The sequence below is a fragment of the Kogia breviceps genome, chromosome 19, assembly GCF_026419965.1.
Source record: "Kogia breviceps isolate mKogBre1 chromosome 19, mKogBre1 haplotype 1, whole genome shotgun sequence".
NCBI lineage: Eukaryota > Metazoa > Chordata > Mammalia > Artiodactyla > Physeteridae > Kogia > Kogia breviceps.
Window position 1 is genome coordinate 40,056,572 of NC_081328.1, and position 62,685 is coordinate 40,119,256.

The following is a 62,685-nucleotide window of genomic DNA, read 5'->3' on the forward strand; positions in this document are numbered from 1 at the left end:
CCTGGATTTCGGAGAGGGCAGTTCTGATGTCTGGATTCCCTGAGCTGGCGGGACCGATGCTGGAGCCCCACCTGCTGTTGGGATCTGCAGCTCATCCACAGGAAACGGAGACCGTGGGCACCATCCTTGGAATACTTCTGCCACCTGCTGGAGACGGAAGGAAAAGCCAACGATCAGAGGATGGCAAAGCTCAGGATTTCATTTCATTTTATTGTTATCATTTTATTTGAAACTGAAGTAATTTTTTTTTTTTGCGGTACGCGGGCCTCTCACTGCTGTGGCCTCTCCCGTTGCAGAGCGCAGGCTCCGGACGCGCAGGCCCAGCGGCCATGGCTCATGGGCCCAGCCGCTCCACGGCACGTGGGATCCTCCCGGACCGGGGCACGAACCTGTATCCCCTGCATCGGCAGGCGGATTCTCAACCACTGCGCCACCAGGGAAGCCCCTCATTGCCCTTTTATAAGCATACCCTTCCCCTTCACTCCTAACCTATGGTACCACTAATCTGTTCTCTATTTCTACAATTCTGTCACTTCAAATAAATATGTTATATAAATGGAATCAGTCATGATGTAACCTTTTAGGACTGGCTTTTTTCACTCAGCGTCATTCCCTGGAGATTCATCTGAGTTGTTGCATGTATCAGCAATTTTTCCTTTTTATTGCTGAGGAGTATTCCACAAAGTATTTTATTTTAACTGTAGGGTTATTTCAGAAGTGAATTCTGGGTCTAAGAGGATAAACAGTCCCCAGGCCCACGAGCAACATACAAGTGGGCATGTGCCTTAGTTTGCTAGGGCTGCTGAAACAAAGTACCACAGACTGGGTAGCTTAAACAACAGAAATTTATTGTCTCATAGTTTCTGGAGGCTGAAGTCTGAGATCAAAGTGTTGGCAGGGTTGGTTCCTCCTGAGGGCTGCGAGGAAGAGTCTGTTCCGTGCCACTCCCCTAGCTTCTGGGGTCTTGCTGGCAATCCTTGACATTCCTTGGTTTGCGGAAGCTTCGCCCCGATCTCTACCTTCATCTTCACATGGTGTCCTCCCTGTGTGCACGTCTGTGTCCTAATCCCGCCTTCTTATGAGGACATCAGTCACATTGGATTAGCGCCCACGCTCATGACCTCATCTCAACTAATTACATCTGCAACGACCCTACTTCCAAATAAGGTCACATTCTGAAGTCCTTGGATTCAACATATGAATTCTGGAGGAACACAGTTGAATCCATAACAAGCACGTTTCTCCACAAGGCTGCCAACCCTGGGTTTGGGCTGTTAAATTTTTTTTAATTGAATTTATTTATATATTTGGCCATACCACGTGGCATGCAGGATCTTAGTTCCCCGACCAGGTATCAAACCCAGACCCTCTGCAGTGGAAGTGTGGAGTCTTAACCACTGGACCGCTAGGGAAGTCCCTTAAACTGAATTTATTTATTTATTTTAAAAAATTTTATTTATTTGGTTGCACCGGGTCTTAGTTGCGGCAGGCAGGCTCCTTAGTTGTGGCTCCAGGTCTCCTTAGTTGCAGCTCGCCAGCTCCTTAGTTATGGCATGTGAACTCTTAGTTGCAGCCTGCATGTGGGATCCAGTTCCCCGACCAGGGATCGAACCTGGGCCCCCTACACTGGGAGCGTGGAGTCCTATCCACTGTGGCACCAGGGAAGTCCACCTATTGAATTTTTTTAAAAAATAAGTTTATTTATTTATTTACTTATGGCTACGTTGGGTGTTCGTTGCTGCGCGCGGTCTTTCTCTAGTTGCGGCGAGCAGGGGCTACTCTTCGTTGTGGTGTGCGGGCTTCTCATTGTGGTGGCTTCTCTTACTGCAGAGCACGGGCTCTAGGCACGTGGGCTTCAGTAGTTGTGGCACGTGGTCTCAGTAGTTGTGGCTCACGGGCTCTAGAGTGCAGGATCAGTAATTGTGGCGCACGAGCTTAGTTGCTCAGGGGCATGTGGGATCTTCCTGCACCAGGGCCCAAACCGGTGTCCCCTGCATTGGCAGGCAGATTCTTAACCACTGCGCCACCAGGGAAGTCCCCCCCATATTGAATTTAATACTTTAGTAGTTGCACCTACATTTCTAGCAAGGCTGTTTTTCTATGTGATGATTTACTGGGTCTTGTTTCTACCAAGCTGCCTGTTTATAAGTCCACTTGTCAAACACTTAATGAAGCAAGGCCTCCTATCAGTCACGATGAACTCATACACGCTCCCCACCAAGGAGCTCCGGTACCAGGGAAGGAATAAATTCTTCACCCAAATAACTCTAATGCCGGGTGGAAAGTGATTGGTGCCACTAGGAAATCTTCAGGCACATTCTTTAAACAGGACAAAGTGTTACGGGCCTTTAGAGAAGAGAACAATCTCTTCCCCCTGGGGTGGTTCTGGGAAGATGGGGCATTTGGACCAGACTCTGAAGCACAGGCCAAATTTGGAAAGTAAGTTCGGCCGCTCTGACTCCTCGGGATTGTAGAATGTTTGATCTGAAAGGGGCCTCAAAGGTAAGTTAGTTTCACTCTCTACTTGGTTCCCAAGCTCCCGGTCTCTAATTCATGGAAACCGAGGACTCTTATTAGCTGCATTTTTAAACAGATTTTGCTGCCACAGATGAGTGCTAAAAATGGAGGATCTGGATTTGGAGGGCAATCTCTGTTTATAGGCAGTTGCCTACCCTGAGGGAAGTCCAAATCACCCCGTCTTTATTCACAGTTGAGAACTTGTTCTCTGTAGAGGGCAGGATCTCAGCACAGGTGGAAATCTACTTGTTGGTTCAGCAGCTTCTGAGGAACAGCCCCAAAGAGCTTGTGTCACTCAACCTCCTGCTTAGAACGGGCTAGTGGCTCCCCCAGCCCCAACGTGATCAAACCTCTGCTTCATTCTGCCTGGCAGACCAGGCCCTTTAAGTTAGGGGGGCCCTGACTCATCCCCGCAATCTTGCCAACTGCCTGCCGTCCCAACTACCACCCTCTGCCTGCAGGAGGGCCCCTATCTGCAAATCCTTGTTTAAAATGGTAAAGAAGGCTTTATTCAAGGGGGTACCATCATGACAGGGAGAGGGACCACTGCAATGGTATTGTGTCATTGCGGGGAGAGAGATTGGGCTCGACTTTGAATACAAGAAGGAAAGTGGGAATCTATGGTCAAGCAGCAGGGTGGGGGTCAGCGGATGGAAAATTACTGAGGAAACATCAGGGGTGAGGAGGATTCTGGTGAAATGGACCTAACAGGATTCTTGCTAAAGGCAGGCCAGGATGGTCAGACATCACCTGGGGGATGGTGGCGGATGAGGAACCCGATTAGGTGTTGAGGGTGATCAAATATGGAGGGAGGGGGATTCTGGCTAAACGGACTCGGCAGGTTTCTTGCTAAAATTAGATAATACAGAGATGAACATGGAAGTCCAAAAGTTGGGGCCCAGCTGAAGAAGAGCTCAGAGGGGCCTAAGTTGACAAAGAAGACTCTCTGTCACCCTCTGTGTTCAGAGGCAGATGCATACTACATTACCTAAATGTGGTATGCATATGCTTTGAATGAACTGGAGATGACCCACTCGTGCTGTTGCCTCCAAATTAACTCATTTTGGTGTAGCCTTCAGAAATGGAATTTCCGTGCAGTTGAACTTCTTATAACTGGGTCATCAATTCAGAAGGCCATAGCTCAGAGACTGCCGTTTTAGAAATTAGGCTTGGGCATGTCCACACCCATGAAATTACACAAGGGAGCACAGGACATCCCTCCTTAGTTAGCTCTGAGTATCAGGGTGTGCTTGACACTGTACCACCCCAGCAGATGACAGAAATTAACTGCACGCAAAGCAGAGCAAATACTGTGATTATCATTCATGAGTTTCATTGTATATTTGATGCTCATTAAAGCAGACCGCACCTTTAAAATAAGAGTATACAGAAATCACAGTATGTCCATACACAATGGATGCTAGGTAGCTGGCAAAATGAATGGGACTATAAGAAACAAGAGGGTACAAAATATTGTTAAGCAAAAAAAAGCGAAGTGCTGAACATTTTCCACTTATGGGGAAAAGGCTATCTCTACATACACACAAGTATCCATATGTGTGCACTTATACATGAACAGCACTTTTCTAGAGGGACGTACTTAGTAGTGGCTTCCTCTGGGGTAGAGGCATTGAAGGTTTGGGGTAGGAGACTCACTTTTTGTTCTAAGCCTTTTGTATTGTTCGAATTTATTACTGTGTATATATACAGTATTGCCTTTTTAATTAAAATGTTTTTTTAAGTGTAACTTACACTTAAAAAAACATGTTACCAGTTTTATATATCAGTGCCCTGCCTTAAGATTTTGTGTGAAAATGTAAAGATTATGTTGGCAAAGAAGCTTGACAAATGCTGAGCTAGTCTAATTTCCTCCTGCTGCAGATGGGGAGCTGGAGACCAGAGAGGCTCTTTTTCTGCCCAGGCTCTTTCTGTCTGGAGAAAAGGCACCCAATTTTCTCTAAGTTTTTTATTCAGAGGGAAAAAAGGCAATGCTTGTCATAAAGGAGCTTACTGCTAAGGGAGGAATTTATAAGACATCTGGAGGTAGGGGATGTTGGGGACTGCCTGCTTGCAGGGTGACTCAAATCCTAAAATGCCACCCAGTCATCTTCATGTGAGGCCACCTTGAGACTGTCACCCCTGTCCCCTGCTTTCTTAGGAACATAAATCTTACCTCCCTCATTTGCAGTGGACTACTCTAATCAAGAATATTCCGGTCAGGGGCTTCCCTGGTGGCGCAGTGGTTGAGAATCCGCCTGCCGATGCAGGGGATGCGGGTTCGTGCCCCGGTCTGGGAAGATCCCACGTGCCGCGGAGCGGCTGGGCCCGTGAGCCATGGCCGCTGAGCCTGTGCGTCCGGAGCCTGCGCTCCGCAAAGGGAGAGGCCACAACAGTGAGAGGCCCGCGTACCAAAAAAAAAAAAAAAATATTCCGGTCAGGACTTCCCTGGTAGCTCAGTGGTTAAGAATCTGCCTGTCAAAGCAGGGGACATGGGTTCGAGCCCTGGTCTGGGAAGATCCCACATGCCGTGGTGCAACTAAGCCCCTGCTCCACAACTACTGAGCTTGCGCTCTAGAACCCGTGAGCCACAACTGCTGAGTCCATATGCCACAACTACTGAAGCCCGCTTGCTTAGAGCCTGTGCTCCACAACAAGAGAAGCCACTGCAGTGAGAAGTCTTCGCACCGCAACGAAGGGTAGCCCCCGCTCACCGCAGCTAGAGAAAGCCGGCGTGCAGAGACAAGACCCAACGTAGCCAAAAATCAATAAATAAGTTAATTAATTAAAAAAAAAAGAATATTCCAGTCAATTATACCACAATAAAGCTGAAATTTTTTTAAATTAAATTATTTTTAAAGATTATTCCTAACACAGGAAATTTCTGGTACTGGAGAGATGTTCAATAAATATTTACTGAATGAATGTAATCATCATGGAACCTGTAACTAATCAGGAGGGCTAATTTTTAGATGATTACTTTAAAACGTTAGAAAAAGCAAACAAAAGCTAAGCATAAAAGTATAAAAGAAAATCAACTATGATAAGAAGGACAAAAAAGAGCATTTCTTTGTAATGTAAGACATTTATTTTGGTTACAGTTTTAGTGTTTTAACACTGATTTGTGATAGAACAGACATTAAACTTACTTTCTTTTAAACCATTTTAATACCTTCCCCTTTTCTGTCCAGAAAATTCACACTTTCACAATCAAATTACCCTAAAAGCTGACAGGAGGTAAGTAAAGCTTCCAAACATGCTCTCCCGACCGGAGATGGCCTCTCTTTCCAATCAGGATAAAATCTTGACTTGGAAGGACCATCACTGTTGGCTCTTCAGTGATTTTTGTGCAGGTTTTATGGCAGAAAATTTCCTGCGAGAAAAGCTAATATCTTCACATTTTAAGATCAGTGCTTATTTCGATTAAAACATTAGCATCTTATCATTAACTTGTGACACAAAAGGCACCAACATTCCTTTTCTAAGCATCCATCACCGCAGGTGGAACACAGCGCCACCTGCTGGTCACCATATTGTTACACACCCTATAATTTCCAGATGGCGGTCAGTATCAATGCGGATTCTTAAAGAACCCTAGGGTGTCAGAGCCAAAAGGGGCCTTAGAGGTCTTCAAGTTGAGTCCCCTTGCTTGACAGATGCTGATTTCTGCTCTCCAGCTCACTCAGAGTGGCAGGGAAACAGACCAGCCTGCAGAAGGTGTACTGCTTTAGAATCTAGAAGAAAACCGTTTGGAGCTCTCATCTGGCCTAGATGGGGGTTTGCTAGTCAAAGAAAGAGATCAGGTCAGAGGAGGGGGTAGAGGCACCCTGAGTTCCTATCCCATCACTTCCCAGGGATAGAAAGCTATCGAGAAACAGCTTTCCACTCACAGCTGGGCATGTGTTGGCTCAAACAATAGAATTTGATTTTGAGGAGCTACATCTTGGGAAGTAAATACGGCATTTCTGGGACTAAAGACTATCAAGAAAACCCAAGTTATCAGCAAAAAAGTAGCCCCAGAGTGAAGGCATTAATTCTCCCCATGGCCTTTTCTCCAACATACCCCTAACAAAGAGTCCTTCAAGAGATCCTGGTCAGCCGGCCTAAGTAGCTGTGGCTGTCCTGTGCAGCGACCACTGCCTGGGCGTGGGAGGGGGAGCCAGCCCCAGCCCCTGCTACATGGTTCCTAGAAGAAGAGCCACACATTCTAACCCGGTTGGGGACCCACGCTTTTTACTTCCTTGTCCTGGAGCAGAGTCCCGCCGCCCCCAACACCACAGCCTGAAGAGCTGTCCTCTGGCCACGAAGCTAACTGGCTCTTGTGCACACGAGCTGGGTCACGGACATGCCCAGGGGCTCAATTCTTGGGGAGGAGTGTAGTATGAGAGAAAGAATTCAGCTTCAGAGAGCAGCCAACCTGAAATCTCGCCTCAGCTCTGCCTTAGAGCTGGGCAGCCCTGAGCACTACGCCCCTTCTCACTCTGAACCCCAGTTCCTTTCCTGAAAGGTAACAATACATGAATAAGCCCTACCAAGTTAATAGGTTATTGTGAGGGTCAAGACAGATTAAGTGCGCGAGTTATCTGAGCACTGTGAGGGACATAGTGGAGAGGGTGGTCGTTTCACTTAGGTGGGTCTATTGGGGCAGCCTCGTAGCTGAAAAAGAAGACAGATTCTAGTTTGTTCGGGGCTGCTGAGGTCACAAAGCAAAGGGGACATCCAGGCTGTGGAGGTGCTGCTTCTGCCAAGACAGAGACCATTACACCTGGGTGTGAAGCCGAGGCACACCTGCTTCTCCTCAACCTAGCTGGAAGCTTCTGGTCGACTCTGGAAAAGGCACATTCCGCACCTCCATACAGTAATAATGCTGCCTGAATGGAAACTTAAAACTGAATTTTAAATATTCAACAAAAGTCCCTGATATTTCCTTTCAGGTAAGACTCCTTTGCAGATCCTTGCAAGCGATCCTACCACCAAGTCAGGCTTCTGGGAGCTTGATACACCCACCAGAACAACACCCTGCATATATTTGGTGCTCAAAAAAAAAAAAAAAAAAGGTTAATTCCACAAACTTTTATCAGACATCTATGGGTTAAGCGCTGGGGGCAGAGCTGAGGACCACCTCTCTGCCATTAGGGAACCTGAAGGTGACAGCACTGCATCGCTTGCCCTGATGACAATCTTGTCAAGTGCTAACAAGACCGTGTTCAAAACAAAACTCCTATATTCTGACAAACGTGCGCACACGCACACGTGTGTGAGTGCTTGTGCGTTCCGACATCATCCTAAAAAAGTCCTTACAGAGGCTGTTTCTTTTTGTTTGCTCTACCACCAGTGAAGGCTCCATTTGGACGTTCCGCCATGTTTCCTTTCTGCCTGGTTGAGTCATTTTTGCTGCCAAGGCTCCTGGACCTTTTCTGGCAGCAGAGAGCTGTGAACTACCTGTGAGTGGGCAGGATGTGAGCCCGGGCCCGTTCATCCCCTTGCCTGGCCAGCCACTGGCTGTGTTGCTCTCTCTCTCTCTCTCTCTCTCTCAGACACACACACACACACACACACACACACAGATACGCACACGCGCGCACGTGCACGCACGTGCTATAATTGACCAGCTTCCTCCTCCTGCTCTTGGAATAGTAACCGAGACAAAAAGCAGTGAGCACAAGTGGCTTGGGCCCGCCAACACTATAATTCAGGACAAAACCCTTGTAATTCTCCAAATGGTGGGGTTTTTAAATAGGCTGGACTTCAACACCCTGTTTTCTAAAAAAGAAAAATAAAACCCTGCCCAGGGCATCGTTCTTCTAACCGACTAAGTGACCTCTGAGAGCCGGGTACCCCAAAGAGGTGGATTCTGAACTCAAGCCTTCCAGGAGTCACATTTTTTTTAAACGATTCATTTTGGAGAGAGTCCTCCAGGGGCACATGTGCCCACTCAAAGGCTTCTCTGTTTCGGTATCTTTAATCCTAAGGAAATCATTAAAATGCAGTCTCTTCACGGGGATTTCCACCCACGGACAACCGACCCTGAGCCAACTTCAGACCTCACGACGGGCCTCTGCCTACGAGCAGGGTGTGGACAGCTGTGAGGAGACAGGGGAGACAGACACGGTGGGGGGAGAGGGGCCCGCGTTTGCATAGTTCCTTTGCAGGGCTGGGGTCCCCACTCAGGGGAGGGCCCAGGGGTGAAGGGTGGGGAGGCGGGGAGGGGCCCCTGTGAGCGTCTCAGGCCTTACACTTCCACACACCTCTCGCCCTGGGTCATCCAGGAGAAGCACGCCCGTCACAGGCCTGCCCCCCCCCCCCTCTGCGCCCCCTCCTCAGGGGGAGGGCATCACAAACTGCAGGCACAGGACACACCGCGGAGCACGAATGGCCTCCTCAGCAAGCTTCTTTACATGCTCCCCAGGGGGAAAGTGGCCCAGGGCTGTGTTGGGACAGACTTGTGGGCAAGTGCCTGGTGATGCTGGGAACAGGGTACACTGTGTTTCCTAAACATGGCAGCTTGGGACACCACAACCAGGGTGCCTCCCTCCATCCGCCCTCTAGAGAAGAGGCAGTGAGGGCACCCTAGAGTTTCAATTTCCCCTCCTTGACTAGTCTGTCATTGAGCTGGCAGAGCTGGGCCAGGAAACCATCGTTGGGGCCGATCTCACGGTTCTGCCTGACAATGCTCAGGGCAGACTTGACATCCATCTTCTGACGCATCATGAGATATGCGATGACGAGAGTCGGGGAGCGGCTGTAACCCTCACGGCAGTGGACGAGCACTCGGCCTGTGAAAGATGGGGACACAATGAGCTGGGGCTCTCCTGTCACACCTCGACTCCAGTCAAAACCCTTCCAGCTGGGCTTCCCTGGTGGCGCAGTGGTTGAGAATCCGCCTGCCGAAGCAGGGGACACGGGTTCGTGCCCTGGTCCGGGAAGATCCCACGTGCCGCGGAGCGGCTGGGCCCGTGAGCCATGGCCGCTGAGCCTGCGCGTCTGGGGCCTGTGCTTCGCAGCAGGAGAGGCCACAACAGTGAGAGGCCCGCATATCACAAAAAATTAAAAAAAAAAAAAAAAAAAAAAACCCTTCCAGGAAATACAAATGAAAATTATAACGCAAGGCCATTGTGCGCCCACCAGGATGGCTAAGATGAAAAAGATAAACACCAAACACACAGCATTGGTGAGGATGTGGAGCAGCTAGGACTTTGGTCTGTGGCTGGGGGACAGGGTGTAAACTGGCGCACAGCTTCGGAAAGCCATGTGGATCTACTCAAGCTGAACACATGCGTTCCCCAGGGCCTGGCAGTTCCATCCCAGACCCGTGGCCGGCAGGAATGCACGCACACGTCTGCTAAAAGACTGCAGGCAGCACTGTTCACAATAGCCCCAAGCTGGAAACTCCCAAAGGCCCGTCAACGGCAGAGTAGATAAATACTAAGTATGAGCAATCTCCAACTTCCCAGATACAACATGGAGGAAACACACAAACAGGATGTGTAGGATCCCGCAGGGTAGAAGAGCCAGGGGACTCCCCTGGTGGTCCAGTGGTTAGGACTCCGCGCTGCCACCGCAGGGGAACTAAGATCCCGCGCGCCGCAAAGTGTGGCCAAGGACAAAAACAAAACTTTAACAGCGACAAAAATGAGCCAGCAAAACTGAACTATGCTGTTAGAAGTCTGGATACTGGTGTGCGAGGCGGGGGATGGGACACTGGGACGGAATACGTAGGGGGGTCTCTGGGGTGCTGGTCACGCTCTGTTTCTTGATCTGGGGGCTGGTACATGGGTGTGTACAGTGCACTGATACACTGTGATGTGGGTACTTCTCTAGGTGCATCTTCTCTTTCAAGCAAAAGCAAAATATGACAACCACCCAAATGTCCGTCAACAGGTAAATGGATAAACAAACTGTGGTATGTCCATCCAACAGAAGACCACTCAGCATTAAAAGGGCATTCCTGCTACGTGCAACAGCGCGGAAGAAACTCAAAATAATTATGCTGAGTGAAAGAGGCCAGACCAAAAATGCGGACATACCGTGCAACTTCATTTATATGAAAGTCTACAAAATGTACACTAATGTCTAGTGATAGAAAGCAGATCAGTGGTTGCTTAGGAACAGAGGGAAGAGAGGGGCGGAAGGGAGAGGTCACAAAGGGACACGAGGGAAATCTGCGGGGTGATGGATAAGCTCATGATCTTGGTTGTGGTCATGGCTTCACAGATGTATACATATGTCAAAACTTACCAAACTCAACTATGTGTAGTTTACTGAATGTCAATTATGCCGCAACAAAGCCATTTAAAAAATAAAAGGTACGTGCGTGTCAAATTAAAAACACAAGAAATCAAAAGAAACACGCAAACAAAAACACCCTCTCGTGGTCCCCCAAATGTCCCACGAGGCTCTGCTAAATCTGCCCCTCCCCCCACCACTGATGTAATCCCCTCCTCCCTCTCCTCCCTCCCTCCAGCCGGCTGGCGACACAAGCCTACCCCCCATACTCCTCCATCCCCTTCTCCCTGCTTTGGTCCCCCCACCCCCTGACGGGCCACATATCTTTTTCACTTGTTTGCTGTCATCTTCCCCCAAAACGTAAGCTCCACGAGGGCAGGGATGTCCATCTGTTTTGCTCCCTGCTGCATCCCCAGCATTGGGTGAAGGAAGGAAGGGATGGTCAGCAGAGGTCAGAGGCATTGGCAACAAGGTTCTTGTAGCCTGAGCTACAAGCCTCGGCTTCTCTTATCCCCACCCCCTCCTCACACAGAGCGCTCAGATCAGGTCCTTGTCACCTCCCACCTCTGCCCCCTCACCTCCAAACTGAGCTCTCGCTCTATCTTCACCACCACCAACACACACTCCAGCTGGAGGGAGCTTTCTAAAATATAAACGTGACCTGCCACCATTAGCCGGCTAGTCTAGTCTCCAAGGTGTGACTTACCGGGCCAACCGTCCAGGGCCCCGACACCTTTCCAGGCTTTTTCTCACCTCTGTGCTTTTGCACATGTTGTTCCGTCTACCTGGAACATCTTCTCCCTCTTGGCTACTTGGCAAACTCCTGCTCATACCTTAAGACCCCAGCTCAAGTATTTCCTTTGTCAGCATCGGGACTTAGAACCCAAATCTTTGAAGTCATGTGAATCTGGGTTTAAATTTTAACTTGCTGGTTGTGATGGTTAAACGTGTCAACTTGGCTTGTCTATGATGCCCAGTTGCTTGGTGAAACACTAGTCTCGAAGAGATTTTGTAGATGTAATGAATACCTTCCATCAGTTGACTTTAAATAAAAGAGATCACCCTTGAGAAGATGGGTGGGCCTCATCCAATCAGTTAAAGATCTTAAGAGCAAAAAATTGAGGCTTCCTGGAGAAGGAATTCTACCTCCACAAGTCCTGTCCGAGTTTCCAGCTGCCAGTCTGCCTGACAGATTTCAGATTTGCCAGCCCCTATGATTACCTGAGCCAATTCTCTGAAATAAATAATAGCTATATTCTGTTGGTTCTGTTTTTCTGGAAAACCCTGGCCAATACACTGGTTATTACTCTATGACCCACCTAAGCCCACTGTGCCTCAGTTTCCTTGTCTGTGCTAATAGTACTCATGGCACAAGGTGGTTGGAAGATTAAAAGAAGCGACACATAAAACCCTTAGGCTTGGGCTTCCCTGGTGGCGCGGTGGTTGGGAGTCCGCCTGCTGATGCGGGGGGCGCGGGTTCGTGCCCCGGTCCGGGGGGATCCCGCGTGCCGCGGGGCGGCTGGGCCCGTGGGCCATGGCCGCTGGGCCTGCGCGTCCGGAGCCAAAAAAAAAAAAAAAAAAAAAACCCTTAGGCTAGGGACTTACCTGGGGGCGCAGTGGTTAAGAATCTGCCTGCCAATGCAGGGGACATGGGTTCGATCCCTGGTCCGGGAAGATCCCACATGCCGCGGAGCAACTAAGCCCGTGCACCACAACTACTGAGCCTGCACTCTAGAGCCCACGAGCCACAACTACTGAGCCCGCGTGCCACAACTACTGAAGCTCGCGCACCTAGAGCCCGTACTCCACAACGAGAAGCCACCGCAATGAGAAGCTTGCGCACCGCAACGAAGAGTAGCCCCCGCTCGCCACAACTAGAGAATGCCCATGCGCAGCAATGAAGACCCAACGCAGCCAAATAAATTAATTAAAAAAAAAAAAGACTTAGGCTAGTGCCTGGCAGATGGGAACATTCAATAAATAAATATTAGCCAACAATACAAGTCCTCTGCTGGCACCTGGTACGTCCTCTTCTACAGCAGCCTGGCTCTGTGTTAGTGTTGGCCACACAAAGACCGACCCTCCTCTGCCTGAGTGTGAGTTCCTTAAGGGTGAGGACTGTGGGGTACTGATTGTAGATGCTCTACAATCTCCAGCATACAGTAGGTGCTCAATAAATATTTGCTGACCAGTTGAGTGAATGAATACCCACCAACACCTCCACACGGGCATTATTCTGAAGGAAATCTGCTGGCCCAGAATCAGAGTGTCTTCTGTTCCCATTACCCTATCCCCAAAACATAACCCTATTTTCCCAATGCTGATGAGCAGGAATGGGGAGTCCTCCACTTTCCAGCCCATTCACTCTCTGGCCAGTGGACCCAAAGTATTCAGAGTGGGGCTTTCCCTGCCCCCGACCTGGCAATGGGACCCTCTGCAGAGCAGCTGCCTCACCACCTGGAACCAGGAGCGGACTCAGCATGACCAGGGCTCATAGAGCCAGTGCAGAAGGGGAGGGTTCAAAGCCCATCCTTCCAGGCCCCACCCAGATGCCACCTCCTCCACGAAGCCTCCCTTGATCTTCCCAGATGGAAGTGACTGCTTCCTTCTCTGAGTGCCCCTGGCCACTCCCCTCCTCTCCCCTCTCCAAAGTGATGGGACCCCAGCTCTCCCAAGCCCGGCACAGTGTTGGAGGCCAGCGCATTTCTGTTGACTCACTTGGCCAGTGAATCCTGGAAGTATTTACACTGGGCATAAGAACCCTAGGAATTCCTTTTGGTCACTGGTTCAGTAATCCAGTGTACCTGCCATGTGCCTGATCTATGTCAGGTGCTAGGGAGACCAAACAAGGGTCACAGCGGACCCAGCCTGGAAGAGAGGACACTATGCCCAGGACTCAAGCACGAGGTGGAGTCTGCCAGAGGACAGGGCAGGGAGAGGCAGAGAGAGCCTTCCAGACTAATGACCCAACCCACGCAGGCTAAGGCAGGAGGTCACACAAAGTCAGGGTATGTTCCTAGTTGTATGGAAAGAGGAAACCATCAGAGAACTCTAAGTTCCCTGAATGGATGACCAGTCAATACACAGGAAGAACGAAATCCATCCCCTTAACTGGGCCCCTCATTCTCGTCTATACAGGAGCTCAGAACAGCCGCAGAGGAGGTGGGTGAGGTGTACAAGGCCGTGGAGGACCACGAAGGGCCTAATGATAAAGTCTGCAGATTCCCCAGGCAATAAAACTTCCCTTCTGGGCCCCAGACGTGTGCTAACCAGCGGCTAGTGAACTCTGTTCCCTGAAAATCATTCCAGTGGGGAGGCTGCTGGGACAAGAAGCATCAGGGTAGCAGAGACAGGCTAGAATCAGGAGAACAGAGCTGATGATGCCTCAGTGGGGGGTCACTCCCCCTGGGAAGGTTTGGGGTGGGGAGGAAGGAAGAGGCTGGAGGAAGCGGCAGGAAGGTAAAGGCAGTTGCTGAGAGAAACAAGCTAAAAGCAGAAAGGGCAAGCGGCCCGGCCTGCTCAGCTGCTGTCTACCCTCGGGCCTTCTAGGATTTCTCTCTGGCACGGCTCGCCCGACTGCCAGCACCTCAGCAGCTCTGCTTCAGTCTTACCTTATATTTGGGAGTTGCAGGAAGCATTTAAAAGCTGGGCCAAAGTTTGCTGACTTTGGGCCTAAGCCAATCATCACTGCCCCCCGCCCCCTTGCCAGGTATTCATATGACCCAACTGTGGCCAGTGAGATGTGAGGGGGGCTCCACTGGGGGGTTTCTAGGGAATGTTTCACTTGCTCTTAAGAAAAGAGAGAAACATGAGGAAGAGACGGCTGCCTCATCTTTTGCTGCACTTTGTCCTGTTGGGAGGTGGTAACCAGATCTGCCGCAGCCGTCTTGGGACCATCAGGGGAGTCCCCAACACTAAGGGTGGCAGAAGAGTCCTGAAGCTACCACAGAGCTGCTGAATCAACAAGCCCTGGAGCCTCAGGATTTCTTATCACGGAAGATAATAGACCTTCATTATTGCAGCTATCTGAACGTGGGGAGGGGCTGGCAACGGACTCTCAGCCAAAGTCAGATCAAACACAAGGACCCCGGGGCTGCTACTGTGTGATGGGTTTGTACATCTTGTGTAATGTGAAGCCACTTGACGGACAGCCAGGTGAGCAGAGAGAGACCCGAGGCTCTCAGTCATTCAACACAAGAGACAGGAAACAACAGGTTTTCCAAGAAGAGGCCTGTCGTGGGCCCGTTTTCTAGAGAAAGTCCAGTCAAAGGTGCCTCCCATAGTTTCCTGGGTGGCCCCAGGTCCCTTACCGTTCTTCTGAGCCAAGGCCTGGTCGATGAAGTCCGCCGCCTTTTCAAAGTAGGCGCTGAGGTTGAACTCCTGTGTGTCGTTGGCCTTGATGCCCAGGTAGGTGATGCCAGAGTCCTTGTAGAAGTTGGCACCGGTGTTGACGTGCATGAAGGACCTGCCCTCAGCCGCATTCAGGACGTGGGTGATGCCCAGCTTCTGCAGCCTGGGGATGTCTTGAGCCACAGACCTGGACGGGAGACAGCGGCAGGGGGATGATCTACTGACCACCCGGCAGCCCTCGGGGGAGAAAGATGGAGAAGATCCTAAGCCTCTTGGCCCGGCAAGCACCCTCCATGCTCTGGCCCCTGACTACTTCTCCAGCCCCAGCTTATGACCCTCCGCCCTCACTCCAGCCAGATCTAATTACCTGCCCCAAATAGCCTGGGCACTTTCATGCCCACGCTGCTCCCCCCGCCTGGAATGCCCTTCTCCACCATCTTCGTGGAAACGTACCCTCTCATTTCTCACCACCCTTGGCAGTATTTCCTGATCTCCCCTCCATTCAGCATTGTGCTCCTTATACTGTGGTGGTGGTATCACCACGGGGCTAAAACTGGGCTCTGGAGCCAGACTGCCCGGGTCTGATTCCAGCCCTGCCACTTACCAGCCAGACAACCTTGAACAAGCCACTAAACCTTTCTGTGCCTCAGTTTCCTTATCTGTAAAATGGGGGTGATAACAGTACCCACCCCTGGGGCTGCTCTGAATGTCAAATGAGCTGTTCTCTAGACAGAACCTGACACCGTGGTCACTGCCACTATCCTAATGCTTGATTGTGCTTATTTGTTTAGATGTCCAGGCTGTGAGCTCCTTGAGGGAGGAACCATGCCTACTTCATGTCTGTATGCCCAGCACGTGCTATGGAACCTGGCACACAGTAGGTGCTGAATATGTGGTGAATCAGTGAAGAATGAAATCAGCACATCCCAGGCAGCCTTCTTCCTTGGATTCTAAAGTGCAGCAACCCTCTCCCATCCCCCAGAGGGATCCTTTCTGCCATAGTCCACTAGCCACGTCTCTGAAGCCCTCTTGGGTGAGTAAGCACTTGGAGAGCAAGTGGCCTCAACAGAACTCTGGGGGTTACAAAACATTCGATCTGAATGGTCAAAGGGCTCCTTTATTTCATCTCACAACAACATCCCAATTCAAACAGCAGTTTATACTTTACAGAATGCCTTCTCCTGCATGATCTTGTTTGCCTGTCACAGCAGCCCGGGGAGGAAGGACAGAGCTTAAGCTCTGGCCCGACATGACAGCGGAAGGATGTACATATGCTCACATGGGCTGCTGCGCAGCAGGGCTGGGAGGAGGCCTCCTTTCTCCTGACACCAGCCCTGCTGTCTTCCTCCTCACCCTGCCTCTCATGCCCGTATCAACTGCAAATCTCAAGAGGCAGAAAACGTGGCTCAACCAGGCTCCTCTCTGCCCTGTGAGCCCTGATCAGGAGCCCTGATTTTCTTAAGGCGCTCCCAACTGTGGGCGGGGTTGGGGGGGAATCGGTACTCAGTCCATCCTCCCTGCTGAGCGCCCCCCACACCCCTGGCTATGTCAAGGGCAGATTCACTTGAGGGCAGATTTACTTGTTCACAACCTTAGTTTCCACTTGGGAAGTGGTGACAGCCCAATGTGCCAAGCCGCCCAAGAGAGCAGGTTTCCGAGAAGGCCAAGGCCACTTGCTGCTTGGGTGGCTGGAGAGGGGCTTATCCTCAGAACTTGGCAATTATCGAGGCCTTTGGCTGAGATTCTGGGACCCTGTTTTAGCTATCATGACACTGCACACAATTGTAAAGCAGTGGCTCATTAAAAAGGCACTAAAATAACTAACTTTGAAGAGTCACTACCATTCATCTTCCTTCTCTAAGTCAACATTCAACAACTTGACCATTATCACTGTCACCAGTACTGTGAATACTTGTTCAACATCTGTCACATAGTGATACTCCAAGTGGTGAATGAGTGTTGGATGGATGAGACCAGCCCCCATGAGGCCCAGCCTGCCTTCCAGACCCCCTAGCTCCGTGATGACCCCCATTTCTGTGGCAGTCCTTGGCAGACTAAGCATCAGGTCCTAGTGCAGGACCTGGGATACAGACAAGAACAAGACATTGACCCTATCCTCACAATCCCTAAAGTGCTCTGGGCCATCATTTCTTCCTGTGCAAAAGGAGAGAACCGGATTAGACATGCAGTCCCTGGGTCCATGGAGCTTAGGGCCTTGGTAACTGGGTCTCAAAAAATCCAACCTGGGCTTCCCTGGTGGCGCAGTGGTTGAGAATCCGCCTGCCGATGCAGGGGACACGGGTTCGTGCCCCGGTCCGCGAAGATCCCACATGCCGCGGAGCGGCTGGGCCCGTGAGCCATGGCCGCTGAGCCTGTGCGTCCGGAGCCTGTGCTCCGCAACGGGAGGGGCCACAACAGCGAGAGGCCCGCGTACCACAAAAAAAAAAAAAAAAAAAAAAAAAAAAAAATCCAACCTGCACCCTCCCAAGGCTGTACAGGCATGGGAATCTATTTTTTTGCTTTTGGCTGGTATTTCAGCACCTCTCTGAATGGTTAACACTGGTTTTCTCCTGCTGCTGAGAAATTCTTACTGGTAGTTTGACTAAAAGAAAATTAGAAAATCAATTTGGTAAGAATTCCTCAGTGATAAATAATAAATGCATTTCCTGATGGTGAGAAGGTCGGCAGCCTTTTCTAAGTGATGGCTCAGGTCCTTAGGGGGGTTATCATTGGATCGTTCTAGAATTCTAGATAAATCAAACCCTAACTGGAAGGCAGGGGGAAGAGCGAGGAAGCCCGGGCCCATGTTTCTGGACCCCTAGTTTGCAATATTTCAATTCCCACATCTGGGCCTGCCCTGCCCGGAAAGTTCCACGCCCGAATTGTGACGTCATCCCGTTGCCATGGCAGCGAAGACAGACATTCCGCGGTGACCTCACTGCAGAACCAGGCAGCTGTCACATGACAAGCGGGCCGGAGACCGGCCGGGTGACAGAGGGCCACCTGTTAAGTGAACATGGTAGCCCCGACACCGCCCAAGGCCGAGCCCCTAGAGGGTTGTGGCTTCGGGCCTGACGCCGGGCTGCCCGAGCTGCGCCCGGGTCTCCGCCACCCAGCAAGGGGAAGAACAGAGCTGGGGCGGGGCGGGGTTCAGCCCCTCCGCCCTAAGCACGAGGGTGGGCGGTAACTCCAGCCCCCGCCCAGCCCCCGCCTTGGCTTCCGGGGGAACGACCCCGCCCTGTCTCCCCCCACCCGCGCCCGCCGACGCCCCCACCCCCAGCCCTCGGGTGGGCGGGGCACCCCGGGGAGGGGCCGTTGGGGTGTCTCGGGGCCCGGGAGCGGCGACTCACGCGTTGCCCACGTAGATCCTGGGGGTGACCTCGTTGCAGGGCTGGCTCGGGAGGCTGTAGCAGCCGCTGCCGTCCGACAGCAGGTCGTTGAGATCCTGCACCGAGAGCTCAAACGGGCCCGACATGGCGGCGGCAGGGCCCTGCACGCCGGGGTAGCAGCAAGCTAAGGGAAAGCGGCCGGGTCAGCTGGGCGGGGGCTCCGGAGCCGGGACCCGCCCCGTCCCGCCCCGGAGGCGGGCCCGCCGGGCGCGGGAAGCGGCGGAGCACCAGCGGCCAGGCGCGCTCCGCTCCCGGGAAGTATGCGCGCCGCCAGGCGGACGCGGGGGAAGACCTCTGGGCCTGAGTTAGGGGGCTGAGATGCCGCTACTCCGGAGGTTTGGGGGGGCCCTCTTCCCACCCCCCGTTAAGGCATGGAAGTGCAGTAACTTCACTGGACTAAATGCAGGGCGCAATAAAAGTTTCTCTTGATCGGGGTACACCCTAGTGTCGCTGAATTTTCTCAGGATTACAGGGACACCCAGGTTCCGTTTGTGAGCTCTCCCTGCTGCGGACCAGCAGCGTTGGCATCACCCGGGAGCTGGTCAGAAATGCAGAATCTCCGCCCCAGCTCAGACCTGCTGTGTGAGAATGTGCATTTTATACACCCCACTGGGGATCCCTACGAAGGTTAAAGTTTGAGAAGCCCAACTCTGGGGCACATTTCTTCCAGCCTTCAGTGAGAGTTGGCATCGTGCTTAAAGCTTGGGCTGTATGCAAGCAAGCATGGCATTCTGGCCCTGGGCAATGACAACCTCTCTGAGCCCGTTTACTGAAAAAAATGAGGGTAATAACAGCACCTAACTCCCAGGGTTGTTTGAAAGATTAACATGCCAGGAAAGCACCCAGCTCTACATAGTGAGCACTGGATAGGCGTTCTCCCTCTCTTCATCAGCAAACGTGTAGCGCACTCACTAGGTGCTACACCCTGTGCTAGTGTGGACATGAATCCCGCTCCTTTGCAGACCTTCCTGGAGCAGCTGCCAGCTCACTATGAGCCACACGATGTCAGCAACTCATCATTTACTGAGGTCCAACTGCCATCAAAAGACCGTCTCTGTCCTCCACTGCCATGAAAATGGCAGATCCCCCCACCTCTCCAAAAAGCACCTGTGGTCCTGGGAATTCAGGAAACCCACGTCCTGAGCCCAGTTCTGCCACGAACTTGTTCTACAGCAGTTTGGCTGTTGCTCTGGACTTCAGTTTCCTCATCAAATTATCACTAAGGTCTTTTACTTCTGCAAACAGCTGTAGTCTCACACCTTCAGGGAAACCATTGCAGTGGAGACTAAACTTATAGCCCAAGGTGTGTAACCAAGGCTGCATTTCTCCCCACTCCCACCCCGTGCCTTCCCACCCCTCCCAGACACCACACCTTTTCCTGCTGCTGTTGGTGGCACCTGCATTCCAGACAGCTGGGAAAGCTTCTGAGCCTCCGCCCTCACCTTGACTGGGTTAGCTCTCAAAAGAGAAGGCCAGGGACGGCCAGGCATGCTCTGGGGCTCCTCCTTCTTCCGGGGGAACCTGTCCCTGATGTCATAACTGGGTACTATGACAGCCCCTCATGGGGACAGCTAAGTACCTCACAGAGGAACCTGGGTGCCTCATTTCTGAAGGGAGACTAGGAAGAGAAGATGAACAATTTCGTGGATTATCTAGCCTACCCTGTAATCGTCTCTAATCATAGACAGTGCACATCATTCAGGAAGAAACTGGACTTTGGCCACTACGTATTTCATATGAATAGAATACAAATAGGTACGTGGGGCAATTTGAACTGGACACTGCAATTAGGGTTCTGGAAGGGCCCACCTTAGAGAGATTGACAGTAAACCAGACTAGTACATGGCTTTGCAAATTTATCTTCCACCAGGGAGTTCATTTGATGGATATGCTCACTTAAACTCTTTAAGGCCAAAGTAAGGTAGACAGAGGATAGGACTTCAGCATCCAGTAGCCAGGCTAGTTGTACGGGGATAGGGTGGGAGAGAGGTTTCTTTCATTAGATTTGAAGGATATTTATGTCTGTAAGTTTTATTTTTCACAGCCCTCACCATTCTCTCATGTCTGCTCAAAACTCTCCAAAAGATGTCAGTTTGGGAAAGTCAACTAAACCAAAATTCCTGAACTGGATTAGTTCAGAACTCAAACTTGTAATGTTTTAATCAGGGCCATTGTCTAGAATGTGAGCGGATTTTCTAAGGCTACTAAGAGGACACCTGTGATGTAACATTGCTCTCTTTCCCCCCTCTCTAGTGAAGCCTACTGTTGATACCAAGCCTCCAGTGGTGTACCCACATCACATTTTAAAACTGAACAAACTGCAGGTACTTGTTCCTGCCATGATTGATTTTATCTATGTCCTAAAGAGGGCCAGTTTCCCAGAGCCTTCTAAATTCCCACCTCACCAAAGATTCATTCATCCTCTCCTCCCCATACACACCACCCCTGGATTCCTCAGCTTCTCTCCCAGTCTCCACTGTGGCCCCCCAATGTGCCCCTTTCGCACAATCCCAGAGGAGGGGGACGCTCAGCCATTGTGTGATGGAGCAGCATGTAGCAATGACGTCACCATGATGGGGTGGGGTTTCTCACCAGGATGAACAAAAGAGAATCGACAAAATCGAATACGAAAACAAGCAACTGTGTCAGAAAATTGCCGACGCCCACCGCGGCCCCGCCAAGGTGGATTGCTGGAACGAATATGTTTCTAAGAGGTAGTGTTCTTTCTCTTCATTTCATTTTCCAAAAGTCAAAATTGGCTTCACCCTTGTTGGGTTTTAGTGCCAGAGGAATACTTAAGGGAAGTTATCTTGAGGGATAACCAAAGAGACCAAAGCTAACCCAAAACCACCCCAAACAGGGACCTTTCTCTAGCGTTAAAGAGCTTTTTTTCCCTCTAAGAGACTCTTCAGAGTCCTATTCAGAGTTTGTCACAAGAAAGCACTTTTGTAAAATGGTGACCATATAGCTGGGATTCCAGCACTCTTAAAATTGTTTCCGCAAATATTTCCTGAACTACCACGTGCTAAGCACCAGGACTATAGAGGTGAAATGAGAAGTATATTTCCTAACTCCAAAGAACCCAATGTCAGTTAAGGGGGACATTTATGTAAAGAGTTATGCAGTGTGATCAGGGCTACAAAAGGAGTGTATGCAGGGAAAGAAGAGTGTTGTGTGTGTGTGTCTCTGTGTGTGTGTGTGTGTGTGTGTGTGTGTGTAGGGTGGGGGGGGGGAGTGTCAAGAAGTCTTTCCTAATCCTTGTATTCTGAGATTGAGTTGAAAGCTGCGGGGAGTGAGGTGAACCAAAACTTGTCATCAGCCATTTGTGATTTATCTATAGGCAAGACCTTCATCCTCTGAACCAGAGATTCTCAATCCTGGTTTCACATAATAATGCCTGGGAAGCTTTTGCAAAATGCCAATGCCCAAGCTCCATCCCAGACCAATAAAGTAGAATTGTCTAGTAGGCAGCGGGGCTGAGAACCACTGATCTTAATCTGAAAAGGCTTTGCACGTTTCCCAGAGTGTGGTCTGGTTCAACAGGTGTACAGTGCCTCAGGGCTCTGCGGGACAGCTGGTTCCCTGCACTTTGGCAGCCTGGATTTATGACATCACGACTTCATCTCCCCCACTCCCATCCAGGAGGAGAACTTCATTCTTCACACATGTTGGGACTTTGTATTTTTCAGCTTAAACAGAGAAACAAGGAACCGGGAGCTAGTGAGAATCACCATGGAAAACCAGGGCATTCTGAAGAGGCTTGGTGATTGCAAACCCCACTATGACCGCAGGTCGCTGGAGTTAGACTGGCAGGCACGTGGGTACTCTGTGATATTCCTATGCACGCACAGTTTGCGTTCAGAGTAGAGCCAATCTCAGGAGAGACCCCTAAGCGGCTGAGGGTGAAATCATGAGAAATGCAACAATCGTTGAAAGAAAAACTACCCAGAGCCTACAACGCTAACAACAGGAGCAAACCATCCACCAGCTTGGTAGCAAAGCCATTATGCTCCTTGGTAGCAAAGCCATTATGTGTCAGCTTCAGAGAATATCTGGTAGCAACTTCCCTCATCCCTTAATTCATTCAGGCTGAATGGACAAGCAAAGGGGATGAGGGTATACAATTCAGTATGTGGTTGATTTGCTTCATTTAGGAATGGCTCTTCAAGAAGGAAAAAAAAAAAAGCCATCTGCAGTGCTTTTATAAACTCCCACTCCCTGGCTTTGGTCTGGAAGCCTTTTCTAAGCCATTCGTAGGATTTAGAACTTCAACTTTCACATCAGCACCCTGGCATTGACATAAATCTTTCTGATTCTTTTCCTTCAAGAATTCAAGGCGCTATATCAGAAATACAACCAAATATCTCCTCTCCTGAGATGAATAGGTATGTCTTCACACGGCTGCTCTTTATTAGAGAACACGGTGATCACAGTTGATGCCAAAGTCCTAAAAACCGTGTAGATGGAGAACGAGGGGTCCAACTAAGGGGTGGAGTTTGCTCTTCTGTAATATTGATTGGCCATTCAGTCAGGGACTAGAGCTCTGTCTTTGTTTCCTCTCTGCATACAAGTAGGAAATGACTGCCTTTTGTCACCAGCTCTGAGGGGTTATGTGAGTCTAAGGGGAAGTGATTTGTTTCAATAAGACATAAACAGGAGGTCTTGTGGCTTTAATATTATGCTAAACTTATATTACAGATCTCTGTCACTGTTCAAAAGTAACATTGTGTTGGCATTTTGTATTACTTCATATTATTAGTAAGTTTCCCTGCTCCGCCACTGCCCCTGGGGAGAAGGATAAATGGACACTCAAGCTTTCCAGAGAACAGTTCTGTATAATTGATGGCTCTCCATTTCTCTCCCTGTCCTCTCCCTGAATACAAGGTTACTCACCATGGAATAGACAAGAGGAGGCCCTAGGATTTCTTAGCTGCTTAGGATTTCAAGACACTCCTAAGTGGCTAGGAGGCTCCTCCTAGGAGGCTACAATAAAGCTTGGAACATAAAATGAGTAAGTTACATTTAAAGTACCCAAAGGCTTTAAGTCCCATCCCCAAATGGAGACAGAATGGGGCAGGCAGAAGGAAAGATGCAACAAGCATTTTTATGGGGGGCTATGAAAAGTTTTAATGAGAGAGAGAAAGAGACAACTTTTTAAAACATACACCATCACCACCACCCCGGGGGGAGAGAATAGGTGGGGTGTGATGGTCCAGCCACAAGTTCAGCTCTGTCAAAATGGAAAACAAAAGCATATAAACACATGACAAGACAGTGCTGCATGTCTTCTGTAATTGGTCTAATTATTTTGAAAGAGAGTAGATCTTATATGTTCTTATCACAAATAAATAAATGTTTTATTTTTAAATAATTAGATTTACAGGAAATTGCAAATAAATATACGGTGGGGCCTCCTGCACCCTTCACCCAGCTTCCCCCAATGTTAACATCTTGTGTAAATACAGTACAGTATCAATCCAGGAAGTTGACTTTGCTACAATCTATAGAGCATATATAAATTCACAATTATACATGCACTCATTTGTATGTAGGTGTATAGCTAGTTTTATGTAACTAGCATGTCTAGTTTTGTGTAAGTACAACCACATTCGAGACAGTTAACTGGAAATACTCTACTGTACTACCCCCTTTTGGCCATAGCCTCCCTCTTCCTCCAGCCCTAAACCCTGGCAATCACTAATCTGTTTTCCATCTCTGTAATTATGCTGTTTCATGAGTGTTACATAAATGGGGTCATGCAGTATGTATCCATTCTTTTCAGATTGGCTTTTTTCATTCCATATAATTTCCTTGAGGTTCATCCAGGTTGTGTATACCAATAGTTCATTCCTTTTTATTGCTGAGTAGTATTCCACGGTAGGAATGTACCACAGTTTATGAATGTACCATTCACCTATTGCAGGACATTTGGGTAGTTTCTAGTTTTTTGACTGTTTTGAATAAAGCTGCTGTGAACTTTTGTGCACAAGTTTCTGCATGAAAATAAGTTTGATTTCTCTGGAATAAATGCCCAAGAGTGTATTTGTGGGGTTGTATGTATGATAAGTCCACTTTAAAAGAAACTGTAAAGCTATTTCCAGAGTGGCTGTACCATTTACATTGCCACCAGCAATGGATGAGTGAGCCACTTTTTCCACATCCTCAACAGCATTTGATGTTACCACCATTTTTAATTTTAGGCATTATAACATGTGTGCAGTAACATTTCGTGTGGTTTTAACTTGCATTTCTCTAATTAATGAAGCTGAACATCTTTCATATGCTTACTTGCTATCTGTATATCCTCTTTGGTAAAATATTGGTGCATTTGCCCATTTTATAATTAGATTGTTTTTTTAATTGAATTTTGAGGGTTTTTTACATTTTCTAGATCCAGGCCCTTTGTTGGATATGTGATCTGCAAAATATTTTTTCTGTAATTTATCTTTTCATCTTTCACAGAGCAAAGCATTTTAATTTTTTTTTTTTTTTTTTTTTTTTTTTTCGGTACGCGGGCCTCTCACCGCTGCGGCCTCTCCCGTTGCGGAGCACAGGCTCCGGACGCGCAGGCTCAGAGGCCATGGCTCACGGGCCCAGCCGCTCCGCGTCATGTGGGATCCTCCCGGACCGGGGCACGAACCCGCGTCCCCTGCATCGGCAGGCGGACTCTCAACCACTGCGCCACCAGGGAAGCCCCAAAGCATTTTAATTTTGATGACATTCAATTTATCAATGGTGAAACTGTTCTGTATCCTGATTCTCTCATATCAATATCCTGGCTGTGATATTGTGTATAGTTTTGTAAGGTGCTACTACCTGGGGAAACTGGGTAAAGGGTACACAGGATCTCTCTGTATTATTTCTTTCACACATGTCAATCTACAATTATCTCAAAATAAAACGTTTAAAGAAAAAAATCAATATGTCCAAATGTAAATTCATTTTTAAACTGGTTCCATTTCATCTCAGTTTGAGGAACCATTCTTCTAGACATCCAGCTGCGAAGTCTGGCAGTCATCCTTTACTCCCTCTCTTTCATCCCTTCCTCCTTCCTGCATACTTTTAATCTACCAGTCCTGCTTCTCAGTCTTTGTATGTGCTATTGCCCATTTCAGGCGCTTGTGATTTACAACCGGTATTATTAATGCAAAAATATGCCCATATCACTTTCCAGCTTAATACCTTCAATGATTTGCCATTCCTTCCAGAATGAGCTACACTTCTTAATATGGCCCCCCTCAATCCTGTTCCTCCTGTCTTGGAAGCCTCTATCAACAGGAATTCTTAGTTCAAGCAACAGAAATTGACTTTGAGTAGTGAAATAATTTAGTGAAAGAATATGAAATAGTTAACAGTATTTGCTAGAAAACTGCAGAACCCAGCTCCAAGCGGCACATCAAGGGACAACGCCCCAAGTCTTGCTGTAGAACTGATCTGTGGCACTGTGGCTAGCACAGCGGCCCTTGCTCTATCTAGAACTGTATCTTGCTGACCTGCTAGTGCTGCCTCTGAAAAGTCTTCATTGTCCCTGCCATTTTGTGTCACTGTCTCCAATTCCAAGTCAGTGAAGGTGTATCTGATTGGTGTAACTTAGATCATATATGCCCATTCCTTATCTGCAAGGGAGGTTGGGAGAATGAGTATCTGCCTTTTTCCAATGCTGGACATGGGTTCTTGCTTCTCATTCTTACCAGAATAGGAAATTTCCCCCCAGTTAGAATGAGGCTCAGATACTAGAATTTCACAAAAGTGACAAAAGTCTGCAAACTCATATCTCATCCTTCCTTGCCTTTTTTAAACTAACAGAAGACATGTTTTCTTCTCATCCCATTCATCTGTTGTCCCCTCTAGCTGGAAAATCCATAGTTCTATGTCTTTACCTGGAAAACACCTATACATTATTTATACAAGAGAGTCCGTTCTCTAGGAAGTTTCCATGAACTGCTCAGGTTATATTAGGTATTCTTTTAAATGTTTGGAGATTTTCCTGTTGTCCTTCTGTTATTGATTTCTAGCTTGAGTCCATTATGGTCAGAGAACATACTCTATATTTCCAATTCTTTTAAAATTTATTAATATGGCCTATCTAGGTGAATATTTCATGGACATTTGAAAAGAATGTATATTGTGCTGGTGTTGGGGGAAGCGTTTTATAACGTCAATTAGATCCTGTTGGTTGATGGTGTTCAGTTCTTTTATACGCTGGATAACTTTCTGTTCTAGTTCTATCAATTGCTGAGAGTAGGGTGTTGAATTCCCCAATTATAACTGTAGATTTGTCTATTTCAACTTTTAGCTCTATCAGTTTTTGCTTCATGTATCTTATTTATTTATTTTTAAAGCAACAGGTTCTCAAGCTGTTTTTTTAAATGAATTTATTTTTTATTTATTTATTTTTGACTGTGTTGGGTCTTCATTGCTGAGCGTGGGCTTTCTCTAGTTGTGGCAAGCAGGCGCTACTCTTCATTGTGGTGCGTGGGCTTCTCATCGTGGTGGCTTCTCTTGTTGCAGAGCACGGGCTCTAGGCATGCGGCCTTCAGTAGTTGTGGCTCACATGCTCTAGAGCACAGGCTTAGTAGTTGTGACACATGGGCTTAGTTGCTCCGCGGCATATGGGATCTTCCCGGACCAGGGATAGAACCCGTGTCCCCTGAAATGGCAGGCAGATCCTTAATCACTGCATCATCAGGGAAGTCCCTGCTTCATGTATTTTAAAGCTCTGGTGTTTGGTGCATACACATTTAGGATTGCTATACTACTTGGTGGAGTGATCCTTTTTACCATTTTATAATGTCCCTCTTTGTCCCTAGTAATTTTCTTTCTCTGAAGTCTACTTTATCTGATAATAATATAGCCTTTTAAAATGATGTTTTTTAAAACATTGTTTGCATAATATTTAAGTTTCCATCGTTACTTTCTGACTACCTATGAACACTTGTAGATGACGTATAGTTGGGTCAAGTTTTTTTAATCCACTCTACCAATCTCTGTCTTTTAACTGGTCCCTTTATCTTCCTCACTTTTAGAATATAATTATCCTATGTATTTCCTCAGCATACATGGAGCATCACATCAGATGGGGTTATAACTTTTATTTCAACCAGAAAATATGGATAAAGAAACTCAAGAGGTGAAGAACAATCTATTATGTTTATTTCTATTTTTACCTTTTCAGCTGTTTTTTTCCTTTCTGAAAGTCCCAACCTTCTGCCATTTTGTTTGGAGAGCTTCCTTCAGCCATTCTTTAAGGGTCAGTCTTGACAAATTCTGTTAGTTTCCCTTCATCTAAGAATGTCTTTATTTCCCCTTTGTTTCTGAAGGATAGTTTCCTCACATATAGCATTCAAAGTTAACAATCTTTGCTGTCAGCACTTGATAAATGTTGTGTCACTTTTTCTGGACTCCACAGTCTCCTTGATAGTAATACTAAAATAGAACTTGCGTTAGTGCTCCTTCCCCATTGTTTCTCCCTGTTCTTAAGATTTTTTTTTCCTTAGTCTTTAGTTTTCAGAAGATTAATTATGATGTATCTTGGTATGGATTTCTTTGGGCTTATCTTATTTTGAGTTTATCAGCTTCTTGAATATGTAGATTTATATCTTTCATCAAATTTGGGGAATTTTCAGCTATTATTTCTTTGAGTACTTTTGGTCCCACACTTTCTCCTCTCCTTCTGGGACTCTGAGGAGACAAGTGTTAGCTCTTTTGTTATTGTCTCATGGGTCCTTGAGGCTCTCTCTTTTTTTTTTTTTTCTCAATCTGTTGTTCAGATTGAGTAAATTTTATTGACCTGTCCTCAAGTACCCTGATTTGATCATCTGTCATTTCTACTCTATTATTGAGTTTATCTGAGTTTTTAATTTTACAATAACTTTTCATTTCTATAATTTCCACTTGGTTAATTTTCATAGCTTCTATTTCTTTGCTAAGATTTTCTGTTTAAAAAATTTTTTTCAAGAGATTTTTTTATTGATTGTTGAAGCATTTTTACTACAATTGCTTTAAAATCCTTGTTAGATAAATTCCAACATCTGAATCGTATCATATTGGTATCGGTTGATTTTTTTTTTTCTTATTTAGATTGGGGTTTTCCTGGTTTGGGATATGATGAGTGATTTTCTATTGTATCCTGAATATTTGGGTAATTATGTTCGGAATCTCTTAATGCTATTTACATCTTCTATTAGAGCAGGTAGGAGTCCTGTTTAGGTGTAGTGTATAAGTTTCTGCTTCTTTTATGGGTTTTATTTCCAATGACATTATAGTTTTCTGAGCCTTCGCAGTACTATTCTGGTCTGCTTGTTCTTTGGGTGCTGCCAGGACTCCCACTCAATCCCTGCTGGTGTCTTCTGCAGTGTAGGAAGGTGCTTCCCTGGGCTGCACAGTGTTGCTGGACCACCTTCTGCAGAGGGGCAGGCAGACACTGCTGGGCCTGGGTCTCCTAATATCACTGGGTGGAGGGCAGGGAGACATAGGGCTTCAATCCTGCTCTGAATGAACTGGGCCACCTGCTGGTACCCAGGTGTGGAGCTAGGGCTGGAACTCCCCAGGAGGTCTCTACTAGGCTTCCCCTTCCCTGTCCTTTGGCAGAGAAAGCAAGCTTTTCTCCGTTTCTCTCTCCCTCCCTCCCTCCCTCCCTTTTTTCCTTCCTTCCTTTATTCTTCCCTGTCTCTGTCTATTGGTGGTTCTGGGTTGCAGGCCTCTCCAGAGCCCAGTCAGGTGTGGGAGATGAAAAGAAAACCCAGGAAAAGTCACCACGTTGTTGTTCCTCAAGTCCTGAGGTTCCCTAATCAATACACCACCTTCTTTCCAGCTTTCAGAGTCCTTTTATCATTGTCTTTTAAATAAATTTCCAAGGTTTTAAGTTGTATTTAGAGTTGAGGAGGAGGGAAAAATGATTCTACATCATCTTGTTCTGAAACCACAAGCCTGACTTTTAAAGGAAGCAGTTTGAGACTGTATTCAAAGGGCAGGAAAAAAAAAATCCGTATCGACTCCACCATTTAGAGAAATGCTGCTTATTAGTTCTAAACTATATGATTCAAGAATGAGTTTTGTGCATATGTTGGTCTGTAGTTATTAAATAAGTCAACAAATGCTTTCATTTTTTTGGACACATGATCCTGTGATTGGTGGCATAAATGATGTAACCCTGGGTAAGTGGATGTAAAACTTTGATGGGTCACATGTCTTAAAGCACGTATGTTTTCAAACCTACAATGGTAAAAGCACAATTGGTTAATGTTTAACATAACTAAGCATTGCCTGTGAAGGACAGATGGTTATAATTTTCTTAAACCCATTTCCTTCAGGGAGTGGAGTGGATGGTAGAGAAGATTACAAATTTATGGATCAAGAATGGCAAACAGGATAACTCATTTGCCAGTTCTGCTCAATTGAGACTGGATACTATATCCTGAAAGATCCAAAGCAGTGCCTACATTCAGCAAGAGAGCACTGTGATCAGTTAGTGCTGTCTGCCATGGGTATAAGAATGGTTGGTGGCAGCACATATGCCCCACCCGTCTAACATCCTTGACCTAGACAAGCCCTCCAGAGCTCACATTCTCTCTGGTTGTAGACACAGGCAGAGAGCTTACCAGCATTTGAGGGCCCAAGAAAAAAGCTACATTTTAAGAGGTATGAAATAAGCAGATTTCTTGGTGTGAGACCCACAGTGATGGACTTTTGCAAAAATTTTGCCCAGGGGGTCAGAACGTATGTGCTTCTGGCTGGAATGGGACTGGGAATTGAATTTACACACATTCCACCAATATATATCTGTAAACAGGCGCTTTTTTTTTTTTAAATAAGACTTTTCTTTTTACGAACAGCAAAAACACTTTACAAATGACCTGTCTCTGTGGCCTTGTCCATTCTACTCACAGATTTCATAGCAGCCAAACAGCTGTCAACACAGCTTGCCTTAGAGGGTGAGAAGGCTATTTTGACAAGAAATAAAGCAGGCATCACATTTTAATGCCTTGCTTTACAATACACACGAAGGAAATGATTACTATTTCATCTGACAATTGTGCGAAAATATTAAGAAGCGGAAAATGTCTGTTGTAGTATGAAATTTTTTAAAAAAATCATCTGTTATTCAGCCACTGTGCTCCTACAATGGGGGAAAAACCACCCAGATGGGACTTCAGAGTGGGTGAGGATCTCCACCAAGGGGCCTCCCTAGGTGATTTTTCTGGAGTAATTTTAACTTATGTGTTTTTTGCCTGAGAGCTGAGTTTAGATCCTGGATCTCTTGAATAATACACACAACTTGGCATATGCCATTCCACTTCAAAGGGCAGCTGCCCTCCCTGTGCTGGTTCTATGTGGAACAGCTCAAGACTAATTTCACCTGATAAGAATCCAGTACTTTGTAAGTGCAAAGAGGTCCTCATCCTTTTGCTAGAAAGGTCTAAAGAATGTGATCCTGTTAAGTGGACCTACCAGGTTCATGAGCTAGAATGTGGCATAGGTATCCTTGTGTAAGAAGGCCAAAATGGAAATTTCTAAACAGGCAGCAGATCTTCTCCCTGGTGCTTCGCCCTTCACCTGGCCTCCTTTTTTTTCTCATGAGGAAAAGAGCTTGAAAATTTACACGTGTAAGCAGCCTATTTCCAGTCTTAGAAGCTGCAACCACGCTGCATATTTTGTAAATTCTAGCTGGGAACACATTCCTCATGTCTTTTTTTTTTTTTTTTTTTTTTTTGCGGTACGCGGGCCTCTCACTGTTGTCGCCTCTCCTGTTGCGGAGCACAGGCTCCGGACGCGCAGGCTCAGCGGCCATGGCTCACGGGCCCAGCCGCTCCGTGGCATGTGAGATCTTCCCGGACCGGGACACGAACCCGTGTCCCCTGCATCGGCAGGCGGACTCTCAACCACTGCGCCACCGGGGAAGCCCCATTCCTCACTTCTAAGTCCATAATTTAACAGGTAGCCTCAATTATGGGACCACAAAAGAAACAGGAAGTAGAGTATAGTGATTAATGACCATCTCTGGTATTAGGAAGACGTGGGCTCAAATACAATGGCTCTGCCATTTTTTTTAAAGCTGTGTGAACTTGAACACATTATTTAAACTTTTTAGTCTTGTTTTTCTCGTTTGTATAATAGGGGTGATAAGAATCCTACATCAGGGAATTCCCTGGCGGTCCAGCAGTTAGGACTCAGTGCTTTCACTGTGGTGGCGAGGGTTCAATCCTGGTCAGGAAACTAAGGTCTCACAAGCCACGTGGTGCGGCCAAAAAAAAAAAAAAAAAAAAAAATCATAGGCTTGGTGCTTCTGTCAAAATCACGTATGTAAAGGCCTTAGCATAGCTCCTGGCACAGAATAAAGATTTATATACAATGGCTATTAATTAAGCACTTTTGCTCAGAGACAACCCATCAGGCCCACACTCAGAGTCTATATACTTTGATTTTGATGGTCAGGACTGATTTATTGTGAATTAGGCGTAGTTATGACAGGGGGGAATCATCTGGTTTCCCATGATGCAGCAGGATAAGTCCCTATAATCTGAAGGTAGGGACAGGTGAGAACCAGGAGAGCTGTCATTAACAAGAAAGACAAGGGATGGAATAAAATAAATCTAAGCAAGCAAGCGTCAAGTTTCAGAGTCTGAGAATATTTAGAAAAGGCACAAGCAGCCTTACATCCAGCAAGAGTCCCTGAAAACATCACTGTATCATAGAAGGGTACAGTAAATCATGGTGACAGGGAAGCGTGCCTTAGTCTGCCAAAAAAGTTGATGAATGCTCACTATTTAAGAAGGCAGAGAACCATGTTTTCCATTACCAGGCAAACACACACTGTCAAAAAGGTTAAAATCAACATTTTAGTGCCTGAAGACGGGGAACTTCAATTGCATGGAAAATCCTCTTGGGTAAAACAACTCAACTTCCAACAAAGCCGGATAAATGAAGTGTCACTCTGTTTATAAAGCTTAAACACCTCTGCAAATTGGTACTGTATACATTCACCACCACCACCACCCCAAAAGACAGTGGCTACTCAACTTTGGTACAGAGAATCAGGGTCAACTTGCCTGTGATACTTTAATGAATGACATGTGTTATTTTGTGATATGCTCCCTTTCGACTTGTATTTTCGGCTCCAAAGGGGTGCGGTGAAAAGCCACAGACAAAAACCAGCAACAAACAAGACACCCCACACAGACTCTTCTTGATGATGGAGTTTATGGAAAATTCTGCCCTTCTCGCTCAAGATTCCTTGATGGTAACATGGGGGAGCCTGGACCAGGTGGTCTTCCGGGTCTCCTCCAACCTGGAGGTTCTAGGATACAGTTACCTGACCCAACTAATAGGTACCCAGTGCGTTTCCTTGCTCAGCCTCTCTAAGAGCATTCTGAGCTGGCTGTACGCACTCTGGAGGTCCTCCTTCACCAGCACAGCATCTACCAGGTGCCCGTAATGCTGGTCTATGAAGGCAGCAGAGGCGGCCATCTCTTGCTCCTCCTCATCCTGCAAGGAAAAGGGGCAGTTAGGGAACAACTGGGTTGTTCTCCCCCCCAAATAAGAAACCTACAGCCTTTGTCTCGGGCAGTGCTCCAACCTCTAATTTTTAGGTGATGAGTAAATGACTATGGCCCTTGAATAACCAACTGGGTACACAAGAACAGAGCATAGTGATGCCAGCCTATCAAACTTCCAAGAAAGTTCATGGGTGGCAGCCATAATCATTGTTCAGTCATTCACAAGATACCTACTGAGGACCTGTTAACTGTGAGCCATGCTTTGGGCGGAAGCTGATTCTGTATCTGCGCATCCATATATGTCAATATCACACTTCCTGTCCGAAGGTATTTCCAAACTAGCAGTACTATTGTGTTGCATGGCAATTTGGTTAAATAATTACAGGAAAGAACTAAAAATAGTATTCACTATATAAAAGCAAAGCAAGCATTTCTGGAATCAACTAGGGGTTAAAGAAGGAGAATAAGTAACTCAAATGCCCTCTGAAGACTCCTAAATTCATCACGTAGAACTCAGTTCTTCTTTTCATTTCCTCAAACCAGAGCCAAACATTAGCACAGTTGACAAAGTAGAGATATTTAAGAAAGTGCTGTGACAGCCCTGACCCAATCCCCCATTTCCTTAGGATACCTGGCTTCTTTAATCAGATTGCTTTCCTGACACCTAACCCTAAGGTCTAGACAGCCAATGATCCCTCCTTTACCCAACCTACCCAGTGTTTTGTTTGCTTCTTCATTCAAAAATACCTCTAGTGAGTAGAATTTCAAGCAGGTAGTTCACTGACTATTAGCTTGGGTTTTGGAAGAAAGGAAAGTGGCGGGATCCACTCTGAGTAAAACTGCAAAGTGAAATTTGTTGCTGGCATTCACCCACCTCCCTTTCTATCTCCTCCCAGTCCTCTGCTGCCTTCTCGCCTCTGCTTCTAGGGGCTCAGCGTTTTTATGCTGCCATGGAGGGGGTGAGCTGTCTTCCCCTAAAATGACCCACATTCCAAAATATTCCCTCCCCCTCTCTGTCACCAATCAAAACCAGAGTCCTACTTTCAGTCCATACTTTCAGAAAATATGTTCTAAAGGTCTAGGAAACAGTTTTTGCATGCTACCGCAAAGACAGAAAAGACCTACTGGTAGGCTTAGATAACTTCTCCTTACTTCTTTCCCCCATGAGGGAAAAACCTAGATTAAATTGGGCAGAGCTTCCCACTTTTATACGGTATCTTGCAGGGCTCCTCTCCTCCTCAAAAGCACACTGCAGTGTCCCACTGCTGCCCCTGGATCTTCCATCCCAATTCCTACACCCCCTTACACACATATATCCTATAGACTGTCTGCCGCTACTGGAGTTCCCCCTCCTCCAGGTACCCTCATTGTTCATCCTGGAAGCATTTATCTATTTAAGAAATTATAGAAGGAACATTCTTTTGCTCCTAAATCCCTCAATCTTCCTAATAAATATCTGCCTCTTGAAAGAACTCAAGTAAATCTCTAATGGAGTAAAATGCGTGACATTTATTTTGCAGCTGTCAGTCCCCTGAACTCTTTCTGCCCTGTAAAGGTAGAACTCAACCACCTGCAGCTTCAACAAGAGTCACAGTCCTGAGCAGCACATGGGAAAGACTCCCCCTTGATGCCCCTTGCCTCCATCTTGGATTAGCTTGCTGGATCTGAAGTTGGTATTTCAATTAAAAAATTATTTGGGTTTGGCTTAGGAGTTCAACAAATTTTTGTGGTATGTCACACTCAGATCAGGTCCCTGATAGATGTCAGTCCCTTAACTTTCCAACGGGGTGCTTATGTGAGGGCGTGGAGGGTGGGGAACCCAGGCAAAGCCACTCCTGTGTGAATTGGGAGGCACTTCTGGCTGCCCCGCCCTGAGTCTTCAGATCACATGACCATCTGACTCTGGCCAACAGGCAAAATGGAAAGATGGTCTTGTGTCGAAGGTATGGGCACCCACATGCAGCTAACGGCCCTTTAGGCCTTCGGAAGAGAAATGATCAACTTGAAACTTACAAGTGGGGCTGCTGCATCCTCACAAGCTGGGGACATGGGTGGCGTCTTCCTCTTTTCCTGAATTGCAGGCTTTACAAATATAACATAGGGTTTAAACTCTGAGGTCCTCAGTTGTTGCAGTGCCTGAGAAAGAAAGTTCAGGAATATTACATACTTTGAAAACACTTTATTGTGAAACGCACTTCTTGAATACTCAGTAATGGTGTGCTTCGTCACATAGCCCGAATGGCAAAGGTCCTGATTATACGGTCATACGACAATGGCCTGCATCCGTGCAGACCACCTGCTTATTTTCCTGCCCTTCACTATGATGCTGGCCTCAGCTGGACCCTGAAGGCTCACTTGCCGAGAACGGAGGTTCCAAAGCCTCATCTCCGAGAGCTGCCATCTTTCTTAGCTCTGACTACCCTCCACCAAGCTCTAATTAGTCTTCGTACACCCTTCTCTGCCTGCCTAGTCCTGATGGAAGAACGAACAGGATTTAATGTGTGTATCTATTTAGTCAAACGTCATCAATTTGGACTAATGCAAAATTTGTGCTATCACACAGGCCTCCTTATGATATTCAGAGAAGAAAAGGTTTGCCAAGCAAATGAAGAGACCAAGAGATGCCTTGAAGCAAAATGTAAAGACTTTAGAAGGTTTTCCATATGCAGATCGTCCTGTTAATTAGTGCATTTTATTTATGATGTAAGGGCCTGTATTTGGAAACACTGGTATTAAACTGCTTGCATCCCCTCTAAACCAATAAAATCACTTTTCAAAAAAATTTTTGAAATTCAGACTTTTAATTTCCACTACCAACTCCCAGTAAGTCCAAATTAGTGAGGATTTTCCTTTCTGGACATAAGGTGCTTTTTGGAATCCGTTTCAAGCCAACTTCAGTAAAATAAAGTCCACAGTTTATGTCATAAAATCAGAGCTCAGCCCCTACTGAGTTCAAGGCTTACAAATTTTTCTCAAAGACAAGGTTAAAAAGACGGTTAAGCCCCTGTGGGGTGTGCAGGACTGGAAATGTCTCTGAAGCACTTCACAGGGTCAAGTCTGCCCTTTTTCCCTTTGAAACTGCTCTCCTGGCCATCTCCCTCAGTGGTTCTCTAAGTGGTTCCCTGATTCCACTTGTCCTCGTCGGGGAAAGGATGGCCCAGCTTCCACTGGTGCATTTACACCTAAGTCTCTGACTGTCAGGTCATAATGAACCAGTCGGTGCCACCATCTCCTGCATGATTTACTCCATGCAGAGGTTACTATCTTGGGCCTGTGGGCCACCAAGAGGGTCCCTCCAATTCATGTCATTTTTGTGTATAGAGGTGCACATTTTGGGGTAAAAAAAAAAGCTTTCATTAGATTCTCAAAGGGAGACCCAAGGAAATATTAAACTCCAGTGCTGTGGAATAAAAAGTCCCTGGACTAAGGTCAAATATAAATATAAAATGTACGACCCCCTAGTTTATAAATCCCATTAACAGGAAATGCCAAACTGGCCCAGGAACTCACTTCTGGCTCCACGTCCACCAAACACACTTTGTTTTTGGCCATCACAACCTGAATGGCTTCCAGGCTGGTTCCATAGAGGTTTTCCTTATATTCACCATGCTCCAGGAACCTAGAACAGCAGCACAGGGGGAAAGGCCTTCAGCTGCTGAGCTTGCCTGAATTAACACAGAAGGTGAATGGCCCACCATGACTCCGCCCTCCTCCTCCCACCCTCTGTTTCCCCTGCCTTTTCCGGAAGCCCTCCCAGGAGGTCAAGTGGAAGACTGGACAGATGCAAAGACACACAGCTGCACGGAGGCCCCACTGGTCCATCAAGGAAACATACTTGTTGTGATGCAAGTCGGCCTCAAATGCTTGCTTAGAGACGAAGTGATATTCCACCCCATCCTCCTCATGGCTCTTCCTGGGCCTGGTGGTATCTGTGAAAGAGAGGAGGAGGGTAGCTGGGCAGAGATGTCACAGCACAGCGAGCCTATGCCCTCATTCCTGTCCACAGCTGGTCGCTGATTTGTGTACAAACCACCCACTTCCCTCCATCGAGGGTCCCTGAGTGCAGGCACGCCACTGACTCGCACAGCTCTGTGATGTAGGCAAAAGGAGGCCTCCAGTTTTGCAGGTGAGGAAACAGAGGTGCAGAGGTTAAGCACCGTGTGGATGTCCCATGGATGGGAGCAGAGCCGGGTCTGAACGCTCTCTGTCTCAGGCCAAGCATATGCCCTTAACCACTCCGCCAAACTGCCTCACTGATGCTGTGGCTTTTAAAGAATCACCTAAGGAATTCCTAGTCCTCTAGGCTTTGTTTCCTAATTGTTTTTCTTTTTGGGAGCCAAGGGGGCAAAAACTCAGTCGACCCTGCTGTATGTTTTTAATTTTTTATTCAATTATTTCTCATCTGGGGAGAAGAGACATGAAGATAGAGAGTCCCCTTGTGGACTAGATGTTTCCACAAGGCTGGCTCTCACATAATTTTTTTTAAATTAATTAATTTATTTATGGCTGTGTTGGGTCTTCATTGCTGCATGGGCTCTCTCTAGTTATGGCGAGCGGGGGCTACTCTTTGTTGTGGTGCACGGGCTTCTCACTGCGGTGGCTTCTCTTGTTGCAGAGCATGGGCTCTAGGCTCTCGGGCTTCAGTAGTTGTGGCGCTCGGGCTTCAGTGGTTGTGGCTCATGGGCTTAGTCGCTCCGCGGCATGTGGGATCTTCCTGGACCAGGGCTCAAACCCGTGTCCCCTGCATTGGCAGGCAGATTCTTAACCACTGCACCACCAGGGAAGCCCCCCCTCACACAATTTTTAAACACATAGTGTTTTCCCTCTGATTTCCATAACAGACTCAAGGCATGCACCTCTGGGGAAAATCAGATCCTCCACAGAACAAGAGTGCACGCGGAGCAACACACAGCTTTTTCCAGAGCATTACAAAAGAAAAGATGGGGTCTCAGAGGACAGTGTTTTCTCCCTTGGGGGCCACCCAGGGGATGCTCTGTGTGCCAAGTGACATCTTTGTCCAACCTCTGGCAGAGCTGCTAGGGTCACCTTTTCTGACCATGTCGTTGCTTTAAAACTTTTATTCACCCACTGATTACATTCTAAACACCTTAGATGAGTATATGAGACCCTCTGAATCAACCCAGCCTCCCACTCGGCTCATCTCCCCTGACATCACCCACACTAACTTCCCCAGTCCCTCCCATTGCTGTACTGGGTCATATTTTGTCCCTTTACACATGTTGTTCCCTTGGTATAGAAAACTCTTCCTTCTCTGCCTGGAAAACTCTTACTTACTCTTCAAAACCCAGATAAAAGTCACTGCTGCTGGGAAGCCTTCCCTGACTCGCCTGCTTCCTAATAGCAGGGAGAAAGTCACCTATCTGTGGGATGTCTGGAAGCGGGTAGGTCTAGCCATCCAGGTACCCCACCCCCAGAGGATGGGTCTGGAAGTTTCTGAAGGATCCATGTGTGAACAACTTCCACACGTCCTTTCAGCCTGGAAGGCTGTGGTCCCCCCAGAGTTTTCCCAGGTCCATCACAGGTGCTTCCAGAATGGCCTCCCCAATCCCCCATGACCCTGCCACCACATCCCTGCCACTTCAGGTAGGATTCTGGAAGACAATTCTCATAACCCATAGACTGAGCTATGAGCCCTGAGGCCCAGGGGAGTGATACGACAAAAGAAAGAATACATAGGTGCGCTTCCTCAGAATACTCCAGAAAGGTCCCGTTACCGCCACCACAGCATCCCTTCTCAGTGGCCATCAGGTGCCCACATTGTATCCCTCTGAGGAAGAGGACTGAGAGTCCCAGAAAGGAATAGCCAAGGACAGGAAGTGGCAAGCAGCAGGTGAGAGGCTGTTGTGTGGCCTCAGTAAGAATGCGACTGTGGGGGCTTCCCTGGTGGCTCAGTGGTTAAGAATCTGCCCGCCAATGCAGAGGACACAAGTTCGAGCACTGGTTCGGGAAGATCCCACATGCCGCGGAGCAACTAAGCCCGTGCACCACAGCTACTGAAGCCCACGCGCCTAGAGCCCGTGCTCCACAACAAGAGAAGCCACTGCAATAAGAAGCCCGCACAACGCAACGAAGAGTAGCCCCCACTCACCGCAGCTAGAGAAAGCCGGCGTGTAGCAACGAAGACCCAACGCAGCCAAAAAATAAATTAAATTTAAAAAAAAAAAAAAAAGAATGAGGCTGGGGCAGGTCGCCTGGGTTTGAATCTTGGCTCTACCACTTACCAACTGTGTGACACTGGGCAAGTTACCTAACCTCTCTGAGCCTCAGTGTCTTCCTCTGCAGTATGGGATGATGATGATCCTCTTCTCAGGGATACTGGGAAGGCTGACCAAGCTACCGCACATAAAAGCTCTTGGTAGAGCTCCTAGCCCTCTTCAGTCTCCTCATCACATTCAGAGCCAGGACCTCTGCCTACTGGATTTCAGCATCTCCAGCTGCCTCTGGACTCAGGAGTGTACACAGCCACCCTGCCGGACTGGATCCAGCTGCAGGAGGAGGGCCCGAGCAACACTGCTCACGGGCTCTCTGGCTTCCCCAACCTACTCTCCTGCCCAAGCAGAGAGCAGGGGCCACAGGAGTCAGAGTCATTGGGAAGAGGAGGCTGAAATACACCCACTGCTGGGGCCCCCTTGGTGTTGGGCTGAAGTTGCCACTTTACCTGCAATGAGCTCTAGACTCACCTCCCATCCCAGGCAAGTACCGGGCAAGTGGTCTTCCAGTTACTGCCTCAGAGGGTCCTAGTGGACCACTGAGAGTGGGTCTCTTCCCATCATGCCTAGGTCCCCTGGTGTGCCTATAGCAGGCAGAGCCTGGCGGTCCTTCAGACCCAAAGTAAGGATGAAGATGGATACGTGGAGTCAAGTCCCCAAGAAATATTCATGTGCAGACATGCTTGCGCGCACGCACGCACACACACACGCACACACACACGGGCCCTCTTACGTGGAACGGCAACACCAAAGTGCTGTGGGTTCTCTGCCACCACCTTCTGCTTCAGCTCGTGCAGTCGGGCTCCCAGAGACCCTGGGAAACAAAGGGAATGCTGCAAGGTCCCTGCTGAGCTCCCTCCCCACCCCTCCAGGGAGGAACCAGCCCACTCTCTGGAGACGTCACCTACCAATCAGAACCACCAGGCGGGGCTGCTCGCCGGGCTGGTGCTGGTACCTGGTCACCTCCTCGTAGGTCGGCAGCTTCAGAGACTCAGCCACTGCGGACGTCTTTCCTTCCTGCGGGCTTCCCAGTCTCTCCCTGCGGCCCAGCCGGAAGCTCCTCCGAAGACCAGCTTGGGGAGAAGGGCAGGGGGACACTGCGGCCTTTGTCCCAGCATCTCCCTATAGACTTTCTCTACCCGGTCAGACCTGGAGGTGGGACTGAGACGCACGGGCCTCTCGCAATCACCTCCTGCTACAGGAAGGGGTTGATCGGGATGTACAGTAATATGACGAAAGTGTGATTACGTGGCATCCAAAATTTAGGGTTCAAGGCTACTGTTTTACTCGGTCTGTGACTGACCTCTGGCAAGTCATCACCCCCTCTTCGCCTCAGTTCCCTTATCCATGAAAGGGAATCCAAATCTACAAAGGCAATGGACGCTCCCCGATCCTGGATCGGAGGAAATGCTCTAAAGGACATTATTGGGACTCCTGGCAAAATTTTGATATGAGCAGCATGTTCAGTAATAGAATTGTATGCATGTTAAATTACCAGAATTTTTTTAAAAAATAAATAAAATAAAAAATAAATTCCCGGAATTTGATAATAGCCCTGGGTTATATAAGAAAATGTCCTTGGGGCTTCCCTGGTGGCGCAGTGGTTGAGAATCCGCCTGCCGATGCAGGAGACACGGGTTCATGCCCTGGTCCGGGAGGATCCCACATGCCGCGGAGCGGCTGAGCCCGTGAGCCATGGCCGCTGGGCCTGCGCGTCCGGAGCCTGTGCTCCGCAACGGGAGAGGCCACAACAGTGAGAGGCCCGCATACCAAAAAAAAAAAAAAAAAAAAGAAAATGTCCTTGTCCTTAGGGGACACACGCTGAGCTATTTAGGGGTGAAGGGACATGATGTCCACAACTCTTACATGACTCGGGGGGGAGGGGGTTAAATGTGTACATGCGGAAAAAGGGAACGATAAAGCTAATATGGCAAAGTGTTAACATCCGGTGAATCTGCGTGTAGAGTATATGGGAGTCCTTTGTACAATTCTCACAGCTTTTCAGTAGGTTTGAAATTGCTTCTGAATGAAAAGTTTAAAAACTCTTCGCCTGTCTCTAAGGCCTTTGAAAAGATTTACCAAAATAAAAGAAGTGAAGGTACTTTGGAGATTGATAAAAGGCTCCATTGCTGTATAGGGGTGGCAGAAACACTGAATAAAGTACAATTAAGATTATGGTAACAATAAAATCAGTATTAATGTAGGTGTCCTGCCAGGGCACTGCTCTCGGTGGCTGGGTGCAAGTTGGGGTGGGGGACCCCAGGCCTGGGCAGGCTCAGCCCAGCCTCTGGCAGACACAGACTGAAGGAAAATGTGGGGCCCACAGACTCAGCTGCTCTTGAGGGGTTCCTGGGCACGGATCACCTCTCCCTGACCCAGGAGCCCACGGTGGTCTGTGCATGGGCGGGGGAGGGGGTCTCGGGGGGAGAGCCCCCATTACTTACCCACGTAGTGTCCTTTGAAATATCCCTCACAGTCACAGGTCTCTGGGGACCAAACAGAAAGAGGGAGGCCAGTGAGCCATGCTGGACACAAGCCCCAGCCCAGAGGTATGCGGGCCCTGGATGGCCAGGCAGAGCCCTCTGGGATGGAGTCTCGGGGGGCCCAGGACAAATGCCATGTCCCGGCCACCCCAGGTAAACAAGTTCCTCTGTTTCACCCAGTTCTCCATGCTTAGGCCGCAAACAGCCTTTCCAGGCCTGGCTGGGGTTCTGGGCCAGCAGACCTCATTCCAGCCCCTGTGAGTTAGGATCAGGGAGAATAAGGAGGGGAGATTCACTCGCCCTGCCCTACCGCTACCCAGCCGGGTCACGTGGTCAGCCCGGCCAAAATCCGGGGAGGGCCGGGCCCCACGTCCCCACCAGCTCTGCATGCCTCGAGGAGCAGGTCGGTCCAGCTGGCAGAGAAGGGAGAGGGGTGCCACGAGCCAGAGGGGCACAGCGACTGCAGAGCGGGGTGGCAGAAGGGAGAACAAGCCCCTCCAGCCCCAGACAGTCTACAGCAAAGGGGCCTGTCCATGCGCATAGGGGACAAATACTGGGCCTACCTTTGTCACAAGGCTGATCATCTGCGGTTTGCACAAAAGACAGATGGAACAGCGTTAGCGTAGGGGAACCGCGAGGCCCTGTGGTCCAGAGGCAGCCGCAGCCTCGGGTGCCTCAGGAGCCCTCCATCTGTCCCCTCTTTCTTTCCTCCAACAAACCTGTGATCTGAGCTGCGGTGCATTATTAAACCAAGACTTTCTCTAATTAGTCCTCCTGTGTGTGTCTCATTAGCGGCCCAAAGAAAGCCAGATCTTCACTGGCATAAGCAGCCTCAGGGCCAATTTACTCAGTAGCCCCTCCGACCTGAGAGCAAGTCTGGAAAGGTGGCTGTTGGCAGTGGCCACCCAGCCAAGGGAGCAGCTCGCCCTAGGATGCCTGCAGCGGGACCAGGACCTGCTCTCTCTTCTCTTGGCTTTGAGACTCTCCTGGGCAAATGCAGGTGCCAGACGACACAGTGGCACAGTGCAGGGCTGCAGGCCAGCTGTGCTCCGTTCACCTGGCATTGGTCTGGCGTCCCACTTGGTTCCAAGCCCCCCCTTCCCCCCTACCCCCTGACCCCCAGCTAGGGATGCCATACCCTGGGGAAGCTTCCTCTCCATACGGGGCTCTAACCTGGGGGCTCTGATCACAGGCCCTCTGGAAACCTGACCCCAGCCCCACTCCCTTGACTTCATGAGCCTCTGTTTAACCATCTTGGCAAAAGGGATGCCCTGACTCCACTACTACCCAGGGCTGTTGCGATGATTAAAAGGCAAGAAGGTAGGTGAATGTGTTTTCTAAAAGGTAAGTGATACACAGAGTAGGGTTGCGAGACACTCTGTTAAATGTGAATATCAGATAAATAACAAATAATTTCTTAGTATAAGTATGTCTCAAATATTGCATGGGATATACTTATATTAAAAACCCATTCATTGTTTATCTGAAATTCAAACTTAACTGGGCAGCCTCTATTTTTATTTGCCAGATTTGACTGCTGACTCAGAGGCATAGGATCACTCACAGCCATCTCCATTCCCTTCCAACATCGGTGGTTCTTAAACTGTCAGGGTCAGAGAGCCCCTTGGGGATCTAATGAAAGCTGTGGAGCCTCTCCCAGACACAGACTCACACATACACAACACACACACAGAGTTTGCACAAAATTTGGGGAGCGGTGTCACCATGCCCCCGCAGTGTCATCTATGGGCCCCAAATATAGCACCTCCTCTCCAGGGAATAGCTCTCCGCAACCTACCCCCATTTCCCTTCCTCATCCTCTCCCCATCCCCTCCTCCCTCAGGAGGTCTGAGAGCTCAGACAGGACCCTCGGTGGCCCCTCCAGCCCAGTGCTTGCTTCTTCCCCACACGAAGCCCCAGAGTCCTAACCCCAGCCCCTCCCTGAACGGCTCCCCTGAAGTGCCATCCTGCCAGTCTACTCACACGGGGGCTTCTTGAGGCTCTGGGGGCTCGGCAGGGTGCCCGTGGCTCTCCGGTAGCTTAGTCGCCTGTGGGGACACAAGAGGATGGGCAGGCCCATGAGCTGGACCAGAGAACCAGTCATGGGGAACCTTCTGGAAAACTCAGGGAAACCGAGGCCTGGAACCCACAGGTGGGGACAGCCTGGCACTCCAAGGGCCTCCTGCTTCACACTGAGTTGCAGTGAAGAGGGACATTTTCACAGGTTCTCACTGGTTCATGAGGAAGAAACTGAGTTTCTTGCTCTGGGAGAAGCTTTTCCGGCCCAAGATGGGTCACACACAGGGGTACAGCCCAGTGCCCAGGTCAGCAGTTGGTCGTTACGTTCCCATGGCTGATTCTCAAGGAAAGGAGGCCCCTTCCCCAAACTCACCCGGCCTCCCCATCTCTGAGGAAGTTGGAAAACAGCAGAACGACTCCCAGGAGAAGCCGAGGGTGAAAGTGACCCTAATTTAATGCCCTTCCCCACCCACCCTAGCCCAATGGGGAGCTCAGCCCTGGCACATTATTCAATGCGTCCCTGGGTGGAGAAGCAACCTCCAAGGCCTCTTTGAGCTGAGAAAACACCCAGGGCTCCTAGAGGTCTCTAGATTTCCACATTTAAATGCAGCTAAAGAGCCTTCCCCCAAGACCTGTGAAACCAAAGATGCAGATGGGTCTGAGGCTCCCCTGAGGAAATAAAGCAGCAGTTCTCAAACTTCAGCCCCTCAGAATCATCTGGAATATCTGTTAGAACACAGAGCTCAGAGTCTGCCCCTGGAGTCTCTGATTCATCAGGTCTGGGGCAGGGCCCAGGAAGGGATTAGCATTCTAACAAGTTCCCAGGGGATGCCTGATGCGCCTGGCCTGAGGACCACGCCAGGAGGGCCACTGAAACAGATGAACCCTGAGGTCTGTTGCTACAGCATCATTCTACACCCCCAAAATGGAAGAGGGCTACAAACCCCAGGAGAGGCTTGCAGGTGTAAGTGCCACGCCCTCTGACCCAGGATTTACACTTTGGGAAAGCTATCCCAAGGAAACAATTTGAAATATAAGGAGCAGTCTATGTGCAACATAATTATCTGCACATAGACTGTAGCAGTGAAACATTAGAGACAGCGTCCAAGTACAGCCACAGGGAGGAAGCAAAGTCACTTAGGTAGGACCCTTCCTCAGTGAAGCCTTCCATGCTTGCCCAGAAGAGGGCCAACCCTCCTGCTAGGACCTGGCGGGGCCCGGTGTCCTCCTCCCTCACACCCATCACATTTATATAAAGTGTTCGTCTGAACCATGTGTGACTTTTCAGCTAAACTGTAAGCTCCTCCAGGGCAAAACCATAGTTACTGCCTGTGAATGAACAGTACATCTCCTGATGAAATATTATATTACCATTAATTAATAGTATAGAATAATATTATTCTATAGTAATATAGGAAATGCTCATGTCAAAATGTTAAGCTACCAAAAATTAAAAAAAGCAAGACCTCGAATTCTATGTGCACCACTCACATAACAGGCACAGGAAGGAAATACATTATGTTGTTTAGACAGTAGTGAGACTTTGGGTAATTTTCTTTTCCTCGTCCTCCTCGTCTGCATTTTTATATTTTATTTCTCAACTTGCCCTAAGTATGCATTATAAAACATACATTAATTTAATAATATAGATTTCCGTATATCAACATTTATTGAAATCTCAAACAGCCATCACCACTGATGATGGGAGAAAAAGAGCCAACACAAGCACAATTGGTACTTAGACCAGAGAAGGACACCCAGTGGGCCCCTCCGGCCGTGCTGACAGAGATTTGGGGCTTTGTCATGTACTTATGCCTCTGGCCACTCCAGAACCACACCCCCTTACAACATACCCCAGACCCACCTTTCCTGGAACTGCTTGGAGGGGATGAGGCCAGCTCGAAGGTTGGTGTCCCCCATTCGCTTAGCCTGCCACCACGTGGGGTCGTCCTGGCTCACCACTTCCAGGACCTGCCTGCGCTGGAAGGGCAGGCCTGCCTCCTGGCAGGGGATGGCCCGGTCCTCCCGAGGGTTGTAGTGGAAGAGGGCCCGCATGAACACCTGCAGGGGAGGGGCTCAGTGAGACAGCCCTTTGCTGTGTAAGCACAGATGTGGCTATGCCACACAGAAAACCAAGGGACAACCACCGTTCACAATTAGGAAGAACAAGCAGCCTCAAGAATAGAAAGCTGGGTCTCCCCTGGTGGTCCAGTGGTTAGGACTCCGTGCTCCCAATGCAGGGGGCCCAGGTTCAATCCCTGGTCAGGGAACTAGATCCCGCCTGCCGCGGCAGAGATCCCGCACGTGGCAACTAAGACGCGGTGCAAGTAACTATTTATTTATTTATGTTTTTTAAAAAAGAACAGAAAGTTAATCAGAAACCCACCGCACCGATTTTCTTAGTGTTCTTCAACCATTTTCAATGTCCCAGTTGGGAAATCCATCAAGAATCAGAAAATGAATAGCTGGGCCCCATGAATTTCCCTTTCCAACCTAAACATCTCCTTATTGACCTGATCTGCTATCCTTACAACAGCCTCTCAGACTACACAAAACAACCATTAGTCCCGGGAGCAAAAAGTAAAGTCAAGCACAATTTCTAACTCAAATGTTATTTCTGATACGCTAACTGCCCCTGATGATTTCAGCAGCCATCTGTAAATAAGTCATCTAGATGTTTTGATAAGAACACAAACATCAATGAAACCACTGTTACCAATTCCTCATCATCACTTTTCAGTGGATAATTGACAGCTACATCTTTGACAGCTCAATCCTTCCTCATCTGTCACACACTTAGCCAACCCCCAACTCTCCCCTTTACCCTGAAGTCATCCCTCTAGAGAAGAGGATGGGAAGACATAACATTTTGTCACATTTCTTCATTCTCTTGTATAATTCAGTGGCATGGATTTATTTATTTTTATTTCCAGATCATTACAGCCCAATAACTTTAACAGCAAATAGGAAAAAAAAAAAAAAAAAAAAAAAAGGCCAGAGGCTTTCCTTAGACAAATCCAAACCATATTCCTTTATGTGCCAAGCAGAAAAGATGCAGTTTGACAATAGTAAGAAATTTCTGGCCATATATTATGAGGACAGATACCCTCATTTAGCCACAGATGTAACCAGGGTCCCAGGCACTGAGAAGAAAGCATAATCTTAAGTGGCCAGCCCTGAACAAGCATCTAGCTCAAAGAAAAATATTTAGAAAGGATGGACTAAGAGACAGGCTACCCAGTTTGTCCTATAGGAAAACCAAGTCCTCTCCCTGTATCAAGTTAAAACCTGCAAAAGCTGCATGTGGAGACCATATTAGCTCATCCCAGGAAGAACCACTTCCATCAGGTATTATGTGTGCCCTGTGATTCAACTGAAGGTGCAAATAAGAAACAGTCATATAAAGATGATCTCTTCATTTGCCATAAAAAACTGTCAAATACATTGCCCACTATTCGTCGCCATTCCTCAAAATATTTATTGACATCTACTCTGTGCCGCGTGCTATAATGTCCCATCTTTCATGCGGGCTGGGAATTAGCTTTCTTGAAAAATTGGCATGCTGCCTTCCATACTCTGATGAATTACGTTCATTATTGTAATTCATTACGTTCTCCTTTTTGCCTTGGCTGCCAGAAACTGCAGATCCAAATTCATTGGGAAATAAAAGTAATGCCCTCTTCCATCCTTCCTACCACCACTTCAGCTCAGGGCTTGACAGTCTATCACCTGGGCTTTCACAACAGACTCCTACCAGAATGTGGTTGTATCGCTTCCCTCTTAAAAAAAAAAAAAAAAAAAAAACCTTTAAGAGCTTCTCACCGCCTATGGGGTTGTAACTTGGGCTGTGTAACTAAGGCCCCCCATATGCCCCGGGGCCTTACCTTTTCAGGGCGCCCCAGGCTGACTGCCTAACGGCTTTCTCCAGCCACTGGGATCTGCTCTCCCCTCACCTGGCCGGCAGGAACTGCTGGGAATTAACCCCCAGGATGCAGCCTGGGGGGAGTTGGTGTACGGATCCCCCAGATCTCCCAGCTCCTGGAGGCACGGTCTACAAGGGATGACAAGCTCTGGAGCAGGATTAAGCTCTGGTTGCCCCCTGTGGTAACTTGCTGAGAACACACCCTTTGCTGCACTGGCTGCCGTCCTTTCCCCACTCCTGTACCGGTGTTTCCTGGGGTCACCTCCAAATAAACTATTTGTAGTTGAATCCCTTATCAGACTCGGCTTCTGAGATCCTAAACTAAGCAGGGATTATGCCAAAACCCTTAACAAAGCATTCAAGGCCATTCAGAAGGTAGCCTTGACCCACCTCCCGAGCACACACCCCCCCATCCTCCCCCTGGAGCCCCACCGCCGTGCACTTTCTCATTGACCCCCCCCATACTCCTCTCTGCCATATCTTTGAGCCTCCGCATATGCAGACCCCTCTGTCCGCCCTTCCCTCCACCTCCTCTTCACCAGAGAAGTCCCTCCTCATCTCCGTCTTCCTCAGGCCTGACTTCCAACACCCCTCCTGCATGACACCTTCCAAAGTGCCTCTCACGCTGTACAGAATCTTTCCGGAGCACTTAATCACACAGCAAGGAGAGAATGGCTTCCCAGCCTCCCCTTCTGACCCAGGAATCCCTGAAGCTACTCATCATCTCGGTCTCCAGCATCTGGCTGAGCGCCTGGGCACAGAGGAGGTGCCTACCAAAGGTAGGCTCCACAAGGAATTAAACAAATGGCAGTTACTTAATTGGTCCTGAAGCCAGAACATCTGGTACCTTCTCCTCCTCTTCACGGCCCTGCTTTTCGACTTCAATTAGAAGAAACTTGTCTTTTATTAGTAAGCTACGTCAAATCCTGTTTAGAAGAGGCCGGGTACAAACAAATAAATCACTCTGTGACTGAATTACAGGTCTCTACCGAGCGCTTGTTCCGAGGACCAGACGGGTGATCTCTTCCCGGACGACTGTTTCAAAGGCTGGACTGGAGTCCGCTGCCCCCGCCGCCCCCCCACCCCGCCACCCCCGCTGCCCCCCCACCCCGCCGCCTCCAGATCCCCCATACCTTGCTGTCCTTCAAGCGGTCCTCCTCCTGGGAGGCTGGGATGATTTTCAGGGTGATGGACCCCTGGGACTGCGCCTGAAAGGAAAGAGCACACAGCCGTATCATCTACCAGATCTAACCCTCCAGGACGTCACGTCTTGCTTCCTAGATCTGGAAACTCCCGTTCAGAAATAAAGGAGACGTGTTGCCTCCCCTGTGACCCACCCTTCTATGGTGGGGGCCGCCTGACCTAACTAAAGCATTTTCATATGACAAAGGGACAGAAGACTTAAAGTGAGAACCCGAGGACAATGCATGCGCCAAGTACGGCTCTCCATCCCTCTTGACCGCTAGTGCCCCAAAGGGCTGCCCTTCTTTCTTTTCTTTCAGGTTATTTTCATAACCTAGTTCAGTTTCATTTTCCTCCTTCCTGCCTGATTTGGGGCTGGTTCCCAAATATTACTCCCCTCTTGGCTTGCATCTTCCCCAATCTCAGGCCGCTGCTACCTTCCCAGGGGTTCCCGTCCCCTCTTCTGGAGAGAGGCCCTGCACCCCACGCGCGGGGCCCACGGGAAGCACACCGTCAGCCCATGAGAGCACATCTCGCCCAATGCCATCCCTGGCTCCGCATCACTCTGGAACACGAGGAAGTCGGGGCCCAGAACCAGGGAAAGGGGAGTGGGGGCAGGAAGATGGAAGTGTCTGCCTGTAACCAGGACCCCCTACAGCAGGGGCCTTAAAGAGCGGGCCTCGGAGCTTCAGATCTCAGCCCGTTTCTGCCCCGCAAACCATCAGAAGTGAGCAAAGACTGTTGTGTTGGGAGAGGATGCCTGAGGATAGAGGACAGAACTATGATGGGGGCTTTCTGTAATTTCAGTTTTGACTTGAACCCCCAGAATGGACTGAGAAGGTTGATTCCATGCCAGCACGTGACCCCCTAGAATCCCCTTGAAGTCGTAAAGTGCTATGTCCTCTTCCGGATATTTACATCCTAACGATAACTATGCATTGGTCGAGAAACCATCCCTATCCCTGCTGTACAGGAAGGGAGATGGAAACTCAGACTGATCTGATGACTTGTTCAAGGTTACACAACTGGAAGGTGATACAGGCAAGATTCGAACCCAGGACCAATTGACCCCAAAGCCCTTGCTCCGCTGGGCTATAGCCTTTTACTCCATATTCCTCAGCCCTTTGGAAGAGGGGACCCTTTTGAGAGGGTCTTCCAGACGGGTCCTCAGGAAAGAAGGCTGGGGGTAGAGAGGATGGCTGTGCTGAAGAGAGGGTCTGAGAGAAGCGGGTGGTCTGGGCGCTCCTTTCCTCCTGTCCCCCACCCTCCATACAGGGCGCTCTGTGAGGCCACTTGGCCTGCGGCCTCCCCGTGCAAACAGGGACACCGGGCCAGATCAGTCCTGGCTCCAGGAAGCGCCCCGCTCTGGGTTTCTGAAGAACCACCGCGTCCCCGACATGCGCGCAGCACAGACCAGAATCTGGCTAATCTCGTCAGGCCGCTTGTGCAGGACCGTGATCCCGTTCACTTCCCGGAGCTCGTCTCCAACGTGGACCAGGCCTAGGAGACACAGGGGCTGACCGTCAGCACGGGAAGGGGGCTGAGGCCCCCAAAGCAGAGAGTTCTGGGCACCGCTGGCGCCTGCCTGCGGAACCCGCTGTAGGCGAGACGCAATGTTTAAAGACACTGGATGGGACTGGGATGGCCTGAGTTCTCACAGGTGGCTCACCTGGCATCCTAGCCTCACAACGACGCACTGAAACCCCTGGTTTACAAACTGGCAGCTGAGATCCAGAAACAAGATGCAGCTTGCCCAAGGCCACACCGCTAAGAAAAAATGGAGCCAGTGCGCAGACACAGTTACTTTGCTGTAGAAACCCTGTGTTCTTTCTGCTATAACCTCTGCTTCTTTAAAAATATCATTAACTCTTCACCTTCCTGGATGTACAGACCTAACTCCAAGAATGTCTTTCTGAAATTTTACACAAAAACTTAAGGGCACCAGGGAAGATGGTGTCAAGAGTGTTAGACACACTTGTCTGTCGGCCTCTGCTTTAATGACTAGCACCTCTGCATATCGGGGCCTATTTGCCATTCAGTGTGGACACTGGCCCAGAAGCAGCAGCAGCATCCAGAAGGCAGTAAAAGGTACAGAGTCTTGGGCCCACCTGAGACTTGCTGAATCCGAATCTGCATTTTAACAAGACACTCAGGCCATTTCCATGCTTATTAATGTTTGGGAAGTACTGGTCTAGGGGTCCCACCACAATGATCCGCAGACTTCCCGGGCAACACTCCCCTATACCAGGAGATTTGCCCCCCAATTTCATTCCTCCACATACCAGTGATTCTTCTTTTTTTTAAACTTTTAATTTTATATTGGAACATAGCTGATTAACAGTGCTGTGTTAGTTTCAGGTGTACAGCAAAGTGAGTCAGTTATACATATACATGTATCTATTCTTTTTCAAATTCCTTTCCCATTTAGGTTATTACAGAGTATTGAGCAGAGTTCCCTGTGCTATACAGTAGGTCCTTGTTGGTTACCCACTTTAAATATAGCAGTGTGTACATTTCAATCCCAAACTCCCTAACTATCCCTCCCCCCACCCTTCCCCTCTGGGAACCATAAATTCGTTCTCTAAGTCTGTGAGTCTCTTTCACACCAGTGATTCTTAACCTGTGCTGGGACATGAACACCCTCCCCTCAGTAACTGTGGCTTGTTAAGGCAACTGGGGTGTCGGAGAAGGGTGTCCCTGCCCCCCCCCCAGTTAGGATTTACACCAAGCTTAACTACCACAGTTCTCAGGTTAAGCCAATGCTCAAACCTTCCTGATCACCCTCAAAGTACTCCATGCCTGAGATGTTTCCAAACAACTAAATTTTCTACCGAGCTGAGGAAGGAGAAGAGAATTCCAGCCCCACTGCCAGAAAGCAAAGCACATCCCAAACAGGTGAGTGGACAGGAGAGGGAAAGGAGACCTGTGGCCAAAGGGGCGCAGGCTGGGGGACCACGGCCAACACCTCAGCTAGGCCGGCACCAATGCCACTCACCGCTCCGGTCTGCTGCGCCCCCTCGCATGATCCTGGCCACCACGACAGCCCCTGAGCGCTCATCCCGCCGGATGGTGGCCCCCTGCATCAGAGACAGAGCAGGCAGGCTCCTGAGAAGCAGCCCCGAACCTCAGACCCCGAGTCTCTGGACCCAGCAAAGCCTCCCCCGGCCACCGCCCCATTCCTCCCTCTGTCACGCCAGGGGGCAGATCGGTGGACACCTCCTTTCCAAGACTGAGGATGAAATAAAACCCACATCTCAAATTAGTATAGCACAGCTAAAGAAAGCACGAGAATGCTGTCACGATCTCATTTGAGAGATGAGGGACTGGGGCACAGAGAAGGAAAGCAACTTCAAGGTCACCCAGCTTTCTGTGATGCCACACCCACTGCCTTCTCTATCGTGCCACAGCCCTTGCCTCTTGCAAAGACATTTAATAATGAGGAGAATATGTGCCAGCAAATTCCCAACCTGCCTCTAACCAAGCACAGGGTCACCAGGCCTTCTGTTGTTGCCAAGGGGAACCAATTATGCCCCAGCCAGAGCTTCGGGACCAGGATGGGGTCCACGAAGCATGGCAGAGATGATATCTAGGATGAAAAAGGCACTAGCAAGCCCTCGATTTCGCGCACCACACAGACTAGACCGTGGTGGGGCAGGGCAGCAGTCAGGAGCTGGATGGCCCTGCCATTTACTAAGAGCATGCGCCCTTAGCGAGGAAGCTCCTTATCTTCTCTGCGACTGTTTCGCCTGGGGTGTGGGAAAGCATTTAACTCACAGGGTTGTTGCACGGTTGACATCAGGTAACGCACGCAAGGCACTTAGCACACGGTAAATGCTCAATAAATGCTAACCACCTGTTACTGGCTCTAAATGCAAACCCACTGGCACACTCATTATTAACTTCATTCAAAGTCCATAAGATAAATATTGCTGGAAAGAGAGACCAGCAGCTAAAAACCCTACGGCTTCTTGCCGCCTAGACTTTCAAACTTGCCAGCATCTCTATCCATCCTTTCCTCTTTTCCCCCATCTCCGGGGAGGGGCTCTTCCTGGCTAGGCTGCCCTCTACCCCCTCCCTCCCTCTCCTGCATTCTCAATGCCACCTCCCCACTGGCTCCTTCCCCTGGTCCTAAAAAGATTATCAAGTCTCTCCCATCATTAAAAAGCTGGCAACCCCATCCAGCAGCCACCGGTCTCCATTCCTCTGGAGCAAGCTTCTCAAAGAGGCAGCGCGCATCTGCTCTCTGCTTCCGGCCCTCCGACTCACTCCCCGCCGAATGCACAAGCAAAGGCACCGACAACCCGCCAGCTCGCCACCCTCAGTCTTCTCTCTTCTCCTGTCTGATTCACCCCCCCCGCCGCCGAATGCTCTGTTAGCCTGGGCCCTGGTGACACTTCTCTCCCAGTGCTCCTCAGTGACAATTCGCCCCCTTTGCTGAGTCCTCCTCTATATGCCTTTTAAATGTTGATTAAAGGGCCAGGGTATACGCTTTACCCCGGTGGTCTCAACCTCTCGGGTGGGGTGGTAACCCCTCCTGGAAGACGGCAGCTGCCAAGTCTGTATCTCTGCACACGTAAGCCTTCACCTCCTGGATATTTCCACTTGCGGGCACACAGGCCTCTTGAATTCAACGCACCCTAAGTTCCTCCTTATAATGGTCCCAGGGCTTCCCTGGTGGCGCAGTGGTTGAGAATCTGCCTGCCGATGCAGGGGACACGGGTTCGTGCCCCGGTCCGGGAAGATCCCACATGCCGTGGAGCGGCTGGGTCCGTGAGCCATGGCCACTGAGCCTGCGCGTCCGGAGCCTGTGCTCCGCAATGAGAGAGGCCACAACAGTGAGAGGCCCATGTACCGCAAATTAAAAATAATAATAATAATAATAATAATGGTCCCAGTGCCGACCCATCATCCTAGCTGGACAGCCGGGCCTTTACCCAAGATGCCTCCCCAAACTGGGGCAGGCACAAAGTGACATTAATTTTATTTCTGAACTATTTCTTGGATTTCTCTTCCCTCTTCCCACAAACCGAGGTCAAGCCCTGTTTCCGAACCTCACGTATTTGGCTCCTACCCTCAAATCGGTCCGCCGCTTCTGGTCTCACCCTCCAGACCACTTTCTACTTCGTAGCCAAGGTGATACTTCTAACTACAAATACGGCCATCGTGTTCTTCACTTACAACACTTCCATGGCTCCCCGCTGCCTTCAGGACCCAGCCAAGCAACTGTGCGTTGTAATCTGGATCTTTCCGCTCTCCCGCTGATCTGGCCTCGCCTCTGTCACACTTTACCTTCAACTTGGCAAGTTCCCTGGATATAGCAGGCCGTTTACCTTCCCATGGCTTTGTTCATGCAGTTCTATGGTGGAATGCCTTTCTTCTTCCTCTTCCTTCTGGAAAACTCCTGTTCCTTTTTTTTTTTTTTTTTTTTAGAATTCAGCGTGGGCATCACCTCTTCCAGGAAACCCCCAGTCACTACCTCCTGCGAACTCCCAGCAGAGGGCAAGGACTAAGTCTTAATCCTGCCCACACCCAACACAGCGCCTGGCACACGGTGGGGGTGGGGGGTCACGATACGTTTGCTGAGTGGATGGATGACTGGCCCATTTTGAAGGTAAAGGAAACAGAGGCAGAGGAGAACCCCGGTCCTTCTGCAGACGCGGCCCATCTGAGGTCACTTGGTGAAAGTTGACAATAAAGAGGGCCAGATGTGGTATTCTCTAAGGCAAGCCCTCAATTCTCTGGACTGCCATTACTTCCCTCCATCTCATAAACAACTCTGTCCCTTTGCTCAGTAAATCAGTGCTGAACCAGGACCAAAATGATAACAATCTGTCAGCTGGGGAGAAGAATGGCTGCTGCCCTGAGCTTCCTTGGAATTCAGAACAAGGTTGGCCAACTTTTTCTGGAAAGGGCCAAATGTAAATATTTTATGCTTTGCGGGCAACACAGTTTCCATTGAGTCTGCCGTTGCCATGTAAAGGCGGGGCCCCAGACAATATGTACATGAACGGGATGGCCGGGCACCAATAAAACTTTATTTACAAACACTGACAGTGGGCGGGGTTTGGCCCTTGGACCGTAGTCTGCCAATCTCTGGTTCAGAGCTGATGATCAGGGCTGCCCTGCACAGCTGTGCAGGTTCTTGACTGCACAAAGGAGCTTGACCACAGTGGAGGGAAGCTGTAATCACCCAGAGAAAGGGATACTCTGCACACAAAGATGTCACAGGGACTAGAGGCAGCCCTGACAAAGCTGCCATCACTCACTCTGAAGACTTCAGGAGGGTCCTTTCCGGGGTTTCTGGGTGGGTGGAGGTGGGAAGCAGGGGGAGGGTGGGGCAGAGAGGTGGGGGCCACATACCAGGGGTTCCTTGTTTTTCACCAGGCGGACAATCTTCACTGATTCTTCATCAAAATCCTCATCAATATTATCAGGCAGAGGGGGGAGAACGGGGTCAAAATTCTTCTGGGCAACCGTGTCATGTACCATGAGCATGGCCTGTCAGAAAAGCAAGAGAAAAGAAGGGCTGGCCCTAGAGCTTACATGGGGTCTGGGGGACCTGGCCGGGCAGTGGTTTGGGGGTCTCGAATCTCATGCCAGAGAGACGACCACACTGGACGCTGGTGCTGAGGAGCGCTTGCTCAGAAATTTCCTCAGTCTCACGGCCAAGCACCCCCTCCTGCCCTCGTCCCAGGAGACACAGATGTGTGGGTGGCCAGGGACTGCAGCGTGACTACCCTGAGGTGAGGGGTGGACAGCAGCTGGAACAGTTCCCTCTCGTCACTGTGCATGGAGGCGGCCTGCAGCTCCTCCATCACCTGGGGGGAAAGGAGAGAGAAGGCCACAGACGGCTGTGGGCGCTGGTGGGAGTCGCCCAGGGGAAACCCTGCTCCCTGGGCCTCAGACCCAAGGGCCCTCCCAGCCACTACTACAGCACCAGGGGGCAGTGGACCCTCAGCCACCCCAGGCCTGACATTCCCAGGGAAATCACAGCAGAGATCAGAGACCCTGAGCAGCCTCTAATCCTAATGGGAGCTAACTTATTAAGCTCTTCCTGGGTGCTGTCTGCCTTATGTGGATTAACTCTCACAAGGAACTAGATGGAGCAGGTACTATTATTTTGCCATTTCAGAAGTAAGAAGTAAATGAGACAGATTACATATCTTGCCCAAGGTCGCAAAGCTGGTAAGTGGCACAGGCAGGACTTGAAGCTGGGTTTATTTGGCTCTATTGTCTGTGCCCTTCACCACATTTTCCAGATGAGGAAATTGGGGCTCAGAGAGGTTGAGTCACTTGCTTACGGTCACAGAGCTAGTAGCGGAGGCAGAGCTGAGCCTAGGAGCCTGGCAGCCTAACCTGCTCCTAATGGCATTCCACAGCCAAGAAAGGCAGGGGATCTGCCCCGACCCCTCACTAGGCCATCTCCTGGGGTTATGTGAGTTTATTCAGAAGCCAGCCTTAGTAATCAACCATGCAACACAGCGGAGAGGTCCACAAGAAATGAGGGAGGATTCCTTTAAAAAACAAAGCCTGGACATTCCCTGGCGGTCCAGTGGTTAGGACTTGGCACTTTCACTGCCGGGGTCCCGGGTTGTATCTGGGCCAGGGTTCAATCCCTGGTCGATCCCGCAAACCACACGGGTACAGCAAACAAACAAACAACAAAACTCCAAGAAGCCGCAAGTCCCTGGACGCAGGACTTCACATTGGGCCTCCCCAAAGCACAGATACACAATGTGCGTGTTTGACCTGTTCTTGTCGCCAGTTCTCAGCCGTTTGGGAACTGCCCTTATCTCACAGCTGGGGAAACAGACTTTCTCGGGAACACAAAGTTAAGTGGGCGCCACCATGTCACCATGTCCCCTGGCCCTGTCCAAGACTCACGAGTTCCTCCCTGCCTATTAGGAAGCCCGGGGAGGAGGGGAAGGGGAGGAAACGCTCTTCACCTTGGGGCTCCCGAGTCCCAATGTCCCCTCACTAAGCAATGGCATGCAGGCCAGATGAAGGAGCTACAGGTGGGAGGAAGGCTGAGGCCATAAGGAGAAACGTGGGGCTTACATCCTCGGCAAGGGCCACAGCGCTGTGCAGAACGGGGGTTGGACTTTGCCTCTCGTAATAGCGAAGCTTCTCGTGAATCTGCAAAGACAGCCGATCTCAGGCTGCGGCCTCCCAAGCCAGCTGCCCAGGTCTACCCTGGATGTCACACACCCCACCCACGGCTGTAGGGATGCCTGGGGCTGCAGACCGGGTCATCCATGGGGCAGCATAAGAGAAAGCCCTGCACAGTGGGCCAGTGAAGACCTTCCCGGGGCAGGGGGGCCTTTACCTTCATTAAATAACTGAGGCTTTTTTCACTGAAAACATCCCTCAGGAAGCCCATCTCTTCCTTCTGGTTGGAGTCAGGTCTGAGCTGAGAGGTCAGTAGTGCCAGGGTTTCATGCAAACCTGAGGAGACAGTAAGAAAAACACTGTATAACCAATGCAGTGGGTACTTCCTGCCCTGTGGGACCCCCGAGCAGACCTTCCAACAACACTTCAGCCCTGCTGTGTGCACATCTTCTCCCCCAGCTCTCATTCCCAGGGCTTGGAGCTGACACTGGAGAGCAGCTGCTTTCTTTGCTGCCCCGGGTTGCTAGGCAGGGTCTTGTCTTCAAGACTGTGGCAGGTCCAGCCCCGGGAGACACTCACCAGAGTCCTCGGACAGCACCGGCATGTCTGTGCTGGTCAGATCTCTGCCTGTGAATTCTGGGAGAAAAAAGGGGGGTGAAACTCCATCAAGCATATTCACTCAACAAACAGTGATTACACATGTACTGTGTCTGTCCGGAATCAATTTCAGGACAGAGGGGATGGGAATAAATAATTCTCTGCTCAGTTTTTTCAGAGAGGAAGGAAAGAAAACAAAGCTTTGCTGAGTGCTCCCAGTGTGTCAAGCATTGTCCTGGGTGATTTCATAAGACATTTTTCTTTTTCTTTTTCTTTTTTTTTTTTTTTTGCGGTACGCGGGCCTCTCACTGTTGTGGCCTCTCCCGTCGCGGACACGCAGGCTCAGCGGCCACGGCCCACGGGCCCAGCCGCTTCACCGCATGCGGGATCTTCCCGGACCGGGGCACGAACCCGTGTCCCCTGCATCGGCAGGCGGACTCTCAACCACTGCGCCACCAGGGAAGCCCAAGACATTTTTCTTCATCTGTTCAAAGCCCTGAGGAATTGACACTAATATTCCTATTTTACTGATGAAGAAACAGAGGCTTGGAGGATTCAGTAAATTGTAGGTCAGAATCCATACTCGATTGGCCCTTCCAGGCAGGTCTCAGAGATGAGAAGTGGCCCCTGCCTGACAGTGGGTGCTCTCCTCCACAGCGCACCCCTCCCCTGTTACCTTCTAAGGGGCCTCACTCAAGTCCCTTGACTGTCAACAAGTACCTGGCAGGGCCTACAAGCCCCTCCTTCCCCGCCGTCCCCAAGCCCCAACCTAAAGGGAGCCTGCCGCCAAAACAGAGCGTATAGAGAGGAGGTGGAGAGATGAGAGTCAGTGTCTACTATGCCGGCGGGGGGAGCCCTATCTCGGCAGGCCCCCCGACGTGTTCTGCAGCACGTGGACCTCAAAAAGTCCTCCTTCAGAAGGAGATAAGGAGAGTAATGATTCATTCATTCCGCAAACATGGAGCCAGCCCCACAGCGCCCGCCCGAGCCCCGCTGGCACCGAGATGCATAAGAATGGTCCCCGGCCCTCCAGCCAACGCCCCGCCCCCCTACGCCAGACTCATCCTCTGGCTCCTTCTAGCTGTGCCCCCCACTCTCCCGGGCAGCCAAGCAGTGACTCCAGCTCGCTTTGGGAAGGAACCTGTGGGACCAACAAGGAGCGCGGCTGGACGAAGGCGAAGGCGAGGCGAGACCTGGGGGACGCTCGGGGCGGTCTCGGAGGATGCAGAGCGGCAGGAAAAGAGAGGTGCGCGCGGAGGAGGGCCTGGGTGCCGAGAGGAGGCCAGGGGCCGAGGGGCGGGGACTGAGCCCCCCCGCCCCACCATCACCAAGCTGGGGGCCCCGTGGGCCGCGTGGCTGCCTGTGCATAAGAGGCGGGTCTCAGGCCATCCTCCCCTCCCGCCCGGCCCCTGCGGCTCCGAGTCCCTGGTCCGTCCTCCGCGCGGGTTCCTACCTCGGCGCGCCGGGATCTCAGCTCCAGACCGGGAGCCGCGCGGGTGCCGGGAGCCTCGGCCGCCGCTGGCTCCGCCTTCCCGGCCCCTCCCTGCCACGGCCGCGCTGGCGGGGGTGGAGGAGCAGGAGGAGGCGAAGCACCGGGAGGAGGAGGGGGAAGGGGGCGCGCCGGGAGGAGGGGGAGGAGCGGAGGGGGCCCGCGGCGTCTGGCACCGCCAGCCCTCTGCCGGCCCGGGCTCCGCTCTCCTGCGTCGTACCCCCCCCCCGTCAGTGTCCTCCCACCCGAGCCACGAGGAGCTCCCTGCCTTGTGTCCCCCACCCGGGCACACAGCAAGCTTTCCCTCCCCCCGCCCATAGCCCGCACTTACCACCCCCACCCCACCCCCGCGTGCTGAAAGGTGGACGCTTGCTTAACGCAGAATTCGGTTTTGCAAACATTTATTGCGCTTCCTCCAAGTGCCAGGCACTGTGCCAGGGGCTGGGGGTTCCGAGACCACCAAGGCAGAGATCCTGCATTTGAGGAGTCCCCAGGCCGGGGCGGGGGACCAGTCAGATGCGAGGGCAACTCGTTGTAACAATGCAACGGTGCTGGGAAAGATTTATCGGTGCACCGGGTCCTGGGGGAGCGGGGAAGGGAGAGAGGAGAAGTCGAGTCGGCCAAGACTGCAAGGCTCAATTCTGCCCCGCTGTAGTAGGCGGGGGTGGATCTGCCAGGGAAACGGCGGCTTGTGGGCAGGGGCTTCTCCTGGGGGACCGGCTCTGAAACAGCCGTGACGATCACTGACTTTTATTGTGCGGTCTTTATGCCCGAGGCACTCCTCAGATCACTTCGCATCGCATAAACTCCCGAGATAGAGCCCATTATTATCTCTGCTCTGTGATTGAGGAAACTGAGGCTCCGAGGGAGGGAAGGATGTGTACGGAGGAGAGGGCAGGAGCTGCTGGATGAGTGAGCAGGTGGTTGTGGGTATTCGAGGGTGAGGATTGGGCCGGTGCGTCCCCTCCCATCGCCCCCAGCGCGCAGCACGCAGCGGGAGCGTGGACCCAGGGATTAAGTATAGGAGTAAGTCCAGTGAGTCAAGGAGAACAAACGAATCCATAGGCCCCCACAGCCTGCGGTGCATGGGGAGGCTGTCAGTGGCAGAATATGTCGTGATCACATTTCCCCTCCTTCCTCAAAAATTATCTACACCAGTGCCTCTCAAAATGTAATGTGATTATGAATCATCTGGGGGTTGTGTAGGGCTGGAGTGGTGCCAGATTCTGCATTTCAGCTCCCAGGTGATGTGATGCCTCTTGTCTTAGGACCTCACTTTGAGTAGGGAAAGCCTAAATGAGACACATTTTTACCAGGGGTGCTTAGAGTTCGAGAGATATCAAGAGTCATCTGATATAGGGTCAGATGATTTTTGACGACGGCACCAACCAATGTGCTGGAAAAAGTAGATATTCTGGGGTTGGGGCGGGGGGGGTGTCAATCCTACCTCACACCACATACAAAGTTCAGTTTAAAAGGGACCATACGGGCCGAAGGGTCTGGAATTCAAGGGGGTGGGGGGAGGTGCAGCATCAGAACGATGAAATAAATTACAGAATCCAAAGAGCCCTCAGGAATCCAAACAGCAAAATTATTATGTTTAACGTAGAAATTGAACTTCCAATAATTCTTCTCTGTGTTTAATAACAACAGGTATGGCTCAACTAAGCCAAGTCAGCTAGGTCCCCTCAACCAGACCGCCTGGCTTCTCTTAGACAAAGATAAAGCAAATGAGAGCTCTTGAAGTTTCACAGAATTTCTCACCTCCCTAAGAATGCAAACTGTATAAATATTCAGGTTTTAAAATAAAATCCCCCAAAGCCAGCTTTGCCAAATGAGGTCAGCTGGGTCTGGCAGGACCCGCTGGCTCCTCATCAGGGCCGGGTGGCGGTGCATCCTGTGACCAGGACATCTGTGACATATCTACACAGTCTTTGCCTCTAGATTGTATATTGAAACCGTGAAAGCAGAACTCCCATGGTTCAAGTTTATAGAAATACGTGACAGTGTTTGAAGTAGCTGAGCTGAGACTAAAACAGTCTGACATCACAGCCTTGGGGAAGATGATGGAAATTTCTTAATTTCTTTGGAAAATCGAAAAAATAGATTCTTTTCAGGTGTTCGATTGGCCACCCAAGCACAGCTCTTGGGCTGCTGTCCTCTGGTTTTAGAAGATCACACAGAAATGCAGAGACTGTGCCGAGGACGTCAGCCACATCTTAGGATTGTGGGTATCAGACCGTGCTGGGTATTTTCCATGTACCTCCCTCCACACCCCGCCCCCGATTCTTTCTCTAGCCTACTCTGCTTTGCTCTGTGCCCTTGGAGACTGACCCTGATGGATTGTGTTACCTGGGCTCCCTTTACTTTGGACTTGCAGTTGGATCTGGCCAGTGGGAGCCACAGCAGGAAACTGGCAGGAGGGAGGAGAGAGAGGTCAGGGACTATTCCCCTCCTTTTCCACACCTCCAGCTGTCCAGGCTCGCCCACACAGTTCCCTCCCATCGGCCCTTTTTTGGTAAAAGGCAATAGTTTCCCGCTGTCACAGACCCCTGGGTGACTCACCTCATTCCCTTAATCCTGCCAACGGACCTATGTTTCTCCTGTAGGGACCCTGGGTAATATGCAGACTTGCCCCTTCGTCTTTAGCTTCTGGTCAAGAGCTTCTGTGTCCTCATCTTAATTTGATATTGTAACACTATACTGACCGTGTGGAAGATGAATGAAGTACACTCATGTCATAAAGAACAAAGATGAATTGGGAGATTGGGATTGACATATATACACTAATATGTATAAAATGGATAACTAATAAGAACCTGCTGTATAAAAAAATAAATTAAATTTAATTTAAAAAATTTTTTAAAAAGAACAAAGAAATATATGAGAATTTCTTTCCATCTCTCATAAATAAATAACTGGGACCATAGGTCCAGATGGAGAGGTTTGAGGAGCAGGTGTATGCGGAAAAGACTGTATTTGGTCTGATGATCAAGTAGGTCATACACAAGAGTATCCATGAGGTGGGGAGACATGTAAGTATAATACACATTGTGCAACACTACAGCCACCAGCATGTTGAGCATTTAAATGCAGCTCCTCTGTACTGAGGTGTGAGTAACTATAAAATACACACCAGATTTAAAGACTTGGTACAGAAAAAAGAAGGTAAAATACTTCATTAACAATTTGCATGATGAGTACATGTTGAAATGATAATATTTCGGACATAGTGGGCTGAATAAAATATTTTACTAAACTTTTTAAAAATTAAAAAATAAAAGGGACCATAGACATAAACATAAATTAAACTGAGAAAACTTCGAGAAGAAAGACATAGAAGGCTATCTTCTCAATCTTTTGGAAGCCAACGATTTCCTAGAAAGGACATAAAAAGCATGGACTCTAAAACACAAAACAAAACTGACTTCATCAAAATTTAAAATTTCTGTTCATCAAAAAACACTGTCAAGGGCTTCCCTGGTGGCGCAGTGGTTGAGAGTCTGCCTGCCGATGCAGGAGATGTGGGTTCGTGCCCCGGTCTGGGAGGATCCCACATGCCACGGAGCGGCTGGGCCCGTGAGCCATGGCCGCTGAGCCTGCGCGTCCGGAGCCTGCGCTCCGCAATGGGAGAGGCCACAACAGGGAGAGGCCCACGTACCGCAAAAAAACAAAAAACA

The 62,685-nt window shown here is 49.4% G+C and overlaps 4 protein-coding genes across 9 annotated transcripts in view; 1 reads left to right on the top strand and 3 right to left on the bottom strand.

Annotated features, from left to right (window-relative positions):
* SOST (sclerostin) overlaps positions 1–633 on the bottom strand; it is a 7,212-nt gene extending 6,579 nt beyond the window's left edge. Inside the window, exons 1-2 of the mRNA XM_059048307.2 lie at positions 578–633; positions 72–147 (exon numbers count right to left, since the gene is read on the bottom strand). The gene's annotated coding sequence lies outside the window, so the exon portion shown is untranslated. The remainder of the gene's footprint in view (positions 1–71; positions 148–577) is intronic.
* Positions 634–5,579: 4,946 nt separating this feature from the next.
* Positions 5,580–18,717, bottom strand: DUSP3 (dual specificity phosphatase 3). 2 transcript variants are annotated; one of them, XM_059048315.2, is made up of 3 exons: positions 18,441–18,717; positions 15,051–15,277; positions 5,580–9,290 (listed from the first exon to the last, which is right to left on the bottom strand). In XM_059048315.2, exons 1-3 carry the CDS (start codon positions 18,563–18,565, stop codon positions 9,085–9,087), a joined length of 558 nt encoding a protein of 185 aa, XP_058904298.1. In that variant the 5' UTR covers positions 18,566–18,717; the 3' UTR covers positions 5,580–9,084. The 2 variants fall into 2 exon arrangements, with proteins under 2 accessions (XP_058904298.1, XP_066876841.1); XM_067020740.1 differs by lacking the exon at positions 18,441–18,717 and adding an exon at positions 16,254–16,292 and having other exon boundaries at positions 15,051–15,327.
* Positions 18,718–20,110: 1,393 nt separating this feature from the next.
* On the top strand, positions 20,111–23,435 carry CFAP97D1 (CFAP97 domain containing 1). Its single transcript, XM_059048319.2, has 6 exons — positions 20,111–20,234; positions 20,733–20,803; positions 21,075–21,193; positions 22,169–22,292; positions 22,808–22,864; positions 23,364–23,435. Exons 1-5 carry the CDS (start codon positions 20,111–20,113, stop codon positions 22,853–22,855), a joined length of 486 nt encoding a protein of 161 aa, XP_058904302.2. The 3' UTR covers positions 22,856–22,864; positions 23,364–23,435.
* A 9,226-nt stretch (positions 23,436–32,661) lies between these two features.
* MPP3 (MAGUK p55 scaffold protein 3) lies at positions 32,662–59,232 on the bottom strand. Of its 5 annotated transcripts, none has more exons than XM_067020711.1 (19): positions 58,970–59,232; positions 57,332–57,555; positions 57,137–57,255; positions 56,869–56,946; positions 55,548–55,628; positions 55,171–55,308; positions 51,806–51,887; positions 50,225–50,310; positions 48,762–48,836; positions 45,571–45,767; positions 43,671–43,735; positions 42,251–42,271; positions 41,649–41,690; positions 40,113–40,277; positions 39,938–40,018; positions 36,810–36,903; positions 36,485–36,593; positions 34,988–35,110; positions 32,662–32,963 (listed from the first exon to the last, which is right to left on the bottom strand). In XM_067020711.1, the coding sequence occupies exons 3-19, from the start codon at positions 57,188–57,190 to the stop codon at positions 32,787–32,789; spliced, it is 1,668 nt and encodes a 555-aa protein (XP_066876812.1). In that variant the 5' UTR covers positions 57,191–57,255; positions 57,332–57,555; positions 58,970–59,232; the 3' UTR covers positions 32,662–32,786. The 5 variants fall into 5 exon arrangements, with proteins under 5 accessions (XP_066876812.1, XP_058904243.1, XP_066876814.1 ...); XM_059048260.2 differs by having other exon boundaries at positions 57,499–57,555; positions 58,970–59,218; XM_067020713.1 differs by having other exon boundaries at positions 56,757–56,946; positions 58,970–59,218.
* Between the last annotated feature and the right edge of the window lie 3,453 nt (positions 59,233–62,685).

Coding starts and splice junctions, on each gene's coding strand:
- DUSP3 (XM_059048315.2), bottom strand. CDS start 18,565: ATGTCGGGCCCGTTTGAGCTCTCGGTGCAGGATCTCAACGACCTGCTG. Junction 15,278..18,440: donor AGGATCTACGTGGGCAACGC/GTGAGTCGCCGC, acceptor TCTCCCGTCCAG/GTCTGTGGCTCAAGACATCC. Junction 9,291..15,050: donor GGCCTTGGCTCAGAAGAACG/GTAAGGGACCTG, acceptor CATCTTTCACAG/GCCGAGTGCTCGTCCACTGC.
- CFAP97D1 (XM_059048319.2), top strand. CDS start 20,111: ATGAACAATTTCGTGGATTATCTAGCCTACCCTGTAATCGTCTCTAAT. Junction 21,194..22,168: donor AACGAATATGTTTCTAAGAG/GTAGTGTTCTTT, acceptor TGTATTTTTCAG/CTTAAACAGAGAAACAAGGA. Junction 22,293..22,807: donor CGCTGGAGTTAGACTGGCAG/GCACGTGGGTAC, acceptor TTTTCCTTCAAG/AATTCAAGGCGCTATATCAG.
- MPP3 (XM_067020710.1), bottom strand. CDS start 58,884: ATGCACAGGCAGCCACGCGGCCCACGGGGCCCCCAGCTTGGTGATGGT. Junction 57,256..57,498: donor GGTGCTGTCCGAGGACTCTG/GTGAGTGTCTCC, acceptor CTGTCTCCTCAG/GTTTGCATGAAACCCTGGCA. Junction 40,278..41,648: donor TTTCAAAGGACACTACGTGG/GTAAGTAATGGG, acceptor CTTCTCCCCAAG/CTGGTCTTCGGAGGAGCTTC.